At 42.0% G+C, this 72,089-nt stretch overlaps 1 protein-coding gene across 1 annotated transcript; it reads right to left on the bottom strand.

Annotated features, from left to right (window-relative positions):
* Positions 1 to 16,308: 16,308 nt before the first annotated feature.
* On the bottom strand, positions 16,309 to 40,263 carry LOC126476657 (Kazal peptide Pr13a-like). Its single transcript, XM_050103559.1, has 3 exons — positions 40,188 to 40,263; positions 20,207 to 20,380; positions 16,309 to 17,438 (listed from the first exon to the last, which is right to left on the bottom strand). Exons 1-3 carry the CDS (start codon positions 40,219 to 40,221, stop codon positions 17,278 to 17,280), a joined length of 369 nt encoding a protein of 122 aa, XP_049959516.1. The 5' UTR covers positions 40,222 to 40,263; the 3' UTR covers positions 16,309 to 17,277.
* Between the last annotated feature and the right edge of the window lie 31,826 nt (positions 40,264 to 72,089).

Here is a 72,089-nt window from a genome sequence, read left to right as displayed (position 1 = left end):
AGTTCTGACTTTGCGCCCCAGTTGGTGATACATGCACAACTTTTTAATGAGATACTGGGATTGCGAAGAGATTGGTTGGCCATAAAATAAGTACCCAATGTGGTGTCACCGCCAGACACCACATTTGCTAGGTGGTAGCCTTTAAATCGGCCGCGGTCAGTTAGTATACGGCGGACCCGCGTGTCGCCACTGTCAGTGATTGCAGACCAAGCGCCGCCACACGGCAGGTCTAGAGAGACGTCCTAGCACTCGCCCCAGTTGTACAGCCGACTTTGCTAGCGATGGTTCACTGACAAATTGCCGGCCGAAGTGGCCGCGCGGTTCTGGCGCTGCAGTCTGGAACCGCGAGATCGCTACGGTCGCAGGTTCGAATCCTGCCTCGGGCATGGATGTGTGTGATGTCCTTAGGATAGTTAGGTTTAACTAGTTCTAAGTTCTAGGGGACTAATGACCTCAGCAGTTGAGTCCCATAGTGCTCAGAACCATTCGAACCATTTTTGAACTGACAAATTACGCTCTCATTTGCCGAGACGATAGTTAGCGTAGCCTTCAGCTACGTCATTTGCTACGACCTAGCAAGGCGCCATTATCATTTGCTATTTATCTTGTGATGCATGTACCGTCAGACTGATGTTCACCAATTATGGATTAAAGTTAAGTATTGCAGAAGCTACGTACTATTTTTGCTACTATAAAGACCTTGTCATTTTCCAGACCTCACGCCATCCTGCGTGAGCTTAAACGCCTGCCTTTCGGCTACCTCGTAGGGGCTTGGCTGTCTCGCCAAGTCACAACACCCAATACATCTCGTAAAAACAGAGTATATTGTTGAGGCCCTGCGTACTCCGATTAAGTTGATATGCGGCAGTACTAATTTTAAATCGAAGATATATGTGAATAATGCCAGAATTCAATGAACCGTTACGGAAGCCACAAATTTCAAGTAATCGTCTCTCCAGTGCACCTTTTACGTGCTAGCGACTGCAGTGGAATATCAACAAAATAAGCTGCCTCACTGGATTAATTACCTCAAATGCCAGGATACTTACGACACTGCCTAGCACCGCAGCCCACAAAATTATCGACAACAGTTAAATTTATCCACTCCAGAAAACCATTTGGGATTATCTACCGCAACACTGAGCATATACATATTAAGGTAAAAAGCGTAGGCCTACTGACCGTTGTCAGTGTGATCCACGACGCAACAGTACGACGTCAGCTTTGTTCATCTGATCTAACCAATTCTAAACCTGTAATCAATAGCTCCGTTCAAAATATAACTTTTGAGCACCAATCATAGTCAATTCCTAAACGACTGTACACCGTTATACTTTGGAAACATCAGATGAACAAACTATAAGGCTTACTGCACTGCTGAGGATGAGCTTGCCACCAGCTAAATGTTCTGCCCTCAGGCAACACTCGTCGCGATCTGCCGAGAACAAGGGGACACTGCCCCAGTTTGTAACTTTTACTAAGCTTGTGATTTACAACCAAGCGACTTTTATGAGTCACAACAGTAACTCGTGCTCACACTCACTCTGAGCCTCTTTTTATGGAAGGACTATTTCTTCGCTCCCAACCTGGAAATGCAGGTACAGGCGCATCCTACTGTTGCCATGAGGTGTCTTCCACCTCAAACTGCGTCTTACGTTTTAGTTCCAAGGAAGCATTCTTATACCAAAGCTCTAGAACACTTGAGACGCTTCTCTTTCGCCTCCCGTCTGTGAGACAGCTTCCTCCCAACCCAGCGACCCGTGCTTCCCGTGCCCGTGTCTCGTCGACTCGTCCAATGATGATCAGACACAACTGCTGTTCGCCAAATTCTAATGCGTTTGCAATATTTCTGGTCTTACAGCCATCATATTCAGCTACAAAAACTCTTTTTAGAACAGAAGACAGCACTGGGAAGATGACATAATGTGTTGTGAGGTACCGGTGACAGATAGTTTATTCGGTACGTGTATCGTGAGAAAGACCGCCTAAATTGTGGTTGTTCCCCGCGATTGGCAGCTGTTTTCGGAAGCAGTGCGCCAAAATTTAAGCAGTCATTGGCGCCACAGTGATAGTACGAACTGTTACAAATCTGTCACTTCAAATACAGACGTCCTGTAGCGTGCGTTGGACTGATCCCGAACCGCCGCCAGTTGTGACTTCATGGGTGTCAAGCGAGCGCTCATTGGAACGCAGGTCTGTTGGGTTTTCTAAGCTGGTGCCATTGATGGCCGTGTGTTGGATAGAAGGAGGCCAGTTGAGGACCTGCAACCAACCTCTTTGAGTGCTAGACACACTGGACCTACACCTGGAATTACGGTCTGGGATGCGATTTTGTATGTCAGTAAGAACACCCTTCTGGTTAGTCCACGCACCCTGAATGCAAATGTAAACGTCAGTCTGGTTATTTGACCTGTTGTGCTGCTACTCATGACCTCCAGGGAGCGTTTTCCAACAGGACAACGCTTGTCCTAACCGCTGTTGTAACTCAGCATGCTGTACAGCGTGTCAACATGTTGCCTTGGTCTGCTAGATCACCAAATCCGTCTCCAATCGAGCATATATGGGACTTCACTGGACGACAAATCCAGCGTCATCCACAAACGGCATTAACCATCCCTGTATTGACCGACTCAAATATATTATCTAGACAAAAGTATTATCAACATTTCATTACTTTACAGTAATTATTTTTTGGTGCTCGATCGACCGCGTCTACGGTCTGCAACTTAGCAAGCAGTAACGCCCGTCGCCAGATCGCGGAGCTAACTTCCTTACTCGGAAAATGGAATGGAATATTTGATACTGCGTCGACGACGAGGTCATTAAGGTGCAGTGGTCATTAAAAGGCAATAAGTGCGTAAGACATTAATAATGAAATTATATGACGTGTATTGTTGACTGGAAAACAGCGAGCCGGCCGGGGTGGCCGAGAGGTTCTAGGCGTTACAGTCTGGAACCGCGCGACCGCTACGGTCGCAGGTTCGAATCCTGCCTCGGGCATGGCTGTGTGTGATGTCCCTAGGTTAGTTAGGTTTAACTAGTTCTAATTTCTAGGGGACTGATGACCTCAGAAGTTAAGTCCCATAGTGCTCAGAGCCATTTTGAAAACAGCGAGGAGTAAGGTCAGCTACCTAATTTGAAACAGTTTTTCCACAAAACATCAACTTCCCTTGGTGACGTATACATGTTGGGTCGCAAAATAAATAGTATCCAGTGTGTGACTGTGATAAGTATCTGAAAAGGGCATTGTATTCTTTGCTTTGTTGATGACACACGATGAAAAAGGAGAGCGAAATCTAATACTGGCATACTGCCTGCTCCTCTCGAATACCTCAAATGGAGCAATCAAGGTTAACGATTCCATGCGACAGACAGTTGATCGTCACCAGTAACGCACGACTTCACTCTTTGAGACACTGAAGAGGACTGGGATTTAACAGAAGACGAAGCCTTGCATTGTACAATAGAGTTCGAACAGACTTTATCCAGGCTGAGCGCTGCCGCGTTAACGGTTTAATCACTTCCGTTAAATGGGTGGACACAGCATTGATGACGTGATGTAGTGAAAAGAGTAACGACTTTCGCGGTTCTACAAAATGTATAAAATGTTTACAGAGAACGTCACTTCTAGAAAAGGTAGCAGACGTCAGTCAAATTGACAAACTATGCAGAAAGGTGTTAAATGGAATTTACCATGAAATTTTGGCCAATAGAATGTACGCTGTAACAGTTACGATGCACAAACTGTGTACCAGAGAGTTATGCTGTGCCTGTCCTTTCATTTGCAGTTTCTCTTCTTTCTAAGTGGAATCAATTACTTCCTTCAGATCAACGGCCAGCCGTTGCAACAACGGTGCTATAGTCTCGCCTGGAAACCTTGACCGAAATTGCGTCAGGTAAGTCATACAAAGCTATTACTGCTCATTTATAAGCCCTTGCCCGAGGATAGTCAATTGCCAGATATTGCACTTACATAGAGCTCTGGCAAGAATTTCGCAAAGTAATGCACTTGCAATTTGTTTGTCCTATGAATAATGCGAAATACTAATCTTTTGAAGGCCCTATAGGAACAGTTACTTCCTACACAGTAATGGATGAGATATCTGGAGTTGCTCTGCTTAATAGTGAAGCGCTGATAACCATACTGTTTGTTATTGTGGTCTTCAAAGACTAGCTTGATGCAGCTCCCCGTGGAACTATATCCTGTGCAAGCCTCTTCATCTCTGAGTAACTGCTGCAACCTAATCCTTCTGAGAGTGCTTACTGTCTTCATCTCTTGGCCCCTTCTATAATTTTACCCCCTCCCCCTCCCCTACTTCGCTCCAGTACTAAACTGGTGATCCCTTGATGTCTCAGATTGTGTTCTATCAACCGATCCCTTCTTTTAGTCAAGTTGTGCCACAAATGTCTTGTGTCCTTACTTCTATTCATTACCTTCTCATTAGATGCGTCATCTATCCCTCTAACCTTAGGCATTCTGCTGTAGCACTACATTTCAAAAGGTTATGTTCTCTTCTTGTCTAAATTATAGTCCATGTTTCACTTCCATACGTGACCACACTCCACACAAATACTTTCAGGAAAGACTTCCTGACAATTAAATTTACACGGAAGCGCCAAAGAAACTGATATACACATGCGTATTCAAATACAGAGATATGTAAACAGAATACGGAGCTGCGGTCGGCAACGCCTATGTAAGACAACAAGTGTCTGGCGAAGTTGATGGATCGGTTACTGCTGCTACAATTGCAGGTTATCACGATTTAAATAGTCTGAACGTGGCGTTATAGTCGGCGCGCGTGCGATGGGACACAGCATCTCCGAGGTAGTGATGAAGTCAGGATTTTCCCGTACGACCATTTCACGAGGGTACCGCGAATGTCAGGAATACGGAAGACCATCCAATCTCCGACATCACTGCGGCTGGAGAAAGATGTTGCAAGAACGGGACCAACGACGACTGAAGAGAATCGTTCAACGTGACAGAAGTGCAACCCTTCCGCAAATTGCAGCAGATTTCAGTGCCGGGCCATCAACAACTGTCAGCGTGCGAACCATGCAACGAAACATCAACGATATGGGCTTTCGCAGCCGAAGGCTCACTAGTGTACCGTTGATGCCTGCACGACATAAAAGCTTTACGCCTCGCCTGGGCCCGTTGACACCGATAGTGGACTGTTGATGACTGGAAACACGTTGCCTGGTCGGACGAGTCTCGTTTCAAATTGTATCGAGCTGATGGACGTGTACGGGTATGGAGACAACCTCATGAATCCATGCACCCTGCATTTCAGCAGGGAATGTTCAAGATGGTAGAGACTCCATAATGGTGTGGATGTGTGCAGTTGGAGTGATATGGGACCCCTGATACGTCTAGATACGATTGTGACAGGTGGCACGTACGTAGGCACCCTGTCTGATCAACTGCATCCATGTTTGTCCATTGTGCATTCCGACGGAATAGGGCAATTCCAGCAGGACAAGGCCACAGCCGGCCGGCGTGGCCGTGCGATTCTAGGCGCTTCAGTGTGGAATCGCGTGACCGCTACGGTCGCAGGTTTGAATCCTGCCTCGGGCTTGGATGTGTGTGATGTCCTTAGGTTAGTCAGGTTTAAGTAGTTCTAAGTTCTAGGGGACTGATGACCATAGATGTTAAGTCCCATAGTGCTCAGAGCCATTTGAACCATTTGAACAAGGCCACACCCCACATATCCATAATTGCCAGGGAGTGGCTCCAGGAACACTCTTACGAGTTTTAACACTTCCGTTAGCCACCAGACTCCCCAGACATGAACATTATTGAGCATATCTGTGATGACTTGCAACGTGTTGTTCAGAAGAGATCTTCACCCCGTCGTACTCTTGACGGATTTATGGACAGTCTTAAAGGATTCATGGTGTCAATTCCCTCTAGCACTACTTCAGACGTCGAGTCCATGCCACGTCGTGTTGTGGCATTTGTGCGTGCTCGCGGGGACCCTACACGACATTAGGCAGGTCTTCCAGTTTCTTTGGCTCTTCAGCGTATATTCGATGGTCCAAATTTCTGTTCTTCAGAAACTACTTTCTTGCCGTTGCCAATCTGCTGCTTTGTATTCTCTCTACTTCGGCCATCATCAATCATTTTGTGCCCAAATAACAAAACTCATCTACCACTTTAAGGGTCTCATTCCCTAAACTGATTCCCTCAGCATCACATGATTTAATTCGACTGCATCCCATTATCCTTGTTTAGCGTTTGTGATATTCGTCTTGTATTCTCTTTTGAAAACAATTTCCATTCCGTTCAAATGCTCTTCCAAGTCCTTTGCTGTCTTTCTTGAGATTGAGAATTTGTTCCACACAAGATCTACCTTACCAACGCTACGCGAACAATACTATTGCCTCTATTGCAATTTCATATGTAATCCCGAAATAGATCGCGTTTCAAGTGTGTTCTTCCTGCAATTTTACAAGATTCTTCAAACTGTCTTGTTTCATCAGGTGATTATGTTTCTGCAATAAATGAAGGAACACCGTCTGGATCATACTTTCTTTTATTAAGGGCTACCGGTTTCGATCTTGAGTGCTTGAAGATCTTGGAATTTCTACTGCCAAAAGAAAAGAATCGACAAGAATCGTAATGAAAAGAATGAATTTTCCCGTAACACTTATTTTAATATGTACAAGTACCTCCGCTAACGGGGAGGTGCTTATCGTGTAGTTTGGCCGTAGATAGAGGATGTTCGGCGCAGAATACTGCACGAACACATCTACATCTACGTCTGTGATACATTCTGCGAACCATTGAGAAGTGCATGGCAGAGGATACGTCCCACTGTACCGGTTATTAGATGTTTTTCCTGTTCCATTCACGTATGGAGTTCGGGAAAAATGATTATTTAAATCCCTCTGTGCTCCCTCTAATTAATCAAATCTTATCTTCAATATCACTATAGGAGCAATATGTAGGCAGTTGTAGTATATTCTTGGAGCTAATATTTAATGTCAGCTCTTGAAATTTTGGCAGTAGACTTCCTCCAAATAGTTTCTGTCCATCGTCAAGAGTCTGCTAGTTCAGTTCTTTCAACATCTCTCTCACATGGGTCAAACAAACACGTGACCATTCGTGCTGCCCTTTTCTGTATACGTTCAACATCACCTGCAGTCCTACTTGGTACAGGTTCCACGCACTTGAGCAATATTTTAGGATGGATCATACGATTGATTTGTAAGCAATGACGTCTCTGAAACATTTAAAGCAAAGTGCCAACCATTGCACCCGTTTGAAATCTTACCAAGGTCTGGCTGAATATTCGTGCAGTTTCATTCAGATTGTATTTCATTGTAGATAACTACATCATCTGCGAAAATCTGAAGTTGCCATCTGTCGATGACTTTCCATCCAAAGTAACACGCTGCGTCCTCTCTAGCAAGATATCCACAGTCCACTTACGTATTTAGTTTGACGCCCCACGTGATCGTACACAGTGATGCATCGCAACACGGTAGGGTATGTGCCATGTTCTAGCGGCGACACTATTTTCCTACTCTAGTATCATGCATCGTCTTTGTTAACATGTAGTAATATTGTCTGTTAAAAGCTGCAGTTGTTTTTGTAATAAAAAATTCATTTTCCGTTCTTATCTTACAGGAGGATCCTTCAGTATTTTTTTTATGAAATGAAGACAATCCCTTGAAGTTGTTTTAACATATGGAGGACTGAAATAAGCTGAATTAGATGTATCTGTTAATTTCGCATTGCTTTATGGAATCTAAAAACAAGAATGAAAATGTTTAGTGTAAATTTACTGTGAGGTTGTTTTCTCCATTTTTATTTTATCTTTTCTTTACAACATATCGTACGTACAGAAGTGTATTGGGGTAATGTGTTTTTAATTTTTTATTCTATAATTACTTTTATTTTATAATAGAAGAATTTCTTTTTTACACTATATCATTTTAGTGGCAAATGGCTTGTGCACACGTCACGTGACTGATCACACAATTTTTTACCCACTACATCCTCTGTATTTTAACGTTAGTTTTATGTCATTCACACCATTGTTGAGAAACTGCATCTTGAAGCGCGTCTCCTGCGTGGGTTTCATGATGAATTTAAAATTATTTGTGCTACCGTTGATGGTATGGTCTGTAATTTTTATTTTGTCGCATCTTGTTTCCTCCTCCAACTTAGAGCTGAAGATGATGTGCAGGACAGACATGGCATCAGTTATGGATTGTATTACTGGTTTGGATGCGAACTCCTCACCATAAGTTTCAGTTTTTAACCTGTCTCGAAAGTTACACGCACATAACTGAGCACTGACAGTCAAAATCTGGCTCCTAGCTGAGATCTGAGATTCCATTGTTGCACTGACAAAAAGTCAATAAATTCCTGTAAGTCAATGCTTTTGAATGACCGACAAGCCAGGTAAAAGCACTACGTTAAGCGTTCGGGAAAAATTTCCAGTCTGGCCGCAAAAATTGGTCGACGTGCATCATACTTTTGGTGGTTCTCGTCGTGTGTAGAGCTTTTTCTTCCCACCCTGTTTAAAATAGTTATCTTTCTTTGCGTAGATATATTGGATGACTATTCGCGGAGGTCCGGTGTGGATTGTAATTATCGTATGGCAGCGAAACTCGGTAGACATGCTGTTGCCTTACTGCGGAAAAGATTTACGCTGGGAAATGTATTAGCTCCAGTTGTGGTCAACAGGTGCAAATGTGTTGCTGTACACTGCTTGTATGACGGTGTTAAAACCACGCCCTCATTTGACAAGCCATAACGCGAGTGAACAGTGTGGCTATCGAGAAGAGAGGCCATGCGCACTTAGTGAAACTGTTTCGTGTGAACGGCAGCAATTACAGTGCTGAAATGAGAATCACCAACTGAAAGATCTGAGGAGAGCCCGATGTCATTAAATGGTTTAAGAAGATGATAATGAAATTCGGTGATATGAGTGGCCCTGGTGTGGTACTTAGAAGGGGAAGGTGTCTTATCCTTTGGAAGTCACTGACGAGGTTTCTGTTGCTGTAACTGATCATGCAGTACGTGCCCCGGGTAGTGCTAGTGCTCGCGCAGTGTCACGAGAATTGCCCATCCCGTGTCCAACAGTACGGAAAGTTTTTCGGTCTGTTTTACACTGATAACTCTACAAAATCCAGACGGAGCAGCAAGTCAAACTTCATGATTCGCAGAAACGTTCTGAAGTTGCTCTTCAGTTTCTGGTACGGATCGAAGTTGATAACATGTAGCTGAACAATATTGTATGTAGTGACGAGGCATATTTTACACTACAGGGCGACTGAATACAAAGAACTAGCGAATTTGGGGTATTGTTACGACGCTTGTTGTTCACGAGCCATTGTACTCACCGTATGTGATTATGTAGTGTGGATTCACTAGTACATTTATTCTCCGTTTGTCAGGTGAACCGTGACTTTTGCGCGGTATCGGACTCTCCTTTTGCACCATGTAATTCCTGCTTTGGAAGAGCGCACCTTTGCAGAAACCACTGATTTCACGCAAGATGTGAAATATCTGCTTATCGCAACCTTCCAAGAACGTCTTACATCCTGAGGTTTTCCAGATGCATGGCCTGGAAAGTCACCTGATTTGAATACATGTGACTCTTGGCACTCGAGATATCTAAAAGAAAGCACCAGTGAACGGTTTCCACCTGATCCCAGAGCCAGTATGCAGGAACACGTTGCTCAGATCCTACCGCAACTGCTGCGAGCAACTGTTGATCACATTGTTTTACGGATGTAGCTTCTCGTCAACGTCTTCGGTGCTCATATTGAACAAATTGTGTAAGTGGTGGTTAATAGTAACATCAACATTATGCCTTTCTCATTTATTTGACCATTTCTGCCCACGTCCTGTGCCTAATCCATTACATGTACAAATATTTATATACGTCTTTCTTGCACTCACAGTGCCGCATTTTCTCCTGGTGACCAAAATCGGAACTGATTTTTTCCAGCGTAAATCTGTTCCGCATTAACGTATTAGATTATCTACCAAGTTTCGCTGTCATGCGGTAATTACGGCCCACATTGGACCGCAGTAAGTTGCCGCACATTAATTATAACTACCCCGTATGTACGCGACACTCGCTTCAACGTTACACGCGTCATATGAAGCTACGAGACACGACTCGCAACCCGCCGTCACAGTTTAACTTCCACCAGTATTTCTCTTCTTGCTTTGTCTGATAGGTAGGAGTGATGTACAGACTGAAGTATTATTATGTTCTTAACGTGTAAGCTCCGTCACTGTGACGAAATTAATGGCTCTTTGTCTGTCTACCATTCGTGCTTTGCTAATTTATTTTTCAACTATTCTCAGTGATGAATTCGTTTGTTGTCACGATGCAAATCTATTAAGTTATTCCATACAATCCAGGATGGTCTGTCCGAAACATTTGTTTGTACATTTCACTCTATCCACTTCACATTTTCAACAGCGTATGTTTGTTAAACGCACACACTGTAAACAGTCGTTATAGAAAACGCTACTGAAAATGTAAAGCGGATATCAAGAAATGTTCACTCATGTGTCCATAAGAGGACATACTGGGCTGTACGAGATAACGTAACCCAACTTCGTCGCCGAACAGTTGCGCAGAGAGGACCACACAAAGTAGTTGCTGTGGATGCTTCCATCAGTCACTGATAAAGGTATATTTAGGGTAGGGAGGACAGAAAGAAAGCAAATGTTAAGAGAGGTTAGAACTGAGATAAACCTTCAGTTTGAGAAAGAAATCAAAAAACATAATTCCAGCTTATTACATCAGCATAAACAGTTCAGCTATTGGTTAAGAATTTTCAACAGTCAGCAGATATTTTAACTCTACCCAATTTTAACTCAGTCAATGTGAAATGTCAGCTATCTTTATTGCATCAAAATATTTGAGGACTGAGAAATAAAATTAATGAATTAACTATCTGCATAGATGAATTAGAGTCTTCAAACCCAGCTGACATTATCTGCCTCTCTGAACATCATGTGACCACTGGTATAGAAATTTTAAGTGTCACAGGGTTTAGGTTAGCATCTCACTTTTGTAGATCAGAAATGGAGAAAGGAGGAGTTACCACATTCATCAGGAACTGTCATAAATTTAAGAACATAGGCATTCATAAATTTTGCCTAGAACAGCATATGGAAGCATGTGCAACAGAATTAGAATTTCACAAAAAATCCTTCATAATATTAAGTGTATATCGAGCACCTGCAGGTACCTTTAATCTGTTTGTAAACCATCTTGAAGCTGTACTGGCCCATTTAAGAACCAAAAATAAAGAAATAGTGGTTGCTGGTGATTTCAGTGTAGATTTCCTTAAACACTCTCCCAATAAGAACTTATTTGAGTTAGTAACACTACCATTTAACTTATTTCCCACTGTAAAGTTCCCCACTAGGGTAGCCACTTGCTCACAAACAGCCATTGATAATATCTTTATAGAAAAGTCCAATGAACAAAATTATATTACAAAACCTAATAGTCAATGGCCTCTCAGACTATGACATGCGGTTCCTTCTGTTAAATGTTAATACTCAACAGGATATAAAATCTGTTAAATCTGAGCTCAGGAGGGTAATCAATAAGCCAAAAATTTATTATTTTAGGACACTCCTCAGAGACATTCACTGGTCTGATGTTTACAGTGCTCATGGCATGAATGAAAAATATAACACTTTTGCTAATAAAGTGCTTACCTTATTCGAACACTGTTTTCCCCCAAAACTTACCAAGGTTAAGGCAAAGTCTAAAAAGAAGCCATGGATTACTCAAGGAATAGGGGTATCTTGTCAAACAAAAAGAAAATTGTATATGTCAATCCGAAATAGTTCTCATGTTGATGCTATAGCACATTACAAGAAATACTGCAAAATATTAACGACTGTAATACAGATGTCAAAGCAAATATATTACAAGGAAAAGATAGTCATATCAGATAACAAAATAAATACAATATGGGATATAGTGAAGGAGGATACCAGTAGAACCAGACATGAAGAGGAACAAATAGCATTAAGAGTAAATGATACATTGGTGACAGATGTGTATAGTGTTACAGAACTTTTTAACAAACATTTTATAACCGTTACTGAAAAGATAGGGTTGTCAGGTTCGGTAGATGCTGCTATGGAATACCTCAGACCAGACATTTCAAGTAACTTCCATAATTGAATTTGACCCTCACTACCCCAACAGAAATAATGTCCATCATAAAATCTTTAAAATCCAAAACATCTAATGGGTATGATGAAATATCAACAAAGTTAATTAAAGAATGTGATTCTGAGCTAAGTAACATATTAAGCTATTTGTGTAACCAGTCGTTTATCAGTGGAATATTTCCTGAATGGTTGAAATATGCTGAAGTTAAGCCACTGTTTAAGAAGGGAGATAAAGAAATAGCATCAAATTTCCGTCCAATTTCACTGTTGCCAGCATTCTCAAAAATTTTAGAAAAAGTAATGTACAGTTGGCTTTATTACCATCTTATCTCAAATAAAATACTGTCAGAGTCACAGTTTGGATTTCTAAAAGGTTCTGATTTTGAGAAGGCTATCTCCACTTACAGTGAAAATGTGCTTAATTCATTAGACAAAAAATTGCAGGCAACTGGTATATTTTGTGATCTGTCAATGGCATTTGACTGTGAAAATCACAATATCCTTTTAAGTAAATTAGAATATTATAGTGTAACAGTAAATGCTGCAAAATGGTTCAAATCTTATATCTCTGGCAGGAAACAAAGGGTGTTATTAGGAAAGAGACATGTATCAAGCTATCAGGCATCATCCAACTGGGAACTAATTACATGTGGGGCCCCACAAGGTTCCATTTTGGGGCCCTTACTTTTGCTTGTGTATATCAATGACCTTTCATCAGTAACATTACCAGATGCCAAGTTCGTTTTGTTTGACAATGATACATACATTGCAATAAATAGCAAATCAAGTGTAGTCTTAGAAAGATCAGCTAATAAAATATTTGTGGAGATTAATCACTTGTTCCTAGCCAATTCTTTGTCACCAAACTTTGAAAAAACACACTACATGCAGTTCAGAACTTGTAAGGGGTGTCCGACGAGTATATGTTTAACATGATGACAAGATGATAGAAGAAGTGGACAGTGTTAAATTCTTGGGGTTACAGCTTGATAATAAATTCAAATGGGAGGAGCACACCACAGAACTGCTGAAGAGTCTTAACAAATCTCTGTTTGTAATGCGAATTTTGTCAGACATAGGGGATACAAAAATGAAAAAGCTGGCATACTATGCTTACTTTCATTCCATAATGTCATATGGGATTATTTTTTGGGGTAATTCATAAAGCCAGGCTAAAGTTTTCTGGGCACAAAAAGTGCAGTAAGATTTATATGTGGTGTGAACTCAAGAACATCCTGCAGAAGCCTGTTTAGGGAACTAGGGATACTAACTACTGCTTCCCAATATATTTATTCCTTAATGAAATTTGTCATTAAAAATATATCACTTTTTCAAACCAACAGCTCAATTCATGGAATCAATACTAGAAATAAGAATAATCTTCACAAGGATTTAAAGTCACTTAGTCTTGTACAAAAAGGTGTGCATTATTCAGGAACACACATTTTCAATAACTTGCCAGCAGCCATAAAAAGCTTAAAAACCAATGAAATTCAGTTTAAGAGAAGCCTAAAGGATTTATTGGTGGCCAACTCCTTCTACTCCATTGACGAATTTCTCAGTAAAACCAACTGATATATATATATATATATATATATATATATATATATATATATATATATATATATGAAACTTCTGCACAATTTCAGTGCGGTATTGTGTTCATTGTAAATATCTGTGTGTGTATGTGTGTGTGTGTGTGTGTGTGTGTGTGTGTGTGTAAGTACAATCTAACTTCTGCACCATTTCAGTGCAGTAATGTGTTCATTGTAAATAAGTATTATAGTAGTTGTATTACATGTTTATTACCTTATAAATAAATAAAAAAACATTTTTATTTTAAATTCAGTGCATTAATATTTGTAAAATGACTTTCTCATATAGTGTTCATTAAAAAATGATGGATCATTCCACTTGGGACCTGTGGAATGGTACATTAGCTTATTTGTTTCAGTTGTAAGTATTTGTCATGTATTGTTGTTTTTCTGACATCTTCCACATCCTGGAGGACCTCCTCACTACGGATCAATTGGAATGAAAGTAAATCTAATCTAATATAATAAAAATAAAAGGACATTAACTATCATTAACTGACAAGTGTAATATTATGCAGTCTCCTGGCTCAAATAAATTAATTGGTAGAGCCAACACACTTTACAAAACAATTTGACATGTTTCGCGACTAATGTACTAATACAATGAAGAGCTTTATGCTGCCTGTTGGTTATTAATTAAACTCCTTCGTTAGGCAGTTAGTTAATTACATGTTTCGTAGATGATTTGAACGATTCTTTTATTGAAATGATGTGGAACGAGTCAGTTTATTGGCTAATGTATACATGTATATACATGATTAGTGCTAACATTAATGAATGGATTATTTGTACAGGCCTGCTCATGATGTAACTCCACTTAAAAACAATTTTTTTAGCTAGCTGCCAATCTTAAGAAGAAAGTCGTCAGTGGCATAGAAGGAGTTTCCCAGGAGAAATAATTTTAAATTAGATTTAAAACTTTCTTCTCTGCCTGTCAGTTGTTTTATGTTATTTGGGGCCGGCCGCGGTGGCCGAGCGGTTCTAGGCGCTTCAGTCCGGAGCCACGCGACTGCTACGGTCGCAGGTTCGAATCCTGCCTCGGGCATGGATGTGTGTGATGTCCTTAGGTTAGTTAGGTTTAAGTAGTCCTAAGTTCTAGGGGACTGATGACCTCCGATGTTAAGCCCCATAGTGCTCAGAGCCATTTGAACCATTTTGTTATTTGGGGGAGTGGGGGGGAGGGGGGGAGGCCAAATGATCAAAAATATTTGTTGCTGCATAGTAAACTCCTTTCTGAGCCACTGACAGCTTTAACAATGCATAATAAAGGGCATTTCCGCTGCTATGGTGTTGCAGGTATGGACATGACTGTTCTCAAATTGTGATGGACTATTTATGAAGAATGTATTGTGACGGCGCATTTAAAATGCCTAACTCCTTGAAGAGGTACCTACATGACGTCCGTGGGTGAACACTACACATTATTCTTACTGCTCGCATCCGTGCAAACCATGCTGTCTTTATAAATGATGAGTTACCCCAGAAAACTGTTTCGTAAGACATTATTAAGGAAATGTGCACAGTACGTCAGGAGGTTGATGTGTTTGTTTCCAAGAGTAACAATTATACGAAGAGCAACAGTAGCTGAATTTAATTTTTTGAGAAGCTCAGTGACATGCTTCTTCCAAATCACGTTTGCATCAATATGTTCACCCAAACATTTGGAGCATTCTACCCTATTTACTGACTCCTGCTCCTGCGCTATATCAATTGTCGGTATGACTATCTGGAGTACAGAACTGAATGTAGTGTTTTTTTTTTTCCAAAATTTAAGAAGAGTGCATTCAGAGAACTGTTTGATAATTCGTTGGAGAATATCATGTATTATAACACTAGTATCGTATGCAAAAAGTACCATTTTTTCTTGTTGAATGTTAAGTGAAAGGTCATTCATACACATGTATAAGGAATGCAGTGGATCCAAAACTGAAGTCTGTGGGAATCTGAAATTTTTTTCCCCCAGTCACTAAACTTTTCTACTTATCTGGCATTGTCTTAATTATTCGGCAAAACCTTTTGCATTCTGCTTGTTAGGTATTATTGAAACCAACTGTGAGTAAAGGTATGAGTACCATAAAATTCGAGTTTTTCTAAGAGAATAACATGCTCTACACAGCCAAACGCCTTGAAAAGTTCATGAAAAAAATACCAACTGCTGATATATTATTATTTAAGGCTTGTACTCTTTGATGGCAGAATTTATAAATAGTTTTCTTAGTCGACCAAACCTTCTGAAATCCAAAATTTTATATGCTAAATAATTGTTTCCACTTTAGTGTGCGACTTCTCTTGAGTACATTACTTTTTGGAATATTTTGGAAAAAGATGTAAGTAAAGAAACTGGACGAAAACTGTTGAAATCTGCCTTGTAACTTTTCTTATGAAGTGGTTTATCAGTTGCTTATTCTAACTTATCTGGAGAAAATTCCCTGTGTCAGTCATGAATTGCATATATCGCTAGAGACATTACCTATTAAGTTGGAACACCTTTTCAGAATTCTAATCTTACCTTCATGGAATGAAAGAAAATGATACTGATTTAAGGTTTTCGTCTCTTTATTAAAATATACAACATTGTTGAACAATAACATACTGCCACAATCTTAACACAATCTGTGATTTCTATAATGTAGCTTACAAGCTCTACTAATAATCATCATCGAAATCTGATGGTAAAGTAATGCATCACAGCCTCCTCAGGAACGTCATACTTTATAATAACTCAGTAGTGACGCTGGTACAGATACTTTCGTATCAATGAACTTTTTGACATTCTTTTACAGACACATAAATAGATTGTTTTTCGCCTGCTGCACCAACATACAATATTTTCATCTGGCACATTATTGTCCTAGAAGCAACTTAAACGCTGTGGATCTGACCAAGGTTCCCGCAAGTTTTGTTTGGTTGCATGACAAACGGAAACACTATTTCAGATATTCTGAGCAGGGACTTGCTTCGGTACACTGCGGCGTTGCCGGCATTTTCTTGACATAATCGACAGCTTCCCAGTCGCCTCCACAGTGGAGGTGTGGGGACTGAAATGTGTAAACAAAGAAAAAGAGACATAGGATAATCAGAGTTTGTCATAAAAGAAGACTTTATCAGCATCTGGTTGACATACAGATGTTGAAGAAGATACACACTAAGCAGACTTGGGATAATTCACCCGTGCTGAAATCAACTTCTGGATTTACCCATTTCTGACTAATTATTCTGGAAACACGTAGACGTGGGGCATCTCCATTTATTTAGTTTTATGACTAGTACACAGTAAACAATTTATCACAGAGATTCAGATGATATGCATTTGGTGATACAGTTTATTTGTTTTGTAAAATGCAAGCGTCCCATGCAGGGTGCTGTATATAGCCTTCGATTACAGGAACCACTAATGTAACTGGAAGTAATGTTCTTAATTCCCTAGCTGGCACAAGTATTTAGGCGAAGGTGGTCTCCTCGACGGACAGGTACGGTCGGTATCTGCTGGCGGGCCGCCGGCTTGGGTTACGAGCTGGGCGCCGCCTGCATCAGCAGCTGCAGCAGCGGGCCGAACACGCTCCCCTCCACTGGTCCACGGGCCGGCCGCTTGGAGCCGCCACCGTCGGTCGGTGGTGTGCTCGTAGCCAGGTACTTGCCGCAGCGTCCATTCGCCACAAACACGTATTCTGTTCCAAACACGGAGATACTTGTCACAAACATGATACAGGAAACATACACATTAGCTGATGAATTTAACCTATTGATACTATGGCAAATTGGTAAGTCTGCTAAATTTCTAGGAAGTAGTGGGAGTATTTATTAAGCGGCATGGCTGTCGGATAGCGTCATGAAATCTGTGCTTCTTGCCTACATTTCCTAACCAGTCGCAAATAATAATATGTTACAAATACACTGCCTGACAAAAATGCATTTTATGAATGCATGATGGCTGTTCTCTTGGACGTGTCCGAAAGAATGGACACTCCACATTCATATAATCGATTCGTCTCGAAGGGCAATGAATCCACAACCTTCAGTGTGGATGCACATTCACGTCCGATCTCGAGAAGGAATCTAGAAACTAGAGTGCATGTAGGATATGGACGGAGATCGCGGACAGGTGGCGCTAGATGGAAATGTGAGTCGAGTGGGGGGCGTGCCGAAGAGGTTTGTGCGTTTGTGGTAAACACTGTGTCCAGATGGCGCAGTGGTTAACAAATGGCTCTGAGTACTATGGGACTTAACGTCTGAGGTCATCAGTCCCCTAGAACATAGAACTACTTAAACCTAACTAACCTAAGGACATTGCACACATCCATGCCCGAGGCAGGATTCGAACCTGCGACCGTAGCGGTCGCACGGCTCCAGTCGGAAGCGCCTAGAACCTCTCGGCCACACCGGCCGGCAATCATACACATCTCGTGTCAGTCTCGACGGGTGATTTGTGGATAAAGCCATGTCTTACGCCCATTTTACACAGCTCACTTTCCAGTCAAAATCAAACACTCGTTGTCGATGCACCGCGCCTTTGCTTGCTTGTAAGTCAGCCACGATCAGCGTCGTGAGCGGGTCAATGACGTCAGTGACAAACTGAACGTACCGACTGTGGAGTTCTAAAGATTTTGAGTGTGCTGTAAATTACGTTTGTGCAGAAGCTGCGGCGGAGACTGCTATCATTGGAAGCTGCACATTCTGTTACAGGCCACTCGTATTGTAGTAACGGATTTTGTACTTTGTGTCTTCTTAACATTTATTTATTTATTTATTTTTGTTTCTTTTCTTTTCGTGACGCACTGGAAAGATTGCAGGAGGGGCTGGTATTTTTCCCATTACTGTTCTCCTACAACAGACTAGAAATATCTGAAAGCACAAAGGCAGACGTGTTTATGTTTTGCAGTACCTCGAGAAATCAAAAGCCCATAGTATGCATAAATAAGAACGCTAACAGATCACCGTTTATTAATGAAAATATTTTAAACGATGAAAAAAACAGATCTATTTAATGAAAACAATAAGTCTGATGTTGCTTGGCATTTGTAAAGAAAACAAGATATGAAGGATAGAGTAAAATGGTACTATTTATGACGAGTTTGTAAGTATATATTTTCTCGAGCACATGAGTGTAGAAGTTTTGGAGTGTTTGGGCGACAAGTTTCCCATTCTTTCAGTCCTCAGGAGTGTGGCCAATTTGCCATACGACCTTTGTGAGAAACAATGCTGTGAATCACGCTTTGCTTATTAATAAACTCCATTATAAATGCTTTTTCCCACGTTCCGCCACTACTTTACATCCACGCGAGTACTCTGAACTATCTTCATACTATTTCTCTATCGTCCTAGTTTATAACAGCGCTTGGTAAGAATGACCAATTAAATGTTTCTGTACGATTTCCGATTTCTCTTATTATATGTCATGATCAGTCCTCCCGATGTAGGCTGACAAGAGTATAGTATTTTTACATTCAGAGGAGAAAGTTGGTGATCCAAATTTCGTGAAACGATCTCGCCGCAACGAAAAACACTTTTTTAAAATGATTGTCATCCCAACTCAGTGACACTCGCTCCCCTATTTCGCGTTAATAAAAATGAGCTGCACAATTTTAGACTTTTTCTATGTCCTCTGTCAATCCTATGTGGAAAGGATCCCTTACAATACAGCAATACTCTATCAGAGGACGAACAAGGGTAGTGTAGGCAGTCTGTATAGTAGACCTGTTGGTTCTTCTAAGTGTTATTCCGATAAAACGTATTCTTTGGTTTGCCTTCCCCTCAACATTATCTAGGTTATCGTTACAACCTAAGCTGTCCATAATTATTATGCCTAGGTATTCAGCAGAATCAGTAGGCTTAAATATGTGTGATTTATCGTGTAATAGAAATTTAACTTTCTTTTATGGACCACCTCACACTTACTGAGAGATAACTGCAATGGCCAATTTTCGTACCATCCACATATTATGTCTAAGTCGTATTACAAATAGTTTTGATTTTCTGCTGACTTTACTACACGCTAAATGAGAGAATCATCTGCAAACAATCTAAGAGGCCTGCTCAGATTATCTCCTAAATCGTATGCATGGGTTAGAAACAGCAGAGGGCCTGTAACATTTTCTTGAGAACGCCCGCTATCACTTCTGAATTTCTGATTTTTCCGATCTTATATTTCGATTTTTTCGTAAAAAGAATGATCTCTCATGACATCACTTTCATCGTTCCGGTGCAAAACTGCCCAGCAGACAGCTCTCACAACACGCACAGTTTTAGCGCTGACTTGTAAACAAAATGACCATTCCTGACAGGCGGGAGTCAGTGCAGGAATTAAACGCCAGTGGCGGTGCAGCCGCCTCACGTGCCAAGAGTAGTCGATCGAGGCGAAAAAGGTCGCTCGTGTAACAGGAGCTTTGGAAAGGTGTGCTCAAGCGAAATGTAGAGAGTACGGAGGAGCAGCACTCACTGTCCTTGCGGCAGCGGTTGGAGCAGTCGAGTTCACAGCGCGACCGGAAGCCGCGGAACTTGCCGGTCCTCTCCTGGCGGGCGCACAGCTGCCGGCTGGACGGCTCCGGCAGGCACTCGCAGTGCGAGCACAGCTGCGCGAGGCACACCTCCGCCACCGCCACCAACAGCACAGCTGCAAAACACCAAAACACAGTACGATCACCACACGAACACACAACACCGTGTCACGGCTGGGACTCTAAACCTATAGCATAGGTTCTCAAACGTTCTCCGTCACGCCTTCCTTCAGAATCATAAATTGTCTCAACCCCGCCTCCCCCCTCCCACTTCGTCAAATCTTATACTTGGCACAAAAACGGCCCACAATATCTATTTATTTCTGTGTAATTATTGCAACAATCAGTTACAACAACTACTACAGCAATAATGTACTGATCAGCCAGAACATTACGACCACCAACCTAATAGCCGGTTCGTCCACCATTGGCACGGATAACAGTGGCAACGCGTTGTAGCATGGAGGCAATGAGGCCTTGCTAGGTCGCTGGAGGGAGTTGACACCACATCTGCACACACAAGTCACCTAATTCTAGTAAATTGCGAGGGGGCAGCCGATGAGCTCTGATCCCACCATTAATCACATCCCAGGTATGTTCGACCGGATTCAGATCTGGCGAGATGGAGACCCAGCACACCAGTTGGAACTCGCCGTTGTGTTCCTCGAACCAGCCCTTGCGACGCGGCGCATTATCTTGCTGCAAAATGCCACTGTTTTCGGGAAACGTGATCGTCACGAAGGGGAGTATGTGGTCTGCAGCCAGTGTACAATACTCCTTGGCCGCCAAATGTGTCTTGCACGAGCTCAGCTGTATCGATGTATGCCCAAGTGAACGTTCCTCAGAGCGCAATGGAGTAGCCGCCAGCTTGTTTCCGTCCCGCAGTACATGTGTCAAGGAGCTGTTCCCATAGAAGACAACGGATTCACGCCCTCGGCATGATGAAGGATGTATCGAGCTTCATCAGATCGTGCTATTGCACCAGAGTCCTGTTATGTGTCTCAGTCGTAGTGGTGTTAACATAGGCACAAGCATGGGTCGTAAGCTGGGGAAGCCCATCGTTAGGAGAGTTCTAGGCACTGTGTGTTCAGACGTTCCTGTACTCTGCCCAACATTAAAGTCGGATAGTAGTTCCTCCACAGTTCGCCACCTGTCCTGTTTTACCTGTCTGCCCAGCCTACAACGTCCGACATTTGTAATGAGGGTTGGCCTGGGTGGACACGACGCCTGGACGTGGTTACACCTTCATTTCGTCATGTGTTGAAGACACTCATCACAGCACTACTCGAACACCTGAAAACTCGTACAGATTCTGAAACGCTTGTGCCGAGTCTCTGGGCCATCGTAATCTGCTCTCGGTCAAACTCAGATCGCACGCCTTCCACATTCTACATATGGACAGCACGTTCACTGATACTACATGCAGCGTGAGTGCGTCTAACAGTCATTCCTCGTGCCATCGCCTGGACGGGTTTATGCAGATAGTAGGTCGGTGACCATAATGTTCTGGCTGATCAGTGTAATTAGAGTGTGCAATTCGAGCACTTCATAGGTAAACTTTTATTAAAATTATGATAGATTTGCGTTATTCAAAGATGGTGCAAGACGACAAGTACAACTAGTTTATAAATAACAACGGCTATGAGTGCAGTTATGTGAATTGAGCAAAATGTGTAATTCATTACATATTTTTCTGCATATGTGTCTTCAGTTTTATAGGCTTCAACCTATCATTTTCTAAATCTCCAAAGAAACATCACATTGTGATCGTTCCTCATTACTCAAAACAATGCTGGTAAAGCCTGGTGTCAGATACTCAAATTGATATTTACGTTCTTTGGCTCTGCGTTTAGAATTAGCGTTGCTGATACAAACTGAGGAAGATGCAAAAGAAGAATGTACTTTAACTAAATTCGAATCCTTTTCCTTTCAAGAACAACATACTTTCAAAGCAGAAGAGAGACTCCGTGAATCATTTCCATGAGATTTCATGTTGCCGCTGCGAATGAGCCACTTATACATGCGCAGGAGGAACGTCACTTTATTTTAAAGCTGGTCAACTACATGAACTGAACACGCAACTTCGAGGTATCTCGACACCTGACTCCGGAAGCCTGGGTGAAATCAGGTGAACAGTAAAATGGCTGTGATTAACAAACCATTCTTGTAGTTTGTGTTGCAAGGAAGTGACGGTCACATTGTCAAGCGCCTTGTTGTCATTACTGGTTGTTAAATGTTTAGTAAGTAGCTAACCCTACGGGTGGTCAGTGATAGGGGCTGTGCGATGAAATATGATTCGTGACTTCTGTCACCATACCTGCTGACTGCTTGTACTGTCAGTTATTGTGAAATAAGACAGCAAATTAATGATGGGTCAGCATCTGAACTTGGTTCATGGTAGCAAGAATCTGATACTAGCAATGTGTGTTCACCAGAAGTGTTTTTCTGGCATAATACGAAATATAAATATTTCACTGAAAGCTGGGGCCCCGCTGTATTAGTTCCTGCGCCTCCCAAGGGCGGCGCTCCTCTGTTTTGAGGACGGCTGAGCTGTAGCATAGGCTGACCCGCAGGAGATGGACATTTTTAGACTGACTATAGTGTTATGCGAATAAGAAGGCAAGTGTTGAGGCAGTCTGCAGTAGCAAGGCGCAATGTATCGAGTGACGCGCCAGCCAGTATCGTCATTTGTCACATCTATGTGCTCTTCAGGGTGGATGTAGAAGATTTAGCAATAACTTTCAAGATAGGTATGGTGAAGGTACATAACGACTGCAGTGATAATTGATGGTACCATAAAGAAGATGGTACCATAAAGAAAACTCTACCAGTATTACGTTAATCGAGCGAGGTGGCGCAGCGGTTAGCACACTGGACTCGCATACAGGAGGAAGGCAGTTCAAACCCACGTCCGGCCATCCTGATTTATGTTTTTCCTGATTACCCTAAATTGCTTCAGACAAATGTCCGGATGGTTCCTTCCCTAATCCGGTGGGACCGATGACCTCGCTGTTTGGTCCTCTCCCCCGAATCAACCAACGAATCTATCAATCTATTACGTTAGGAAGCGACAGTGATACTTGTCTGAGTATACAGATATTAGTAGGGAGAGTCAGAAGCAAAAACAGTGTCGCAGTGTGGTATTCATCGCAGCACTGCTAGTTAGTAGCGTAGGCAACAGCCAGAGCAAGTGGCCTGTGACAGAGATACAGGATGCACTGACGATGTCACAAAGTGTTCTCCGATTCTCTCTCGGGGATATCATTTCTTTTCATAGCAGGACCCCTTTGGCTGTCGCCCGCGGAACCTTTAAGCGCAGTAGTACGTCGGCGATATTCTTTGGCTTGGTTTGTTGGCCTTTATGGCAAGCCATCCTGGGGTTACATTTCAGCAAGATAATGGTCGCCCGCACACGGTGAGAGTTTCTACTGATTGTCTTCGTGCTTGTCAAATCCTACCTTGGCCAGCAAGATCGCTGGATCTCTCACCAGTTCATAACGTTTGCAGTATTTATCCATCTCGCAATTTTGATTATCTGACGTGCCAATTGGATAGAATTTGACACCATACCCTCAGAAGGATATATGAGATTTCTGTCAGTCATTGCTAACCCGAGATCGCTGGATCTCTCACCACTACATAACGTTTGCAGTATTTATCCATCTCGCAATTTTGATTATCTGACGTGCCAATTGGATAGAATTTGACACCATACCCTCAGAAGGATATATGAGATTTCTGTCAATCATTGCTAACCCGAGATCGGTGGATCTCTCACCACTACATAACGTTTGCAGTATTTATCCATCTCGCAATTTTGATTATCTGACGTGCCAATTGGATAGAATTTGACACCATACCCTCAGAAGGATATATGAGATTTCTGTCAATCATTGCTAACCCGAATAACAGCTTGCATACGGGTCAGAGGTGAAGCAACGCGTGACTGACTTGCTCAATTTATGAAGCTCTTTCTCTTGAATAAATCATTCATTTTTTCTGAATTTGTTTGTCTATACATATACATCACAGCTACCAATTTCCGCCCGTCGGGCAATTCCTTCATTTTTTTTGGGGGGGGGGGGGGGCGGGGGGGGCGGGTATAGTAATAGCGTTTATGAGTGAGTAGATGCATTTTCACTGAGAAAGGCCAGTTTTCAAACCGCACTATCGTTTTGGGCCCGTGAACAGCCTTGCATAGTTAATGAAAGATGTCTTCACTCCGCACGTTCGGCTGCGTGGTGTGCTAAGACTGCTTTCGTTGTTATCGAACCCTAACTTTTTAGATGAGTGCGATGTAACAGTGATAATGAACTCGGATCGCGAGGTACCCTTGCTGTGCAGGTTCTTTTTGCCTGAAATAAACAAGTTTTTTTCTCCTAATTCAAAATAGCCACCGATTTTGATGCCAGTAGGAATGATAAGAGTCATAGAACTAGCTGCCTTCTTTGAATGGCCCTGTTTAAATGTTTTTCTGGGCTGAAACTTTTCGTCAACATCCGGATGACTTCTTAGCAACATCTGGAGAAGAGGTGCGGCACCGTTTACCACTGCCGGTGCAGATAAGAGGTGACATCATGTTCCACAGCTTTGTCTCGTTCTTTCGGGACACCACGTATGCAGCAGGCTCCAGCAACGGAGATGAGTCTCAGCTGCGCAGACTTCCTGTGGGGCAAAGTCCACCGGCCAGTTGGCGAAGCGAGCTAGTTCCGTGTCAACAAAACAGTCAGCAGGAAGTGATCGCACAAGGCAAGCGTGGCTTCCGGTCGCAACACAATGCACTGGAAAATTGCTTCGAAATGCCTCTCTTTCTTCTGTGTCGTTACTGTCTATAAGACGACGTTCAAATTTTAGAGTGGAAAGGTACATCTCTGGACACGTACTATGTATTACGATATCCCGATGTACTCGCGGAGGTACACGATGTAGATTACTACGCTGAGGTGCCTGACGAGGAAACCTTTGAAGTTCTAAGCCGATCACAAATAGACCATAAAGCGGATTGTGAAGAAAATAATAAGATAATAAATAGTCTATTCCTCATAATAAAGTATTTAACATCTGAGTTTGCCATTTCGTTCAGCGCTTGGGAAACAACAAGAGAACACTGGATGTCAAGTAGTTCAAAGCATGTCTGCAAAGTCATATGAAGATAGTCGTCTACGACAAAATGCGCGTATCTCAGAGGCGTCAATTGAGAAACGATTCCACAGCCATCTTCATCATTCATCATCTTCAGATTATTAATCGCATTATTATCCTTAGTATACGTCATATACACTTCCTGAGAAAAAGACGTCGCACCCATAAGGGAAAGAGGAGACTAAATGAAACTTCGCGGGGGGGATAGTATGTGGTGTTCAGTGGTTACAAAATCGAGTGAAATTTAGAAATGACTCGGCAGTATGAGCCCACTTGTCGCTAGGACTCCGCACCTCCTCTGGCATAAAATGCATGCCCTGACTGCGTTGGGAAGTGTGCCCTCTCCCAAGGCAAGCTTACCCACAACAGTTATGATTGGTCCTTGACATCCTGAATACTGGAAGTTTAACAGAGTTGACGTCCGAGCTGGTCCCACACACGTTCTATCGGGAACAGATATGGGGCATTAATGGTAGCAGGAGTACCTCTACACCAGCAATGCAGTTTACAAACACACGTGTCATTTATGGACAAGCATTGTCCTGTTAAAAAATGGCACCACCATACTGTCACATGAGATGTAGCCTATGAGAACGCAGACTGCCCGTGACGTACCGTTGTCCTACCAGAGTTCCCTCAGACCGTACCAGCCGTGACATGAAGTCACAGCCGATGGCTCCCACCAGCATGATGCCAGGAGCAATACCCGTGAGCTTCTCCAAAATAATGGAAAGATGCAACCGCTCCTCAGGTCGCCGCCGCGCCGCTGTGATGGTCACCAAGTGTAGTGAAGATGCGCGGTTCATCACTTAACACAATTCGACACTATTCATCGGCAGTCCACGCTTCTCGGCCAAGACACCAAACGCAGTCGATTGTGTCGTGGTGTCAACGGCAGCGTACGCAGGGGACGTTAATTCACTAGCCTGAACACTGTTGGTCTCTGATCAGTGGTGTCGGATGACACAAAATATTGCAGGGAGTATATTACTTGTTCTCTGTTGGCGAACGCGGATTTGGATGGGTTATGGTGCGGTGATCCTCGTTTTTGGTGGTCAGACGGGTCGACTAAAACCTTGATGACGAGCATGTTTGCCCTAACGTCCCCATGCAATCCAATTCTGGACCACTGTCACCTCCGAATACTTCACAAATTTCGATACAGCACGATACTACCAGCGAGCAAAACGAAAACCCGAAATGACGCCATTGTCAAATTCTGCCAGGTGCACAAAACATCATCTCAAAGGAGTCCGCGGTATCTCCGTGTGCTTCACAGTGATCGCTCAACATACGACACAGTTCATGCCCCTATAGCCTACCAGGCCTGGTAACAAGGCTAAACAGGAACAACATAAAGCACTCCAGTGGTTGTTCTGCCTGTCACAGAGAATGGAAACTCTAATCGTTTATGCACCCACTGATGGTTCGTATGGGTATGAAGTTATATTGGCATTCAACCTTGTCTTGTGGGTGCTTTACTTTCTTTAGTCATGGAGTGTCTGTCATCAAATTAACGCAATTTATCGCCGTTGCATAGAATCATCACGTCGTCGGGTCAAACATGAGGGTACTTCCAGAGAGAAGAATTTCACACTTCACTCAAAGACTGGCCCGAACGCCTACCCGATGGATGAACAGAAAGGCACTGCGAGCGCCTTGGAGCTCACAAGAGGCCCGAAACTGTGGGTATTCTCACAATTCTGTCCCACACATAGGTCTCCCAGTAGCTAGGACTTAAGTGGTTCGCCACAACTCGGACACAAAATTACATATTTCCTACTTCCTGAAAGATGATTCAAACAAGAAAGGCCATTCTAGCCAACAACTGAACGCATTCTAGCTATTACCCTAGACGCTACCATTTCCAAAAGTTTGGACAATGAAATCTGCAGACATCACATCACCTACGATTTACACGACCGCCAAAATTGAGAGCGGTGTTGCACTGTCATTAAGTGCAGAAGCAGCCCGAAGTGGCTCTTAGGAGTGGAAGAAATTTGTCATAAGGAGAGCTGAGGAATCAAAGGAAGATAAAGTTTTAAGTCTCGTCGACATCATGCTCATTAAAGACGGAGCACTAGCTCAGCTGGACAAAAATGGGCAGCAAGTCGACAGTGGCCCTGCAGAATGAATCACCACGGAATTTTTCCGTAACGATTTAGGGAAATCACGAATAAACCCAGTAAGGATGACAGAACAGAGATTTGAATTCCACTCTTTTCGAACTCGAGTCCAGTGACGTAACCACTACGCTAGCACGGTGTCTAAGGACAGAAGGGGTTACGTTGTACAATTCTCGATCTCCGAACTGTGCATCATTGTTCTGAAATGACATGAGATCATGTCTAAGCAGTGAGTGCATGAGAGTGTTGATGGTGAGCTGTGAGTTGGATAGGGCGTCAAGACTGGTTGTCCACTTGGTACTTTTCCACAGAACGAGGAGTAGACAATGCGCCTGGAGTACAATAAAAAATACTGCAACCATTTGTTCCAGTCTACCGTGACTAACTGTCTAAATTTCATAGTCACAAGAATTGTTCTGCTTAAAGTATTTAGCTACACCCTATATTCAGACGTGGTTTACAGTTAAGGCTTCAGTAATATATCTTAAAACTCTTCACCAAAACACGTATTACCAAAAAATATGTAATCCCGAATGTTGTGAACACGTTCGCCAAAGTCTATGCGTGTTCTGTCCGTACCTTTATGCGAGCAGCGTTTGCTCCACAGACCAATGTGTAAACAAAACATCTTGCAGTGGCTAGAGTGCTACAACATCTCACGTTTACAGTGAAGTGCAAGCAAGAATTCACTTCGAGCTTGCTCTGTTCTTGCTCTTCGTTACGTACCATCAGTAGAATTTTCCCCCCTATAATTGCTACGTATCACTATGCTAGCATACTTCTACAAGCCGTTACTGGGCATCTATAAGTTACTGATATATTAAAGGAAGAAGAAACGATAATCTAAGTCACAAAACTGGTATAAAAAACTGCAGTCATTCTGCATTACAAATACAACACATGCAATGCAAACAAACTACTTATTTTATCCCTTAACTAGTATAAGCCTGTATCCATCTCAGTTGATGATAAAGTCAGCTCTCTGTTCGTCATTAAGTGTCATGTACAATCGCGGCACCATGCGTTGACACCCTGGTAAAGACCCAAACTGGAATAGTTTACTATTGTCGTTCTCCAGCCTGTCATGAAATGTCTAACGTGAATGTATACCATGTTGACGACTGATAATCACTTGGGCAGTGCACTGTCGTGCTTGGGTTGTTAGTGGTGAGTATATGATGAATAGATGGGGCAGTCTGAAAATTAATGCCTGCCCATACCCTTCTCCATTCAACGAAGCGTAACACCTACATCCAATTTATAGATCAGCATCAACAGCGTCACATGTCTTTCCTTAAATCATCGTGGAGCGACATACGATGTAATCTAGAACATTAGCACATATGCTATCGATCAAGAACTGTTGGGTTATCATATGTTTCGTAGATGTTTTTGTTTGCTTGCTTCAGTTGTAAGTGTTCATGCCTTTTGTTCACAATACGTCTTTTAGTTCGTGTAAGCAATAGCCCAGATCGTGCTGTTTACTCCATTCTCAGTCGAGATGGGTGATGGCTTACATCTTTTTGTATAGTGGACCTGCAAAGGTGTAGCGGAAATGGCGCGAGTAAAGAATATCATCGTCACCGTTGCCTTTCTTTATGTTGTGGTTGTCATTAGAGACTGATCTGGAGTGAAAGTACAATCGGGTTGCGAGATATATATGTCAGAACGCAACCGCTATTTTGCATTATAGTGTGTCATTTCAAGCTTTCTTATACGTTTGAAGACCCTAAAAACAAGAACATTCGTTCTCAAAGACCCCTATTTCCTTGGGGGTCCCATTAGTTTGGCAATTTTTTTTCTTTACAGTTGTTTTCGTGTAGTTAGTTACGTCATTCATTGGTCATTTCCCTGACGGTAATTTCATAGGTCGGTCAACGCAGATCGCCTCATCTGATAATTCCCACATGTATTCCACAATTTCCCAAACCCCATTGCCGATAAATAAGGGTTACGAAAATTTCTTCATCTCCAATATTCTAAACGGCAACTTCCTGCTCGAACACTATCTTAATATCGTATGTAAGTGTTATCGGCATTTCTGACTGCTCAGATTATGATGGCAAACTCCAAAGAACTTATGAAAGCAACCGAGTACTTTTTTGAAATACGAAATAGCAATTTTCACTGTTTTGAGAATTTCACTATTTTCGAAGTAAGAAATAAAATTCACTCCTAAAGCTTGAAATACATAGTGGCAACCAATGACAGTTATTGCGCAGTAGTGGAAAAATATATGATAGAGTGAAAACACGTACACTTTTTACAACAGCATTACTTCTTTTTTACTTCCCTGCAGGTGTGTCGCATCGACGTGTTGATCACGTGCCTCCAAGGTAGAGGCTGCGTTATTCCGGTTGCGTATCGCCGCGCTACAGTTCGTGTTCTTGAAAACAGGTAGTTTATTGCTTTAGTTGCGTGTTTTGCTTTTGCCCGCACTGTCCTTGCTGAATCGCCTGTTTTTATGGTTCTCGTTACCGAGGTAGTGCTCTGAATGTCGAATAGTTGCCCAACCTGGCTGGGCAGAAAGTTACGCCGGAAGTCTCAGCCATTGTGCTACGTCAGGGAATGAGTATAATTACACAGGACATGGAAAATTAAGGAGTACCGTCAATTGAGGATATAGAGAAACTAGTGAGGTCAGCTATACCTGGTATTTATGAGTTCTGTTCACGTTCACCTAAGTACACCATAGAATACGAGAAAGAAAATGATTCATGAATATTAGCGGTTTTCCTGCTTCGGTGAATGGGTTCGTCTGTCGTAAGAACAGCGCTCACCACTATAGAGGATGAATCGGCGATGACTCTACCGACTTTGCCGTTCAGTGACATCGTGCAGTCCGCGCTATTAGTGGCCTATCCACGAACTGATAATCAATTTTGTAAGGTGGTTCACACTAGTCTTCCACGCCGCTTGATCTGTAGCTTCTTGGTATTAGCTTAAAAGATCCTTGTTTATCATTCTAGGCAATAGGATGCAACCCGACTATCCTCTACGCTATTTTTGGGGATATATGAACAGTTGCATTCTGATGGTGTTTATGCCAGCTCATAGCAATTAGCCACTGGCGTTTCTCAACTTTCACTCGCGATCTGTCGTACTAAAGACCAGCTGATTGCCCGACGAAGCCCGAGTACTTCTCTACCCAGTTTTCTCTGAGACAGCAAAATCAATCAAAATATAAAATCTCAAATTATTAAAACATTTCATAAAGTAGTATGAGTAAAAGATAAATTCCATGACCAGACTATGGGCCTGACTGTAATTAGAGCGCAGAGCAGAGGCGCCTTTTATACCCGGTACTCATTCGGCAGCAAGCTGAATGGATCTGGGGACGTCCTGGAGGGACTGGAGCGAGAAAAAATCCCCGCTCCCATCTGCGATTGAACCTGGGACCTTCAAGGCCGGGGTCTAGTACCCTACCCGGTAGACAACTGCGGCCACTCTGAATAGCCTGACTAAAATATTCAAATTATTAAATTAAAAATTTTACAAATTCACTACAACAAAAATTTTGTTCGAAATAAATCTCATATTTAGTTTCCTTTCCAGTTGCAAGAGTAGATAAATTCTTGATGGAATCATTCTTGAGCATCCAGCATGAATGTCTGTACGATAGATACGTGGCTGTCTCAAAGCCACACAGCATTACTTAAGAGAGTGCGCTGTATAGTATTCACCCAGAACGCATGTCTCACTGGCAATTGAAATTTCTTAAAATTAGAAAGTATCTCCGCCGGAGTGAGTGGTATCCGTGGGATAAAAATTGTTTTCCACACATTCTTGGCTGTTAAAAGGGTTTTAACTAACGTTGATTGTTCTCGATTATTTTTAGCTTTCCTCCTTTCCTACTTCTGCTCCCATCCGTAGGCGTACTAATGGTGTTGTTCTCCCACAGTATTTATTTCTGTTAGTAGGCCAGGACTTGAAAAAAGCGCAGGTGACTCCTGTATATAAGAACGGTAAAAGAACGGACCCGCAAATTACACGCCAATATCCTTAACATTGGTTTGCTGCAGAATTATTATTGTTGTTGTTGTGGTCTCCAGTCCGAAGACGGGTTTGATGCAGCTGTCCATGTTACTCTATACTGTGCGGGCCCCTTCGTCTCCGAATAACTATCGCAACCTACATCCTTCTGTATGTACTCACTGTACAAATCTCTTTGTCTCCCTCTACGATTTTTACCCACTACACTTCCCTCCGGTATTAAACTTTTGTTCCCTTGATGTCTCAGATTGTAAACTATCAACCGATACTTTCTTTTAGTCTAGTTGTGCCACAAATGTAAGGTCTTCCCAATTCTATTCAGTACCTCCTCATAGTAACTTGAGTTACGCATTTAATCTTCAGCATTCTTCTGTAGCACCACATTTCAAAAGTTCCTGTTCTTTTCTAGTCTAAACTGTTTATCGTCCACGTTTGACTTCCATACATTGCTACACTCCAAATAAGTGTCTTCAGAAAAGACAGCTTAACGCTTAAGTCTATATTCGACGTTAACTAACTGCTCTTCTTCAGAAACGCTTTTCTTGCTGTTGCTAGTCTACACTTAATACCCTCTCTAGTTTGGCTGTCATCGCTTTCTATTTTGCTTTTGTTCATGTTCACGTTCTATCCTCCTTTCAAGACGCTGACCGTCCCGTTCAACTGTTCTTCCTAGTCCTTTGCCGTCCCTGACAGAATTACAATGTCATCGACAAACCTAAAAGTTTTTATTTCTTCTGTCTGCACTTTAATTCCTACTCCAAATTTTTCTTTGTTTTCTTTCACTGCTTGCTAAGTTATTGACCTTACAAATTTGCGTAAGACATAAAAGCTTCTGTCCACAAGTCAGCCTACATTTAGAAAGCACTGCTCGACCGAATCTCAGATTACTGTTTTCTCACATGACATCCTGCGAATAATGGGTGAAGGGCAATAGGTAGATTCGATATTCCTTGACTTCCTGGAAGCGTCTGACAGTGTCCCATTGTAGAATGTTCACGAAGGTTCAAGCATGCGGAACAGGATCTCAGACACATGTGGGGCTTGAAGATTTCTTAAGTTGTAGAAACCAGTTAAGTCGTCCTAGATGGCAAGTGTTCATCAGAGACAGGGGTCTCGTCAGGAGTGTCTCTGGAATGTGTGGCACAACCACTCTTGTTCCCTATATACATAAACGACCTGATGGATAGAGTGGGCAGCAATTTGCAGTTGTTTGTTGATGACACTCTAGTGTCGGATGCTTGGATGCTGGGTAACTGTCTGAGGATACGAGATGACTTAGACGGAATATGTTTTTGATGTGATTATGTATAAAACTATAATTTACTGAAGAAGAGCAGGAAAAACAATCCTGTAATGTTCGAATACAGTGTTAGTGGTGTGGTGCTTGACATAATCACGATGGTTAAATATCCGGCCGTAACGTGGCAAGGCGATCTGAATTGGAACGAGCATATAAGATAGTTAGAATGGAAGGCGGATGGTCGACTTTGATTTATTAGGAGAAGTCTAGAAGTTTCGAGTTCATCTGTAAAGGAGATGGCGCGTAGAACACGAGTGCGAACCATTTTTGAGTTCTGCTAGAGTGTTTTGGATCGTCATCGGGTCGACTTACAGGAAGTCCGCGAAACAACTAACCGAGCGTGGTTGCGCACTGCTAAGCGCACTGGACTCGCATTCGGAAGGACGATTTTTAGGTTTTCCGCGATTTCTCTAAACCGTTCGAGGCAACAGCCAGGATGGTGTCTTTGAAAACGACACAGCCGATTTCCTTCCTTGTCTTTTCGTTATCCGAGCTTTTGCTGTCTCTATAATGACCACGCTGTCGACAGGCTGCTAAACTCTTAATCTTCCTTCTTTCGAAACAATACTGCTAAATTTGTTTCCGGTATTACGGAAATGCTCCGTGAACGTAAATGATAATCCCTGGAAGCAAGACGACGTTCTTTTCGCGAAACACTATTGAGAAAGTCTAGAGAACTGACATTTGCCGCTGATTGCAGAACGATTCCACTGCTGTCAATGTACCTTCCGTGTAGATACCGCGAATGCTACATAAAAACAAATTAGTGCTCGCACGAAAGCGTATAGACATTAATTTTTCCATCGTCCCTTTTGCGAATAATTCAGGGAAGGAAGTGACTCGTAGTGACACAAGGTATCCTCTGCTACGTACCGTATGGTGGCTTGCGGAGTATATATGTAGATGCAGATACACAGGGTGTCTCAGGAGGAATGGTCAGTATTCAGCGATACGACAAGAACGATCATACGAAGCAAAAAAGTCTTGCAAACATGGGCGTACACTGCATATCCTAAGAGCTATGAGCACTTCCTCGTCATCCATACTGTGAAATAAATCTCTTCTACCGCATGCTCTTTGATTTCCATGATCCGAGAGGTAGTAGTATGGACCAAACAAGGGAAACATGACCAGTGAACATGGGCACTAAAGTGCACACCTCAAGAGCCATGAGCACTCGTTCATCATGGCTGCTGCAAAACACTGATCAAGTGTTTTTAGCTCTCAAGGCATGCATTTTAGAGCCCAAGTTTACTAGACGTTTTCGCTTAGAGTGGTCGTTCCTGTTGTATCTCCGAATATTGACCATTCCCCCTGGGACACCCTGTATGCAAAAAGTATTGCTAAAATAGTTTATTGCTCCCTCCAAATCCTAGACCGACTTGCACATCGCCTCGCTTTTCATAGCTAATTTCTTTCTTCCACTCGTATTATGTGCCAGTTCATAAAGTTCCCACACATCCTGGATACAGAGAAAAACTTCTCCTCTCCCAAATCTCCCGAGAACCTGAGTCACAGCACCTTATAGTCTCCCTCATCGTTGAGAAACTTTATTGCTGCAGCATGCCTATCATCACGTCCCACCTTCTCTTCATCTCCAAACACTCCATACACTTTCCGAAAGTAAGTTAAATTGCTTTCCCTTCTCAGACCATGAATTATAAACTCATCCCTGAAATGTACCCTTCCTTCCAACCATAAGCTCCCTGCACATCTCACCCGAAATGAAAGACCGGATCCATTTTTAGTTTGTTCAGCTGGAATCTCACTCATCTCCTGATACCTGTGTCCCACCTATCAGTCCTTCCCACATAGACATCTCACATCAAAATGGTTCAAATGGCCCTAAGCACTATTGGATTTAACACCTGAGGTCATCAGTCCCCTAGACTTTGAACGAATTAAACCTAACTAACCTAAGGACATCACACACAACCATGCCCGAGGCAGGATTCGAACCTGCGACCGTAGCAGCAGCGCGGTTTCGGAAGGAAGTGCCTAGAACCGCTCGGCCACAGCGGCTGGCTCATCTCGCATCCTTTTCCACCTATCATCCTCGCCCAGCTACCCACCATCACCAAGAACTCTCATCGTTTTTATTTATTTGTTTATTAATTTGAGTCATCAGTCTTCTAGCTGGTTTGATGCGGCCCATCACGAATTCCTGTCCTGTGCCAACCTCTTCATCTCAGAGTAGCGCTTGCAACGAACGGCCTCAATTATTTGTTGAATGAATTCTAATCTCTATCTTCTACAGTTTTTGCCCTCTAGAGCTCCCTCTAGTACCATGGAAGTCATTCGCTTCTCCTTCTTAATGTTTTCCATGTCTTCCTTTCCTCTCCGATTCTGAGAAGAACCTCCTCATTCCTTTCCTTTTAAAGTCCATGCTTTTCCAGTGGGATAAATGTAAATAACAGTCAAATTCATTTTAAAAATGAAATTGTTCTAGAGTCGTGCTGGAAAATACCCATATACATCAACTGTAAATTTCTTTTCATATCTGCTTATAGCAGATTTTACCCAAAAATAGCCCACAATTTAGTTGCACATATAGGCTGTAACGCTGTGAAACAAACATGTCAGCAAGAATCCCGCTCGCAACCCTACGATGATTATGATTTACTGCGTACTGAGGACGGGTGCCGAGAATTACCTGTACGGACGGAAGTGAGAGCTGCCTGGCAGTTAGTTATTCCATCTGAGTCACTGCCTCAGCATGTCCACGACCTCGCACGTGCTGCGTGAACCAATCCCGCGGAAGCCAGGAGCCGCGGTTGCCGTTTCGTCGACCTACGGAACTAAGCGAGGTGTCACAGAGGTGTGACACTGTACTCGTTCTTCGACTGAAATTTTTGTCCGGCCATCCAGATTTAAATTACCCGTGGTTAAGGAATATGCCAGAACAGGTACTTTGAGAGGAACATGGCCAATTTCCTTTCTCAGCCAGAACTTGTATTCCGTCTTAGAGATGAGAGTACGTCAAATACTAATGTTTCTGTTCCTCTGTCCTGCAGAATACAGTAGCTGGTTAACACAATTTATTGCGGACTTCCTCACATCAAAGCAGTGAAATGCTCTATTGGCGGCCTCCGTAGCCTCGATAGTTGATACTATTACCAGAATTTCTTTGAGTATCATTCTTCAAAGGATGATACACAGAAAAAGAAATCCACTAGCGTACAACTACATTATTGATGAAAAATTGCTGGAAACAATATCTATAGCAAAATATACAGGAGTATCTATCCGGAGCAACCTTAGGTGGAATGACCACATTAAACAAATAGTATGAAAAGCAGATGCCAGACTAAGATTCATGGGAAGAATCGTAAGGGAACGTAATTCATCCACTAAATACGAGGGGTGCCAGAAGGTAAGTTCCGATAGGTCGCGATATAGAAACGACTATGAAAATCCGATGAAGCTTTGCACAGATGTGTTCGACAGTGTCTCTAGTATGCCTGTTGGTTGCATCACTTCTCTCTTTTCAGTTCTGAGAGCATGGTAAGCACATAAAGATGCGTGGAAAATAGTGTCTCCCGGCAAGTATGAGGTCCTGGTGAGAGGTTCGCCTGATGTTATGCAGCCCACATTACAAAACTGTCATACGGCTCCTACTTCGTGACAATTCTATGTTGCAATCTGCAAGGGCAATGAAAATGCTCTTGCAGCGTTTTCGATGGGAAGTGTTTGATCACCCGTGCTATTGCCCGTAATTGGCTCGCTCTGTGTTTCATCTCTGCTCACATTAACTACTGGCTATGAAGACAAAATTTTCGTGCAGACAACGAGCTATAGATGAGCGCAGAGAATTGGCGGGAAACACAGGCGGCTGCCTGCTATGACGAGGGTATTGGAAAATTGTTGCAACGCTACGGCAAATGTCTAAGTCGGAGTGGTGACTATCTAGAGCAGTGGCTGGAAGCTCTAGCTAACTCTTGCAGATAAAATATTTCTGATTATCACAGTGGTTTCCGTTTCGCAATCAATCGGAACTTACTTTATGGACAACCCTCGTAACTGGCTTACGTATCGCTTGTTCTACTGATTCTTGAGTATTGTTGATCAGTCTGGGACCCTTACCAGGTAGGACTGATAAAAGAGAGAAAGAGAGAGAGACGTGGTCGTGCGGTAGCGTTCTCGCTTCCCACTCCCGGGTTCCCGGGTTCGATTCCCGGCGGGGTCAGGGATTTTCTCTGCCTCGTGATGACTGGGTGTTGTGTGCTGTCCTTAGGTTAGTTAAGTTTAAGTAGTTCTAAGTTCTAGGGGACTGATGACCATAGATGTTAAGTCCCATAGTGCTCAGAGCCATTTAGAGAGAGAGAGAGAGAAAAGATTCAATGAAGAGCGGCGCGTTTCGTCGCGGGATGGTTTAGTCGGCGCGATAGCTTTACCGAAACGCTCAGCAAACTCTAGCAGCAGACGCTACAAGAGAGGCGCTGTGCATCAAAGAGAGATTTGCTATTGACATTTGGGGAGAGTATTTCCGGGAAGAGTCGGACAACGTATTACTTCCTCCAACATACCTCCCGCGAAATGATCACAATCGACAACTTCGAGAAATTTAGAGCTAATACAGACGCTTACTGACAATCATTGCCGGCCGGGATGGCCGAGGGTTCTAGGCGCTACAGTGTGGAACCGCGCTACCGATACGGTCGCAGGTTCGAATCCTGCCTCGGGCATGGATGTGTGTGATGTCCTTAGGTTAGTTAGGTTTAAGTAGTTCTAAGTTCTAGGGGACTGATGACCTCAGAAGTTAAGTCCCATAGTGCTCAGAGCCATTTTTGACAATCATTCTTCCCACGCGCCAATTCGCAAATGTAACAGGGACGGGGGGAATCAATTAGCGGTACCGGGCGTACCCTCCACCACACATTCTCATGTGGGTTGAAGAAAGTTAAAGAAGACATTTCTCGTTCCAAGCACATTTCCTTGTCTCAACAGCCTTATTTTTTACTTATATTAGAAAACATTTATAAAGCACCTTTCTTCAGCAACTTTTCGTAAAAACTACGGAAGTTTGTTTATTACGCTGGTCAGCGTTTGGCTATGCTCTGTTCTATCTACAAATGTTAACCAGTTTCTCACCTTTTCATAAACCATAATCTTGTTTTTTTCGCGATCACAATACTCGTGACTGTTACAAAATGGTTCAAAAGGCTCTGAGCACTATGGGACTCAACTTCTGAGGTCATTAGTCCCCTAGAACTTAGAACTAGTTAAACCTAACTAACCTAAGGACATCACACAGATCCATGCCCGAGGCAGGATTCGAACCTGCGACCGTAGCGGTCTCGCGGTTCCAGACTGCAGCGCCTAGAACCGCACGGCCACTTCGGCCGGCGACTGTTACAAATCACAGTGTTGTTGAATAAATTCGGTTGTAAATTTCGACGAGACATCTATTATGTCTGATGACTCATAAAATAAATTGTACAGATTGTCAACAGAGAGATCGTTCTTGTGCAGATGGAATAAACAGTAATACTGGCTGCATAAGAAGCGCATAATAGTCCTCTTGACAACGGACAATGGAACCCAGAAACTCGTCATGTAAATATGTAAGTACAAGCGACCTGTTACCATCCAAATTGATCTCTAATGCCTGCATCAGAGAAAACGCATCACTCCATTGACAGAATTGATTACATAACAATAACAGGCCGAAACAAAACTACGGAATCTATCAGATTGACGAGAAACAGTTTTGGAGTCTGAGTGACTTCAGTTTAGGAGAAGCATCAGCGGGAATCAGGACGAGTGTACTGTCTCCTTCTAGAAAGCTGCATCTTTCACTCGCTGTGTACCAGAGAAAGCGAGGCGGTGCAAACTGGAACAGCCGTCAAAAGCTCAATCTACAAAACAGCCGCCCATATGCTACACGACGCGCTGTTAAGTATGAAAAGTTATATCAAATAGAGCCATGAAGTCCGGCGAACGAAATGCCAGAGAAAATTTCTGCCAATATTCTGTAGTTAAATATTTTCGTTTAGGTGAAAACATTTTTAAGTCTCCGTGGCAATGATTTAATTTCATACCAGTGGTAGTCAACCTGGTCCCTACCGATCACTAGTCGGCGTTCTAACTTTCACGGTTGGCGGTTGGTAGGAGGGGTTTCAAAACATTTTCATTAGGTTTTCGTAAAATTTTGACATAAATTATTTGGTAAGTAATTATTATTACAAGAATCAGTTTGCTGCAACTCTGCTTTATAAATTTATAAAGTTACTTGCCTACTTGGTAAATCATCGGTATTATGGATCCCATGGGCGGACAGAAACTTTTGTTGTTAACAGAGAAACAAAAGTGGGTGATTCGTAAAAAAGTTTGACAATCCCCTGCTTATACCAATGGCAACATACGAATACCGCAATGTTGCAAACTAGAACGGTTTCTCTGAGCAGCACAGTAGATTCACAAACACTCTTTGCATCTTTCACATGAGAGCAGTTTTGAGGCTCACAAGGTGTTACGACCTTATCTACACGACGCGCATAGTAGATGTTAGATAAAAGGTGCAATACAAGTGTACAGTGTAATGTGTAGAGATACGTTTGTCACTAATAATTACACATCTGCTTTACAACAAGGAATCAGCATATTTTTCGAAATTCAGCATAGCATTCAACATTTTCGGAAAATTCCCAGAACCGTTTCAACAAATCTAAGTCTTCCATTCACCAGTTTTACCTGTTCATGCCATTTCATTTCGCTTTTTAGTATGTCACCACTACATATTTAAACCATTTGATTTTCTCAACATGTTTTGCACTACTCTTTTAATCGGATACCATGGTCTGTTGCTTCGTTTGAGAAGCATTGTGGCATGCTACACAATTTTCTTTTCTCAAAATATTAAAAAAAATCTCACTTGCTCAAGACGTTCGCCACTAATCTTGTAATCGGATAAAAATGAGCTGCTACGAAAACGATGGTTTCTTCGAGCACCACAGTGTGTCTAGTTAGACAAGGTGTTGCGGGAGATGGCAAACACTTTGTCTTCCTCGGAGCTATCAATCTACCCGTCTGTCAGGGGGGTACAATTGTATGCGAAATCGGAAATACCGTGCAATTCGGCACTTGTCTTACACACAAAACACAACAAGGACGCAAAGTGGCCTGGAACAAATCGGAGATCCACATAAAGGATTTGAATCTGCTGTGAGACGCTCACCCGCCAAATCACAAAGTCAATACAAAAACATAGTCCGTCGCATAACACACACACACACACAGTACGAGTGGTAAACAAGATCTGTGAAAGCGCAAGTGGAGTGTGCTGAGTAAGAACGCAACACAGCGAGGAGACAAAAGCAGCGCCAGCGTCCTTCAGCGGTAACGGCACCCGGCGCGACCTACCTGCGACGAGCAGGGAGAAGGTTGAGCTGGCCATGTCTGCGCGGTACTGCGTGCTCCGGCGCGAGGACGGCGTGTTTTAAGGGGGAAGCCGCTTTGCGGAGCTCTGCGCGCCGATGACGTGGCGTCTGCTCGCTTCCCGGAACACGGGGGCGTGGCTACTCACTGGCGCCTAGCGCCACGGGAAGCATCTGCCGTTTCAGCCACTGCTTATCGCCCGATAAGTCTCCATCTTCCGTAGCAGCCCGCGTCACTGATCCGATCTTCCCAAGTCTGAGAATCCCCGTGCGACACTAGAGTATAGAATGTCGCGTAAAGCTCTAGGGAGACTATAGCTCTTGATAGAAGCTTGCCCCTCACACATTTTAAATCTGCATACTATACGGTACTCCGCCCAGTATTTTTAAGTGAAAAAGAAAGTAGTGTATACGAACTGTATTAATTTTTCTGAAGGCTAACACAGTGACGACTTTTCCCTACCTATGCCGGTAATATGGCAAGTACACTAATGGCCATTAAAATTGCTACACCAAGAAGAAATGCAGATGAAAAACGGGTATTCATTGGGCAAATATATTATACTGTGACTGACATGTGATTACATTTTCACGCTGTTTGGGTGCATAGATCCTGAGAAATCAGTACCCAGAACAACCACCTCTGGCCGCAATAACGACCTTGAAACGTCTGGGCATTGAGTCAAACCGCAGCCATGGTCTCCGAGCTGATAGTCCATGCTGCTGCAAACGTCATAGAAATGTTCATGCAGATGATTGTTGTCTTGCAAACGTTCCCATCTGTTGACTCAGGGATCGAGACGTGGCTGCACGATCCGTTACAGCCATGCGCATAAGATGCCTGTCATCTCGACTGTTAGTGATACGAGGCCGTTGGGATCCAGCACGGCGTTTCGTATTACCCTTCTGAACCCACGGATTCCATATTCTGCTAACAGTCATTGGATCTCAACCACCGCGAGCAGCAATGTCGCGATACGACAAACCGCAATCGCGATAGGCTACAACCCGACCTTTATTAAAGTGGGAAACGTGATGGTACGCATTTCTCCTCCTTACACGAGGCATCACAACAACATTTCACCAGGCAACGCCGCTCATCTGCTGTTTGTGTATGAGAAATCGGTTGGAAACTTTCCTTATGTCAGCACGTTGTAGGTGTCGCCACCGGCGCCAACCTTGTGTGAATGCTCTGAAAAGCTAATCATTTGCATATCACACCATGTTCTTCGTGTCGGTTAAATTTCGCGTCTGTAGCATGTCATCTTCGCGGTGTAGCAATTTTAACGGCTAGTAGTGTACCACTTCAACAGGACCCAATGTTTATTGTTCTGATTTCCGGATATATTCTCTAGGTATCTTGATGCTCAGACAGTACCGATTGGTTGTAGCAGAACGTTTTCAATCAGATCTTTGTATTGGCTCAAATGTAACAGAACAGAGGCGATAATTTATCCATTTTACCGGCTGTTGAACTCCTTGGCCACGCGTTGTATTATTTTAGTAATTACAACAACCAGACACTTTTTTACGTATTTTTATTTATGCCAATATGCGGTTAGGGGTTTCCCCAGTCTTCAGTTGCCACAGTACATATTTGAATATTCCGTAAGTACATCGTTAAACATAGACAACAATTTGGATGCTGCAACCTGCGAAATGTAGCAGCTAAAGAAAATTGTTAATTTTGCACAAGCCAGCTGTAGCGTCCAAATTGGTTCAAATGGCTCCAAGCGCTATAGGACTTAACATCTGAGGCCATTAATCCCCTAGACTTAGAACTACTTAAACGTAAATAACCTAAGGACATCACACACGTCCATGCCCGAGACAAGATTCGAACGTGCGACCGAAGCAGCAGCGCGGTTCCGGATTGAAGCGCCTAGAACGGCTCGGCAACAGCCGTCCAAATTGCTGTCGATGTTTTAACAATATACTTACTGCAGATTCAGATATGTATTGGATTGGTAGATAAGTTCGTAGCTTTTTTCCGTAAGTTTAATAAAGACAACGGATACACATAACATCAATCATGTAGTATCTTTCACCATATACCACAGGCTGCCAACGCTGGGATAACTTTTCAATTTCGCTAGCGTAGAAGTCACGTTGTTTTGTGACGAACAACATGTCGGGCCATGTTAGGACCGCATTTTCATCCGGAAAGGAAATTCCTTGAATGTTGTTCGATAGAGAGCAAAAAAGATGAAAATCTGTGGGTGCAACATCAAGTGCAGAAGGTGGGTGCGGAAGACTTCTCATTCCAACTCCTGACTACCGTTTTTTGGAAGTCTAGCGGAACGCGGGTGGGCGTTATCGTGGAGTACCACCGCTTCACACAGTTTTCCTGGTGGTTGTTCTTGGATTTCGTCTACATGACGTCTCAATTGTTGACAATAAATGTCAGCAGCGGTGGTTACACCTTGGGAAAACAGTTCGTAGTACATCACCAGTTCTGTCCAAGACTGGTCAACCCACTGACAATATTTTACATACCGAAGAAATAAAACTACTCGAAATGGTCTGAAACACAATGTCAGGACACAGATAGACTAAAAATACATATAAAATCTCATAGTTGAATCAAAAAGCATTCTCACACAGGAAAACAGAAACGAAACAAGTGAGGTAAGCATTGGTCTGACGAGAGAGCTAGTCAGTAATGAAATCAAAAACGTAATAACACAGATGAAAGAGAACAGAAGGAACCGAAAAGATTCTATCACACTCAAAAAAACTTAGAAAGAAACTACATGAACACAATACCATCATCACGAAGGCAGATAAAGGAAACACAGTGGTTCTCACAGATAAAGAGCAATACAGCAGTAAGACACAAGAGTTCACCTCAGCAAATGAAATTATAAAATTAAAATCAGATCCAACAAACAGGTTCCAAACGAAGCTGAGAAACACTCTAAAAGACATTGAACATATAATACACAACAATGAAAAAGGAAAACCGATACAATCAAATCCCAGGGCGCCTTCCCTCTGATGCCAACCAAAACTGCACTAGAAAGATCTCCCCTTCAGAGCTATTGTGAATTATAGAAACGCTCCCACTTACCCACTTGCAAGATACATGTTGAAAATCTTATCAGAAAACTACAAATTATAAGAAGACTGGACTATAAGAAACACCACACAACCAGACACAGCCACCCTCCTGTCGTTTGATGTAGGGAATATGTATTCCAATATACCAATAACTGAAACAATAAATATTATAGAACAAAATCTTAAGACACATTGAACACTTCCACATGAATACATCAAAGAAACAGTCAGGCTTCTACAGCAAATAACAGAACAGAATTATTTTCAGTTCAACAATGAATTCTATTTACAGAGTGAAGGATTACCGATGGGGCCTCCAGTTCCGGTACCATACCAAACATATTTATGAACCATGTGGAACAGATTATATTTAACAAAATAGTGCGAAATGGGTACAACATCCTATACTGGATTAGATATATGGATGATATCTAGTGTCTGATAGATGAACCAGTTACACACAGACATAAATTCTGTTCATGATAAGATACATTTTACAATAGAAAAAGAGCAAAATAGACAGTTAAATTTCTTGGACATCACCATAAAGATTCAAAACAACGAACACACATTTGCCATATACCGAAAACCAACAACAACAGACGCAATTATACATGAGACATCACAACAACGCAGTTCTCAAAAGCAGGCAGCACTTAGATACATGCTCCACAGACTAAACAGAGTACCATTAGATGCAGACAATTACAAAAAAGAATTGAATACTATAATACAAATAGCCACAAACAATGGATACAAAGAGAACTTAGTAACAAAGCTGAAAGAAAATCAAGAAACAGAAAAGAACAAACGCCCAACTGTCACCAACACAAGGACAAAATCACACACAAATAAATACACAAAATACAAGAATACAAACAACATAATGAGTGAAAGAAACAGAAAGTAAAAGATGGTACACAATGACATGCAACCACAAATACACACAGAATATCCAATATTTTCAAAAAACAAGGCATAAAAATAGCTCACTATACCAACATCTCAACTCAGAAATATTTCCTAAAAACAATAGGAAAAACTGATCCGTATCAGAAATCATGAATATACCAACTGAAATGCAATTCATGAGATGGAAGATACATAAGTCAAACCAGGAGGACATTTGGTACCAGCTAAAAAGTACATGTAATAGCATGCAAGTATAGCCCAAATCATTCAACTTTTGCAGAACACTTACAGCAACACCAACATAAAATTACAACCAGAGACACAGACATGGAAATCACAAGGATAAAAAACGACAAAAAACACCTTCTCATCTTACAAGAAAACTACCACATCCAAAAAACTATAACAGAAAAGAAACAACTCACAAATTATCCGATCAACTTGGCAAACCACACACTCTTTAAGCTGCCTGACCACTTAATATAACATTAAAAGTACAAATATAACCACAGGCTCCATTTACCACTACGATTTCCACCCAGATCTGTGCCGAAGAAAAAACACCACCCTTTCAAGTCTCTACCTACATACAAGACAATTTCGCTATGTCTCTGACTCTCTTACGCACACACACACACACACACACACACATACACACACAAAAGCGTTTCATAGGTTGGCAACACTCACAAAGTGAACGAAAACAAATGAATAGGCTGTAGCAGTGATGAATGAAAAACAGTTAAGGAAGTCAATTATAAATAGTGCAGCGCAGGAAATAACGCCAAATGCCAAAAACTGTAGATGTGAAATGAAGGCAGTCGACGTCAACCACTGCTAGCAAGAGGGGAAAGTGCAGACTATGTAAAGATGCACCGTAATTAGCTTACAGACGAACTTAATAAGGAAAACGCTTTTTTTTAACTTAAAAGAATCAAAAAATAAATTACAAACGTGTGTATCCAATTTACAGAATACCACAGAAGATGCTTTGTAAATAAAAGCGAAACGCGTCTGGTGCAATTATTTTTAATTACATTGCAGTCAGCTCAATACAGATAAACTATAATAATAGAACCTAAGTATTTAGTTGAATTTGTGGCCTTTAGATTGGTTATTTTATTCTGTAACGGAAGTTCAGCGGATTTCTTTTAATACTCACATGGATGATTTCAAACTTTTCATTATTTAGAGTCAATTGCTACTTTTTGCACCATACAGATATAACAACCCGATAGGAACTGCTGTTCCCGGAGAATGAAATTCAATCTGAACCAGCTTCCGAGCGAGCACTGGAGTCAGGTGCGTCACAAAAAGCGATTGCTCACAGCGGCACAGAATGCTGCGTGTGCCCATTGTGGCAGACAGTGCAGAACCTTAACAGAAGCTGACTGGAGGCCAGTAGTGTGGTGCTGCGAGTCGCATTTTTGCCCCTTTTTATATGATGCTGACAATGAGGAGTGTAACCGGCAGCGGCTGGAGAGTAATCAGGTTACCGTGAAAATGGACCAGGTCGTTTGTTCCAACATTCTCGGTGACCAAGTATTCCCCTTTGTTCTACTTCATCGAGATGAGCATTTTGCGGAAGCTTCCACTTCAAAGATTATACCGTCTGTGTTCATACGACAGCACACAGTACCTCTAACTAATTATTTATCTTTTACTTATCTACATCCGTACCTTATTTCCCTATCGTTCAGAGTGTATCATTTATTTTTGCTCTGAAACGACGTCAGCATGTTATGTTTGCTTTGCGCCAAGAAAACAGCGATATCTTCAGGCAAATGCTAGAGATTCATTTGCAGCTATTTTCCCTGTAACAATAAAATAAACGGCAATTGATATGCACAAATGAAGAGCGCGGAAGCGGTGTCTGTATTAACAATTCCCCTGTCCATTGAGAGGTAGGGTTACACTTCAGAATATGGCGTAAGGGAGCCGCGAAATATATGCAATCCGTCCTTGATGTGGGGCGTCCAGAAAACAAAAAACAGCTATAGGGGGTGGACAAAAATATGGAAACAAAACACATTACCATATCCGATACGGTGCAGGAAATCCGTTGGCATTTAAAACAGCTTCCAATAGTTTCAGAATGCATAAATACAACTGCAGTATGGTTTTCAAGAGAATCTTATACCATTTTTCCGCAAAATAGTGGAAAATCCAGGTAACGATGACGCAGATGGACAGCGATCATGCTCCATTCTTTCCAAAGTAGACCACAAAGGCCCAATAACATTGATATTTGGTGAACGCGATGGCCAGAGGAGATGCGATAATTCATCCTGGTGCCCACAAAACCAGTCCTGGACGATGCGATTTGTGTGAAGAGGTGTCCTGTCGTTTTGAACACAGCATCACCAATGGGGAACGAACACTGTAGCATGGGATGGACCTGGTCAGCCAAAATGGTCACACATTCCTTGATAGTAATGCCATCCATGGAATACAACAATATGGCTGACCAAACAGTCACAGAACCCCGGACATGATTCGCTCTTGGGACGTAAACTCTGCCAGAATTTGAAAACAGTGTGAAACAAAACTCATCCGAGCAAGACTTTCTTCCATTGCTGCAGAGTCCAGGTTTTATGGATTCGGCACCATGTTTTCCTATTGTAGGCGTCTGAATCACTGATGAGTAGTTTCAGAATTTGAGCTCGCCCCGCAATTCGCTGCTTATGGAGCTCCCTTCGTTTGTTTTAGTGCTGTCAGGATTCGCGAGTGCGACATTCAGTTCTGCTGTGACTTTTGCAGTTGTCGTCCTCTTATTTTCTGCCTCAGTCCTCTTCAACGAAAGTCCGTGACGACCACTCAACACGCACGTTCGTCCGCGTTGTGACTTAACAGATGATCTTTTCCTGGTTTCCCTGCATGTGCTATAAATATTCGATACTGTTCCTCTTGAAATACCAAACACTTCGCCTACTTAGAAGATGCGACAAACCCACTAAAGAGACAGCCTACATTACACTTGTCCGTCCTCTGCTGGAATACTGCTGTGCGGTGTGGGATCCTTACCAGGTTGGATTGACGGGGGACATCGAAAAAGTTACAAAGAAGGGTAGCTCGTTTCGTGTTATCGCACAATAGGGACGAGAGTGCACTTATATGATAAACGAGTTGGGGTGGATGTCACTGAAACAAAGACGGTTTTCTTTGCGGCGAGGTCTTTTTACGAAATTTCTATCACCACCTTTCTCTTCCGAATGCGAAAATATTTTGTTGACACCCACCTACGTTGGGAGAAATGATCATCATAATAAAATAAGAGAAATCAGAGCTCGAAGGGAAAGATTTAGGTGTTCCTTTTTTCCACTCGCCATTCGAAAGTGGAATGGTAGAGAAGTAGTACGCAAATGGTTTGATGAACCCTCTGCCAGGTATTTAAGTGTGAATTGCAGAGTAACCATGTAGATGTAGCTGCAGATATACCTTGGTTACGGAAGCACTCCGCCCCCAACGAACGAGCCCCAACAATTTGTCCACAGAATACGGTACGTTCCGACAAAATACACTCACAACTAAGCTCACCGCACAAAGAATTAGTCACAGCAGTGCGCACACGCAGATGAATCTTTAAGCCTTTTCAGATGGCCTGCACAACAGAGCGCGCACTGCCAATACGTGAGCATTAGACAGCAGATTTATGTTTCAAGCGGACATTGTAGGTAAACACGGGTAGAAGTAAGGACACGATAGAGCGGCAAAAAGGGGAAATCGTGTTTGGACGTGCCCATGGCAATACGGTGCATGAAGTTGCTGGAATTATTGGCGTTTCGAGGCGAACTGTTCGACGCGTTCACAAACTGTGGTGGAACACACCCGGCCACGAAACTCGACGTCAGAAATGTGGTCGGAAAAACATCCTCAAGCAGTCAATGAAGGTGCATCCCCACCTAACAGCGAGAGAACATTGTGACAGAAACTGCATCCAATGACGCAATGACCAATTGCCGTCGACCACGTCGCAAGATGACATTGTTCACATAGGCACATAAAGTTGCGCGTCTTCATTGGGCTAAAAATCATCGAAGGAGGTCAGTAGGTGACTGGCGGAATGTAATGAGGTCTGACCAAACACATTTCTGCTTATATGCAAATGGTTCACGTCCTCGAGTGCACCGAAGGCCAAATGGATCATTGCGTCTTTAAATGTGTTCTAGGTCATGTTCAAGCCGGGGGAGATTTTGTGTTGTTATCATGATTTTGGGTTCGCTCACTGAGGTCGCCATTAACGTAAACCAGCGTGTTTGTTTTAACTTTCTAAATGATCAGGTGTCGCCTTTCAGTCAACACCTGCATGATGAATGTACTATTCGTACCCCTATTTTTCAAGACGACAGCAGAGTTCATCGGGCTGGAAGAAGACGTGACTGGTTTTCTGAACACTCTCCCACATCTCGGTTGGCCTGCAAAATCATCTGACTTGAACCTCATAGAAAAACTGTGGACCATGTTGGATCAACGGGTAAAACGCCGACACCAGCATCCCCGCAATTTGATGGCATTGCGCGATCAAATCCTCAGTGAATGGATTAATCTGGATGCGACGTACCTGCATAACCCTGTGGACTCACTTCCTAACCGAATCCAGGCGGCTGTCAAGGGCAGGGGCGGAATTACGCGGTATTAAATGATGCTTGAATGATTTTTTTTTTAGAGACGAATAATTTTTTGTCTGGTGAGCTTACACAGAACACTACCCTGACCACGGGTGACACTCGCAACGTGTTGATGTCATTGCGGATGCGCTAATCGTGGTCAAATACAACAGTACAACCTCCTGCCTTGGGTAGAACCTGCGATTACATTCAATCATGCATTTCTCATGGTGTTTCCGTATTTTTGTCCACCTTCTGTACCTGTCCCATTCAGACGAAAGAAGAATACGTAAGCAATGATACAACTGTTCAAAGATAGCACGCTATCATGAAACAACCTAAATTCAAGTGAAACCAAAAGGAATGATTACTGTCGCTGATGGGGGAGGTGTGTACTACAAGGCTTCAAGCAGCAGCAGGAATCAAGCGGTTGATTCATGAGAGCCGCCGTATTCTTATTTATGTTACTTGTATATTAACATTTTACTCGACACTATACAACAGCATTTCTGTTAAGATTGTCGTGCAAGTGAACATTACTTACTGAGAACTTACTTTTAAATCTGTCACTATCACAAAAGTGTCCGAATGACCAGAATTGCGTACCACTGTAGTGGGACGCAAAATTGAAGCGTCACCCATCCACCAGTGTCAGCCCAGTTTGCAGGTGAATATAAGTTTAATTTAGTGTTTTGTTTACGTATTTTGAAATATTTGTAATGTTTGTGAATTATCTAAAGTTTTGTATTTATTTTTATGTTTCATGTACGGAGAAGGTGGCGCAACGATCGGAGACAGCATCTTCACTGCCGGGACCAGAGAGAAAATTGCTGGCCACTATACGTCGTGGGTCGACAGCCAAAGAGCAACAGAAGATCCTGAAACCGAGTTGTTGCGTCGTGCTTCTAAAATGGTTCAAATGGCTCTGAGCACTATGGGACTTAACTTCTGAGGTCATCAGTCCCTTAGAACTTAGAACTACTTAAACCTAACTAACCTAAAGACAGCACACACATCCATGCCCGAGGCAGGATTCGAACCTGCGACCGTAGCGGCCGCGTGGTTCCAGACTGTAGCGCCTAGAACCGCCACTCCGGCCGGCGAGCTTCTAAAAACTGAAAAAATAAGAATTTGTAACGTTTCTACAACAATGACGTCATAGAAAGTTTAACCATGTTGTAAATGTTCAGTCCTATCTTGTCAAGGCTCAGGTTCACGTCTATATGTAGTATATAGGAAGATAATAAACTAGTGTATACTGCAAAAGTTTAAACACGTGTTCCGAGAATTTATTTATGAAGAATTATGTAAAGGAAGAAGTATTACTGATTTATTTGACAAGATTATTAATTTTGGACAACGTTCATCCCGAGTTTGAGTCTTGAAAGTTTATTCAATGTGGTTTTAATATTTATTAAAGCAGATAACTTGCATTAATATAATTTCTGAGAAGAAACAAACGACATCTAAATTGAAAAAAGTTTGCGCTAACCAATTGGACTGAGTGACGTAATTCTGCGCATACGACTCAAAGGATGATGTTTTAGATACAGTTTTGTTCAAGAACTATTCAGAGACAACTTTAAAAAGAATTTAAATAATTTTGAAGTGTTTTGTAACTGACGTAGGTGACGAAGTCTGCACATGGTCATATGTCAAAAGAAAATCATTTATACAAAACTTATGTCGTTACACTACACCACCTGACTTGCATTTCCGTCCGAACAGGTACCGACCGACCACCGCGTCACCCACAGGTGTCACTGGATGGGGATATGGAGCGGTATGTGGTCAGCACACTGCTCTCCCAGCTGTATGTCAGTTTACGAGACCGGAGCCGCTACTTCTCAATCAAGTAGCTCCTCAGTTTGCCTCACTAGGGCTGAGTGCACCCCACTTGCCAACAGCGTTCGGCAGACCGGATGGTCACCCATCCAAGTGCTAGCCCAGCGTGATAGCACTTAATTTCGGTGATCTGACGGGAACTGGTGCTACCACTGCGGCAAGGCCGTTAGCCCGACTTGGAGTTAGCCCACATAAATTCCTTGCTGGTCCTCTAATCTCGTCTCGCTGCAGGTAGTTCTGTATACAAAATAGCTATCATTATAGATCCTCAGAGAATTCTGCTGTGCATGACAATCAGAGCAAATGCAAATTAATACAAGATTGCAAATATCAGGAAATGCGTTATTAGAGATGAGACAGTTCTTAAAGCTTTTGAACTCAAATTTTGTTTCAATAAGTGACCTTTCGAAAATGTTACCACTATCATTAGCATCTGAGGCAACTAATACTCGTAATTCTGTCACAGAAATCATTCACTAATCAGTAGCCAAAACTATTATTCTTTATTCTATTTTATTTGCTAGTAAGAAATTTTGCAAGAATGCCTGGACTTCCAAAGTTTTATGATAATTCGAAGTTTTTATCTGAACTGAGAACTGAACCGAGGCCATAGACATACCAACCTAACATCAACCCAATGGGCTACCAAACATTGCACTTGGTTGTTCACGTTTTTGTCATAACGGATGATGCCTCACGTTGAATGAGAACTCTGACTCCGCAGAGGTATATTACTTCCTGTTCAGTACGGTCATTTCCTTTTTTGACCTCACTGCTATTCATTAGCGGCCTCGGCTCCCAGTGTAACTTCAGAGATGATTTTCTAATCACTGAAATGACATCACATAATAGCCATATACACGAATTGACAACACTGAAGGATGTGGAAGTTTCTACAGGAAGTGGGTTGACTTCAACATGAGGTGTACTGGTGATTCATATTTTCGTGAATAAGTGTTGACGTCGCGCAGTGTAAACGCAAAACTAAGATATTGGGTGCACTCCTTTCCTTAAATTTTCAACCGCTTTCCGTTTGATATAGCTGTATAGGCCACAGTGTTGTTACCATTCCTTACGCAGCATATGACTTGAGGAATATTGAAGTATGTATCGCACAATTGCTGGAAAAATTTACTTGAAAATAAAGTTCGCGGAGAATTTGTTTGGCATGTTGTCACATATTTTGCTATAAGTAGGTATAAATTTACCAAGTGTCATTTTTATTTATGGTTCTAATACTTTTTTTGCGGCGTTTTATTAAATGGAGAGTATTTGAAGGTTTGAGGAGCGTTACTGAAGTGTTAGAAAACAGTGTAAAACGGAAAAATTGTTAAAATTTGTGACAATTTGTTGTCTTTATATTTAAAAGAGGCTTGGAGGCATAATTTATTTTCTTTTTATTTAAAAGAGGCTTAAAGATAGCAAAGGAAGACCGGAACATTTGTGCTTTGTATGGGATGAGAGCCAATGAAGAAATCACTTCAGAAAATAGTTTTCTCGTTTCAAGTGCAATTGTTTTGACCTGAATTATTCTCCACATTCAAGAAAACCAACGAGCTTTGATGAGTACGTTTTCCCACTTTACCACTATGAACCACGCCATTATACTCAACAAGCGGCAAATGTGATTAACGGTGAGTATTTAAACTATATGCCATTGGGCCATGTTGACGATTAGGGTTGAAACGCCCTATCGACGACTAGGTCACTAGAGATGAACCAGAAGCTCGAATTGGGTAGCGTGATAAAGGTTAGTGGTGGTGCACTTTCAAAGGAAAGATCCCAGCATTTTGCGTAATCACAGATAATTAAATCAGGGTGGTCTCATGGGGATTTGACAGCTATATGTTAACTTTATAAAAAGAGATAATAAACTGAGCCCTAACAAAAAGTATCTCAACCAAACAACAGCTTGAGTCCACAGACTTTAATCTTAATTTCTCCCTTATATTTATCCGCTTTATTCAAGAAACTAACGGAAAACGCTATAAAATATGCTTGCTGACACAAATGAGTTACAACTTATCATGATAGTAGTATGATAAAAGACTGTCTCAGTTAAACATAAAGTATCTGTAAAACGAACACATTCAAATCGTCACTTTTGAATTCAAAATGATCAGTACTGGCCTGTGTCGTATTAAAGTAATATTACAGGACTGACATGTAACTATGGACGTGTATCAGTGGGACTGGACACACAAAGAAAACCAGTTCACAAGTTATTCAATGCCACATATACATCAGTAAAAATGTGCATTTACAAAAAAGATAAAAATTGTATCAGTATACTCAGAAAAATGTTAGTTTTAAGAAGGTTGCAATGTAGCAATTCTTTAATTTTTTCAGTTTTAGATCAAGGAGAAACTAAATCGAGGTTGTGAGAAGACTTAAGATGGAGACACTAAGTTTCCGTCCTGTTTTTCGATGTTACAGCTGGAAGATCAGTAGGAGAAGAAGTAAAAAGTTGACCAAGTATAAAAGACTTAAGTGGGACTGGAAATGACAGCAGGAGACAGTACAACTTCACAAAATGATCACTTTCCCACTCAGCAAGCGTGTCATTACTGCTTGCACTCCACTCTCATTTCCATAGAGATTGATAACACACAAAAATTACGAGATTTGCTGTAGATTTTGCATGTTACAATCCACTTGGAATGAAAAACGTAAATCTGATAACTCAAAGATATACCTTACACTGGAATTATTCAGATTATTTAATAGAAATGACAAGAAGTATCAAGTGAATATAGCAGGATAGCTTTGTGCTACTCCAGGAAATAACTCAATGATCACATAGTTGCCAAAAGTATTCTACAATGCTGCAAACTCACAGCTACACCAGTGCTAAAAAGAATACACATTTCTACTGCTGGTATGTTTCTTGAGTTGACTCACATTTGGGAAGCTCGTGCTTTAAAGGTGCGACAGCGTCAGCTGCCCTGATATTGATGAGACTGAAATGCCTAAGGACAGACCAATAAGCTCATTCTAATTTCTGTAATAACAATTTGGGTCTAAAGCGTTGTTATGAATGATATCCAGATGCACTGACTACAATCTGAACATCATAAGTAAAGAGTAGAAGGAATTATTAATGTCGTCCCCCTTTTCAGTAGATGTCGTAACTATTTTTAAAATATTAGAAGCTGAGACCTCCTGATGTGAAATCGTTTATTTCACGACCAGTTTTGCTAATAAGTAGTTGTTACCTTCAGATTCTCAGTTCGACAAATTACAGATAGAACAGTGTTAGTGTAATAATCAGCAAAATACCTCAACTATACCAATAAATCGTATTAACTGAAAACTTATATGACTACGCGTTAGTCTCGTCGACAGATTGAGAGCATCCTCCCACTACAATAAGACGCTTCACCCTGGTTTGTCAAATATGTAAAGCTTGCTAAATAAAACATCTGTAGCACCAATTAGGATACAGGAACAAAAACAGGTACATCAGTAAATATGATGCATCAACGATAACTCAGGAAGACTGAGGCAATGTGCTTCAGAGCCCATGTCAAAGGGTTTGAAGCTAAGTCGTCAGCCGGTGCCACCGCCCTAAGGCAGCGATCGCTTTTATAGTTGTTATGCTACGTTATGCGACTACGTTGTATCTAAACATGTATTCGGCACTAAGAAACGTTCATATCTTTCGATTTTCTAGCTGTTAATTACGTAACGCAATAATTTCTTTTGCTCTAGTTGTGGGCCTACCAATATGTATATCTATACCTTTATGATCTTATACCCGTTTGTAGACAAACTACATTTTGAGCTATGTCAGTGTTTGTCTTTCAGTTGGCACTCTGTTCATGTCTGCAGGTTTTTGTCACTCGTTCTTTTTCATTTGTTTTCTACTTCCCCCTCCCTACGTTGTTGGATTTCCAGGTTATTTACCATACAAAGTACCACCTGTAATTACGAATCCAGCCTTATGCAGTTCTTTTGTTAATTTGCACTTTGTAGCTGTTATACTACGTTATATGCCTATGTTTATATGCTTCCATTTACCACCCGTCAGTAGCATAACATAATAATCTCCTTTGCTTTAAGTATGAAGCTGTTTCATATACAAGTAATACTTATACATAGTAATCAAAGATATTCGACCCTACGCCTCGTTACGTATTTGTTTTGTGCTGCGAGCCGTATCAGAGCTTATTGTCCAGTTGGAATTACGTTCCTTTATATAGTTTTCTTATATAACGTGGTTTAAAAAAAAGAATTTATCTAAATACACTCCTGGAAATGGAAAAAAGAACACATTGACACCGGTGTGTCAGACCCACCATACTTGCTCCGGACACTGCGAGAGGGCTGTACAAGCAATGATCACACGCACGGCACAGCGGACACACCAGGAACCGCGGTGTTGGCCGTCGAATGGCGCTAGCTGAGCAGCATTTGTGCACCGCCGCCGTCAGTGTCAGCCAGTTTGCCGTGGCATACGGAGCTCCATCGCAGTCTTTAACACTGATAGCATGCCGCGACAGCGTGGACGTGAACCGTATGTGCAGTTGACGGACTTTGAGCGAGGGCGTATAGTGGGCATGCGGGAGGCCGGGTGCACGTACCGCCGAATTGCTCAACACGTGGGGCGTGAGGTCTCCACAGTACATCGATGTTGTCGCCAGTGGTCGGCGGAAGGTGCACGTGCCCGTCGACCTGGGACCGGACCGCAGCGACGCACGGATGCACGCCAAGACCGTAGGATCCTACGCAGTGCCGTAGGGGACCGCACCGCCACTTCCCAGCAAATTAGGGACACTGTTGCTCCTGGGGTATCGGCGAGGACCATTCGCAACCGTCTCCATGAAGCTGGGCTACGGTCCCGCACACCGTTAGGCCGTCTTCCGCTCACGCCCCAACATCGTGCAGCCCGCCTCCAGTGGTGTCGCGACAGGCGTGAATGGAGGGACGAATGGAGACGTGTCGTCTTCAGCGATGAGAGTCGCTTCTGCCTTGGTGCCAATGATGGTCGTATGCGTGTTTGGCGCCGTGCAGGTGAGCGCCACAATCAGGACTGCATACGACCGAGGCACACAGGGCCAACACCCGGCATCATGGTGTGGGGAGCGATCTCCTACACTGGCCGTACACCACTGGTGATCGTCGAGGGGACACTGAATAGTGCACGGTACATCCAAACCGTCATCGAACCCATCGTTCTACCATTCCTAGACCGGCAAGGGAACTTGCTGTTCCAACAGGACAATGCACGTCCGCATGTATCCCGTGCCACCCAACGTGCTCTAGAATGTGTAAGTCAACTACCCTGGCCAGCAAGATCTCCGGATCTGTCCCCCATTGAGCATGTTTGGAACTGGATGAAGCATCGTCTCACGCGGTCTGCACGTCCAGCACGAACGCTGGTCCAACTGAGACGCCAGGTGGAAATGGCATGGCAAGCCGTTCCACAGGACTACATCCAGCATCTCTACGATCCTCTCCATGGGAGAATAGCAGCCTGCATTGCTGCGAAAGGTGGATATGCACTGTACTAGTGCCGACATTGTGCATGCTCTGTTGCCTGTGTCTATGTGCCTGTGGTTCTGTCAGTGTGATCATGTGATGTATCTGACCCCAGGAATGTGTCAATAAAGTTTCCCCTTCCTGGGACAATGAATTCACGGTGTTCTTATTTCAATTTCCAGGAGTGTAGTTAGATAGCCCAAACAATATGTTTAAATTATGTAGCTACTTTTGTTTTTATTTCTATAATCTCATTCATCGAAAGATATTCGTCTTTTCAGCATCACCAGCCATTATACAATAAACATCATGAATGAATAATTTTTCTTTTGAATATTCTAGACTTAAAACCAGTTTCCTTAAGTATGCTTTCATTGACTCAAGCTTTAATATAGACGAACACAAATCAAATTACAACACGGCACTGGTTACCAAATGCGAATATCTTCAAAGCAATTTCATAAGCTGTGATTAAAAGTTTCAAACCAAGAAACAAAACTGTGCGATGACCGCAGTGAAACAAAACAACCATGAAGAACATGAAACAAGCGGAACAGTGCGGAGCATATTCGATTCTAGCTTCTGCTAGCATGAAAGGAGGATAAGTTGTGATCAGGACGTGGACCAAGGAAGACAAACTCCTGACAATAACATCCAGAATATTTCAACCTTAAGCAAAACTGTCATACAGTCTATACATAAGACAAAAGTACGAAAAGTACCATTCGTACTGATTACAACATAATTGCAGGTAAGGCTGTATCGATGAAAGCAGTTAACGAGTTTTCAGATTTTAGAACACTTAAATCAAAGGGAAGCCAAAACAACAGGAAAAGTTTTCCCTAGATGAGTGTGGACAAAATTTCTATGCAGCTCCTCACAGTGGACGCATTTTGCTCGTAGTTTAGTTCCTATTTGATTTATACTCACGACGCCTCTAAGCGAATAATCACGTAAGAGTTATTGATGCGTGGTTGTTGGATTGTTAAGACAGACTGATAATCACGTAGCATGGTAATTGCAGCTCAGTCAGAATCAGTGAACAACACTAATTTTAATTTCATTCCATCTAGGAGACTATTGTAAGGGCTAAAATAACGTCTTCAACATTGGTTCTTAGCACATCAAGTTGTCTCCTGATATTATTACTCATCGACTGTCGCTTGATGGAAAAAAGTGGGGATCACACAAATACAGCAAAACCAGAACGACAAATAAACATGGAGACTAGACATGCGCTTGCAACTACTATGGATTGACTTGAAGAAATCGTTAAAAAGACGAAAACTGGTAAACCTAAACTTGATCAAATCTAATTAATTGTTTCCGTAGGTAATCGCTTATTTAAATCGACCCTAACGGCGAACAAATGTCAAATACGTTTCACTGATGGTCTCTTTGAGTCGTTTTAGACACACAACTCGTCGTCGTAATGGGATGCCATCATAGGATAAATTTATCGGCAGACCGAATCAATCCCCTTCACTTTAGTTTTAAGGAAATAATTCAGATTAGGCGCACCAGCTTCGGCTTGATTCTCGAGAAGAAGATAACAAACTCACCAGTTATGTACCACTATCATCTCTGAACGAGTTAGAGCACCTTCAGATAAGTTGCAAATTCCAACTGCTGAACCGGAAACACGCACTACTTCCAGTCTCCATCAACACTCGAATTATCACCCTACAGTTTCATCGGAAAGCTCAGGTAAGATATAGTTTCAGGCAGCCAGTAAAAAAAAAAAAAAGAAAAAAAAAAAAAAAAAAAAAAAAAAAAAAAACTGAAAAATTAGTTCACGAGTCACGGCAAATGAAACACTTCCATTTCCACAGAAATAATACGGTTTAATATTTCATTAAGAAGCCTCGTCAAGTCCGTTTATATGATCAATACTTCCCACCACTAGTTTTTGTTTCCTCGAGAAGGTTGCCTTCGACTAGTAACAGCAGCTTCTTCGGTGTCTTCACAATAATCGATCATCTGTTAATACCGGTAGATGCCGCTGTAAAGTCACGCACATCAACGCCTGACCGTAGTACTAGTCCATGGATTTCGGAAGCTACTGAAGGAACAGAATGGAGTTCTTGCAGAATTTCAGCACTAGAAACATAGCCTGTCCAGTCCCTACGGATCCCAAATGTCTGTATTGGGTAACTAACACCCTACCTAAATTTGGACTCCAAGAGCTCTCCATATAAACGGATACACTACGCGACAACACCCAATCCTTCCATTCCTCCAGAACTCCATGAAGGATAGACAACCTCATATGAACGAATTATCCATTGTATCTTGTTATGTTCTAGCCGACGGCTGATAACACTCGTCACGACTTTTTTCGAACTTTCAGCTGCATGGGATTTTTTTTACTGATTCTTAATGTTTTTGATCTGTTGATTTCAAATCTGAAATCTGTTTTCCTCTGGCTGCTCAGGTTTTTATGCAGTTAGAACTTTTCCATTCCAGCTGTCTGATATTAGGTTAATTCCTTCTGTGTTTGTTATCCGCAGAGTTATGCTATTGCATGTTTTTTTCTTCAGGGCTAAGAAGAGACGTCAATGTAATAATCATCAACACAGATTCGTTACATTTGTAGATACAACGCCCTTAATCGTCAACGGTTGGTGAGGCAAGCTCATAAAGCATACAGTGGACTTACTCGGCGACCAAGACAAGGTATGGGTGTCGCATACTGTATGTCACAACAGGGAAGAAATACGGCGTGAATGGACGAAACGAAAGCGTAAGAGTTTACCTTTCGGAATCCCTGTCCTAGCGAGAACCAGTACACAACACAAGTGATTGGTATTTTTGTATCGTTAATACGAAGGGAGCTGGTACAATAAAGACATAAAATATCATATACTAACATTAATTTTAATTTTAATAATCAACAGCCTCAGTTGCACCGTTTACCTAGAATTTACCTAGGTTTCAGTCGGGATAACCCAATCTTCTTCAGAATAACAGTAACTGTACATCTAAATCACATCTATCGATTTCCGTCCCGTTCGGATAATTCCTTCATGGTGCTTTTTCTTTTTTGGTCTGAGAATATACCTGCTATATCAGTGATCCCCTCTTGTTGAAATTGCTACGGCGTGTTATATGGCTTGACCCGCTTTCCTCTGGTTCTTGCGTTGCTAAGGAAGGAGACCAAATTTTTACATTATTTCGAGTACAACATAAGTAAAGGTAGCATCGTGGCGTCTTCACAAGTCATTTGTTATGATCAACAACTCTGATTACGTATGATCTATCACTATGATCCTGCTCCACAACTTGGTATCCACTATGCTCTGATGTGCGAATAGGAACAGCTACCCTGATACATAGCCTATGTTTCTTTCAACAATAAACGGAGAACTGAACCAAAAACTCGTTACATATTAAATGATACACCTATCAACCAGCACATTCTAAACCACGAAGTACCTGTCTCATTAGCGTTGCAGCAGGCATATATGCTTCTCAAAATGGTGAATTACACTAAACTTTTGGAGTAAAGCATTCGTGAGTAAAAATACAGATAAATATTTAGCTAATATAGGTCGTTATGTAATCTGAACATAAGCTGTAGAGCGCATCAGGTATTCCTTTTCAAATGAAATAGGTGATTTTCATGTCTCACCGTTAGTGAGTACAACGCAATGTCGAATGACAGTTCAGTTCACCACCAACGTTAATGATTTCTCTCCACTGCTATTTAACGATTGTTTTGGTATTATTAATGCAGTCTGTGTGGTGTTGTCATGAAGAATTAAAACCAAGATTCGGGTACAAAACAAAGATAAATCTTGGCTAGAGTCATGAGCAATGTATCGCTTCTGGTGCATTGAATTAATCTTTCATCGCTGTCGTCTGAGTTTGTGGCAAGTATACGTTTGACTGCAGTAAGGTGTTTTACAATTTCTGCCGGCCGCGGTGGTCTAGCGGTTCAGGCGCTCAGTCCGGAACCGCGCGACTGCTACGGTCGCAGGTTCGAATCCTGCCTCGGGCATGGATGTGTGTGATGTCCTTAGGTTAGTTAGGTTTAAGTAGTTCTATGTTCTAGGGGACTGATGACCACAGATGTTAAGTCCCATAGTGCTCAGAGCCATTTGAACCATTTTTTACAATTTCTACTGCCTAACGAATGAATAGTTAAAGTTCTGCGTATCACCTTTGTAATGATACAAACTGGTTGGGGTTAATTTCTGGGAAATTGCAGATAAATGCCCATGATGCCTTTGCGGTGGAATAGTGTTAGCAAATAAAGTTATACTTGTTCTGCATAGTTGCAGTATGTAATTGTACTGTAGTTTAATTAAATGCATACTTTCAGATCAAAGCTGTAGTTTCTAATGAAATAAGTAATTTCTGCAAATTATATTACACAGCACAGCCGGCTTCATATTTTATCTCATCTGTTGTAGTGCCGATTTAGCAAGCGTAGTGATTTGTTTGTGCATCTCGTTTTGTAAATAATAGCCTTATATGCCATATTTCTTATTAAACATTGCTCTCGCTGTAATTAAATGATGTACTGCTGTTTATGAAATACATCTGACGGTTAAATTGAAACCTACGTTGTCTGCATCAGTTTGAATAATCTGACTTAATGAAACTAGTTCTGAATTCATGAACTTACTAATGACACGAGAAGAATAACAAATTTCATTGTTTAGTAATTACAATAACCCTGTAGATAATAGCATAATAAACAGTATCGTTTGCTATGCAACGGGAATGGCTGCCACTACACAGATTCTATATGCTACAATTAGTTAAGCAAGTAGCTTGCTGCTGCCCTTCTTCAACCAGTCTCAAATACCAGCGTTTGAATAAACAGGTGCTAACCCTGATTCGCATATATTTGATTTGGACATTTGCTGCCAGAAAACAACGACTAGGGAACGGACGGCAAGTGTGACGGGCCAAAATTAAAATATTATGAGACATAAGTTAAGCATCGCACAACTTTACAGGCAGATAAACGATAAGTTGAATATTTATGAGCCGGACGGAGTGGCCGAGCGGTTCTATGCGCTACAGTCTGGAACCGCGCTACCGATACGGTCGCAGGTTCGAATCTTGCCTCGGGCATGGATGTGTGTGATGTCCTTAGGTTAGTTAGGTTTAAGTAGTTCTAAGTTCTAGGGGACTGATGACCTCAGAAGTTAAGTCCCATAGTGCTCAGAGCCATTTGAACTAATATTGATGAAAATTTTACTGTCTAATTGATATGAATTATGATCTTTATATATTGTGAATTAAAGTGGGGATTTTTGTCATAATGTTACAGAAGTTTGCGACACAAGAAGGGGCTCAGCTCGTAGCATGCCTCGATTGAGAAAAGCTGAAGTACGCGCGCCATTGATGCTACAAAATGCCCACGGCACCCAAGCTGCCCGCTGCTGCACACACAGACGGACGCAAAATACAGTCTAGCATCGTTAAAAAGTTCAAGCAACACTGTCCTTTTGTCTTTCTATAATTCCCACTTATGTTGGGTCTGTTGACATGTCATGTAACACACAAGTAATCAAAGTGTTTTCAAATCTGTATCTCTCTCCATCACGAACAAAACTGCACAACACACGACAAGTTTTTGTAACATCTTCAGCAAATCCTAGAGATACATTCGAAGGGCGATCAGAAATTCTGCGCTCTGTGGGCCCTCTTAAATTTAAGAGCTTTTACGTAGTTTTTATGGTTTCTTAGTTATGTATAAGTAATAATGGTTAATGCTCAGGCACAGTGGCTAAGATTACGAAAGAGCAAGAACAAACTAAACCGTAGAGACATAACGTGACGTGACGTTTTTTCACAACTGATATATAAATGGCGACACAAAGTAGACCCTTGCATTAGCATTTGCATTCTCGAAACTTCCTGGTAGATTAAAAATCTGTGCTGCACGGAGACTCGAACTCGGGACCTTTGCCTTTCGCGGGCAAGTGATCTACCATCCTTTTTTTTCGTAATTGATCGTTGTATTTGTTCGGGGCGGACGTCCTATGACACTTATTGAAGTTCATCCTTGATAGATTAACTCAGTTTTTTTTTTTTTTATTTCAGAGGGCTACAATCCCTCTCACCAAACACGCTGAGCTACCGTGCCGACGATCATCTGGGCTACCCAAGCACGACTCACGCCCCGTCCTCACAGCTTCATATCTGCCAGTACCTCGTCTCCTACCTTCTAAACTTCAGAAAAGCTCTCCTGGCCGGCCAGTGTGGACGAGCGGTTCTAGGCGCTTCAGTCTGGAACCGCGCGACCGCTACGGTCGCAGGTTCGAATCCTACCTCGGGCAGGATGTCCTTAGGTTAGTTAGGCTTAAGTAGTTCTAAGTTCTAGGGGACTGATGACCTCAGATGTTAAGTCCCATAGCGCTCAGAGCCATTTGAAGCTCTCCTGCGAAACACAGTTTTAATCTTCCAGGAAGTTTCATATCAGCGCACACTCGGTTGCAGAGTGAAAATTTCATTTTTGATACGCATTCTCACTTGCATTCTCATTACATTCACTGGCTGATTTGATTCTGATTACTGTTCATTGCTGAATTAGTGTAAGTGTACGTTGAAAACATAATTTGAAAGCAAACTATTATTCAAAGTCGTGTGTATTATTGATGCAATGCGAGTCACAAATTAATTTCAAAAATATGATGAGTCATGTGGCATGTGTTAAAGACAAGGCTGTTACGGGAGAGTTTTGAGTCCGATTCACCGACATTTAGTCATACGGCATATTTAAAAATGCAATCAGCAACTTTCGACATTACGTTAAAAAAGTCCGATGATTTTCCTGATAGGTGACACGGTCATGTATACTCAGCGATCTTGCTCAAAACCCACATCTCATAGAGAATTTTGGCTTCGAGTGGACCTATTTTGTGAAAGACATTCTTTGTTATAAATTATGAAATGTGAATATATTTTATTTCATTAGCATTTCATACGAAAGAAAATTTTCTTGATAACAAATTATGAACCAAATACACATTTCGATCGCTTCGTGTAGGAATTCATTGTTGCAGCTAAAAACAATTAATCATAATCTTCCGCTACGTACAATATTTGATCGTGAATAGTAAAATTTAAAAAAATATTTTTTTTAATTTTTTGATTTAGTTAGAACTCTTTAGCAAGAATGCGAAAAATATGATCAATCTAGGCGTATAGAGAACTTACCTGAAAACTCTTTAGAAAGATATTGTCTCCGTATTAAAGCAGCAAGAAAGAAGACATACCGAAAGCTGTATCACCAACGATTACAAGAGGAAAGTGATCACTGTCTTCGTACAACTGCCTGCTTTGAGGAAATTGAGTTGCATTGTCAATTAACTTCTTATGAAACAATTAACTCTCAACACAGATTAATCTGGCTGTCTTTTATTTCCTCTAAAGTCAATAAGCATCAGTCTTTGGTGGGAATCACACACAGCCAGCAACAACATCGAGAAAATATCTTTCTTGTTGTAATGAAGCGACACACAGTCAGCTACCTTGGTCACTCTTGTACGTTTACCATTTGTAGCCGCCACAGAATTGCGTAAACTGGCTGCGTATTTAGTAAATCTTCGAGAAATAGTGCCACCTTGGATTTGCTTTTAACCACCAAGCGGACGCATCGTTTTCCAGAACAAGAGCGGGCGCGCGGCGTACTCTTTGTACACATGTAATGAATAGCTTTCATTATATTACCAAGGTAAACATGTATGAGCAAAAACCCAAGTGTCATCTTAGTTTAATTGAACAACGATAAAATAAATTTATATTTTACGACCTAAATCACTGTTTAACTAAACAATAACAAAATAAATTCGTTACACAGTTCTATCGCTGCGTACAAGTGCCACCCCACACTATTGACCCACTCGAAGCATTAAACAGCACAGTTACATAAGATCCCTGCCAACCATTTCTAGGCGCTACAGTCTGGAACCGCCTCGGGCATGGATGTGTGTGATGTCCTTAGGTTAGTTAGGTTTAAGTAGTTCTAAGTTCTAGGGGACTGATGACCTCAGAACTTGAGTCCCATAGTGCTCAGAGCCATTTGAACCAACCATTTCTTTGATAACTAATTGCCTCGTACGTAACTGCCTTCCTGAGGATTGTGCTGCTAGCTTGGAATCTGTGTTATTTTCTTGCATGGATCATGAAATATTGCTCACCTAGCTCGCTATTTATTTTATATTACTGCTGCTCACTTAAACCTATGAAACACCTCTCATCACTGTGTTAGCTGAAGCAGTAGTGAAGGAACACGTACGTGCTCACAATAATTGAAAACAACAATGGAATGGTACAAAACGATGATTTTGTGACTGGTGCACTTTATACAGAAGCTCGAGGTTAGAATTACCTCTTTTTGATTTTCTTATACAGTAAGAGAAGTGCAAGAGAGGTATCCTGCTCATCAGACTCCATGACAGAACCGAAACCCTGCAGCGTGGCAGGAGCAGATCAAAGCGGCAACAAAGCAGTAGCTTCGCGTGAGAGGACTCGGTGCGCCTCAGAGAGACACCTCTCGGTGGTTCGTGGGAAGGTGCCCCATAATTGAAGGGAAAACGCTTCCCTCGGGGCCACTCCTGCAAAAAGGTCGAGTTCTTACACTCTGTACCCGACAAACTCACAGTTGTATTGTACAGTGTGTCCCATTTACCTTCTCTTGTTCAAATAACATGTCCTGAAGCAACATAAAAAATGCAGCAAGCAAATGGTGTTTAGCTACCAGGGGGACATTAACCAGTAGGTTTGCTTTTTTGCATCTTCTTACGCTACGAGCATATATACTTTTTATTCTGAAATCTACTGAATCTCCTGGAGACCTATTCAAGAACTTATCGCAGTGTACCATTCACGTGGACATGTAGCTGTTAATAACGTAACACAGAACTGGCTTTCACTCTTGTGTGCTATCACACCGTGCAGGTACGCGGAGTAACGGAACTTGTCCACTTGCTGGAGGTGACAGTAAACAATTAGAAACACAAGGTAAAAAGCACATCGGTGATTCAGGCAGCCGCTTTCACGTGAAGGTTTGTGTGAGTAGTCACGCACTGCCTTTACCGTACACAACATATTGTTTAAAACTATTATAGTAAGGTACTATGTGTTGTTGTTGTTGTCTTCAGTCCTGAGACTGGTTTGATGCAGCTCTCCATGCTACTCTATCCTATGCAAGCTGCTTCATCTCCCAGTACCTACTGCAACCTACATCCTTCTGAATTTGCTTAGTGTAGTCATCTCTTGGTCTCCCTCCACGATTTTTACTCTCCACCCTGCCCTCCAGTACTAAACTGGTGATCCCTTTATGCCTCAGAACATGTCCTACCAACCGGTCCCTTCTTCTAGTCAAGTTGTGGCGCAAACTCCTCTTCTCCCCAATCCTATTCAATATCTCCTCATTAGTTATGTGATCTACCCAACTTATCTTCAACATTCTTCTGTAGCAGCACATTTCGAAAGTTTCTATTCTCTTCTTGTCCAAACTATTTATCGTCCATGTTTCACTTCCATTCATGGCTACACTCCATACAAATATTTTCAGAAATGACTTCCTGACACTTAAATCTATACTCGATGTTCACAAATTTTTCTTCTTCAGAAACGCTTTCCTTGCCATTGCCAGTCTACTTTTTATATCCTCTCTACTTCGACCATCATCAGTTATTTTGCTCCCCAAATAGCAAAACTCCTTTACTACTTCAAGTGCCTCATTTCCTAATCTAATACCATCAGCATCTCCCGACTTAATTCGACAACATTCCATTATCCTCGTTTTGCTTTTGTTGATATTCATCTTATATCCTCCTTTCAAGACACTGTCCATTCCGTTCAACTGCTCTTCCAGGTCCTTTACTGTCTCTGACAGAATTACAATGTCATCGACGAACCTCAAAGTTTTTATTTCTTCTCCATGGATTATAATTCCTACTGCGAATTTTTCTCTTGTTTGCTTTACTGCTTGCTCAATATACAGATTGAATAACATCGGGGATAGGCTACAACCCTGTCTCACTCCCTTCCCAATCACTGCTTCCCTTTCATGCCCCTCGACTCTTATAACTACCATCTAGGTTCTGTACAAATTGTAAATAGCCTTTCTCTCCCTGTATTTTACCCCTACCACCTTCAGAATTTGAAAGAGAGTATTCCAGTCAACATTGTCAAAAGCTTTCTCTAAGTCTACAAATGCTAGAAACGTAGGTTTGCCTTTCCTTAGTCTATCTTCGAAGATAAGATGGTACTATGTGTAGTCGAATAATAAATAAGAAAACATTATTGCAGTTACTGTGCTGAGATGAGTAACATTTTTACCTCCTCTACGTTGATGCACATTGTACTCGCACGAATCTTCAACTGACGCCATTGGACTGTATGAATGTTGTCCATATCCCTTGTGTTTCTAGATGTTTACTGTCAACTCCAGCAAGTGGATGACTTACAAGGTTTGGACATAAATGCGGAAGCACAACGATGAATGCATGCTTCAGCATAAAAACAGGCGTTAGCCAAGCGTGCAGGTTGGGCTGCTGTATTCGAACACAAAAGGCACGTGCTCAGTCTTCAGTTCTTTGAAAGTGCCATTTGTGGCCAGAACAGTGTCCTCTGTAACTGTGAGTGCAATACGTCGGAGCTCAGTGAATTCGAACATGGGCAAATCGTAGGTGCTTGTATGATGTGTGCTAACGTAACCAAGGGAACCGAAGTGTTCAAGGAGTATTGCATCGAAAAAGTACACAGCATACAGGTAAAGAGGTAGAACACCATCTGCAAGTCACAATGCGGGCGAAAGTGTATGCTGAGTGACATGTGACAGACAGTCATTGAACAGGATTGAGACACTAACTGCAAAAGTAACTTCCGAACTGTATGTCATACTCGCGAACTCAATCTGATACAGCATAAAGTCAAGCGCCCGCACGCCAGTTGGGAACGACAGAGAAGCGATGGCTGTGAGAAGACGTCAGCCAATAGCATGCTGACCGACCCCTCTCCGGGACGACAACGCGACAGCAGCGCCACCTGTGTGAAGAGGACACAAGCGCCGCGACACACTGGCGACGAGCCAGTTGAATAGCAGCTTCAAGATTAGGCACTGGTATAGCAGCGTGAACGCTAGTTACTTCGCTTGTTCTGCCTATGTAGCAGTCTTGTGATTGTTTATACTAAAGAAGATTGCTTATTTTTGTATTTCGCCCTTTGCTTACAACACTTCTATGTAACTATCAAAGTTAAGTATTGTCATTTACTTTTTTGTAATAAAACTCATTAATACGATTTGGTTGAATGTTTGTCTAGCGAACCTAGTGAGCAAACTTCCTAGATGTAATATATTTGGCGACGAGCATGGAGAGATAATGCAGCCTGCACCAAAACAACTCGAAGAGAGCTCCATAAGCAGAGAACTGCAGCGCATGCCGGATTTCCAAAACGAGACATCAATGGTGCAAATGCCCCTAACAGGACAACGCTGTGCCAAAGCCATTAAACCTGGGTTATAGAGTAATGGAAGAACGTTATTTGGTAGGATCAGTCTTGTTTTACACCGTTTCCAACTTCTGGCCAAGTGTACGTCCCAGGGGTGACGTATACAGTGGAGAAGGGCGGGGTTGGGGATTTGGGCAGCCATATCGCAGCATTTCATGGGCCCCACGGCTACTCTGCAAATTCGCATTACTACCAAGGATTATGAGACCATTTTCGCTTATCAATCCATCCAACAGTACAATTTTTGTTCCTGAATGGTGATTCTGTGTTCCAAGAGGACAGAGCTCCTGTTCATACAGCCTGCATCGTCCAGCACTGGTTTTAGGAGCATGAGGATGAATTGTCACATCTCCCCTGTCCACCACAGTCACAGATATCGACATTATTGAGCCTTTGTGGTCTACCGCGGAAAGAAGGGCACGTGATCCCTATCCACTTCTATCATCATTATCTTAACTTGCCACTATTCTGCAGGAAGACTGGCATAAGACTCCCTTGATAACCGTAAAGACCTGTATTTATTCAGTCCGAGGTGACTAGAAGATGTTTTGAATGCCAACGGGTTTTCCACACCACATTCGGCATGGCAACATATTGCGTTTGAGTTGTTTCCCTGTTTTCGTCCAATCCCTGGATGCTAGGCTGGGTACATGCACTGGGGCTAGTATATGACAGTCAAAGTCAATTTGTGTTACTTTTTTAGCAGCACAGTGATAAGTTTTTGAACAAGTCTTGAGGAGAGGGAGTGATTAACAATAAAAACTGTAGTGTGCTATTTAAAAAAGACGTAACGGACTAAATTACAAGAAAGGGAATGAAGCTGGCTAATGTCCCTCTGATAGCCAAAGAACATTTCCTTTATGCTCTTTTTCTGCGCCTAGACAAAAAGTTATTTGGCTTTATCCATGGTAAATGAGACGCCTGTATATCACAAAGAAAACTATTTTATTTGAAAGGAAGAATTATTTATTGTGTGGAAAAAAGCGATTTTGTTGTTCGTAATTCCTTTTTCGTTGCTTGAAATTGTCAAAGAAGACGTTGTTCTATGGTAGGATATGTTTGATTTAAGAAGGGAGAAGACTTACGTTCATTGAAAAGATCTGCCGGCCGGGATGGTCGAGCGGTTCTAGGCGCTACAGTCTGGAACCGCGCGACGGTCGCAGGTTCGAATCCTGTCTCGGGCATGGATGTGTGTGATGTCCTTAGGTTAGTTAGGTTTAAGTAGTTCTAAGTTCTAGGGGACTGATGACCTCAGATGTTAAGTCCCACAGTGCTCAGAGCCATTTGAACCAATGCTATTATTTGAAGATCTCGATGATTCTGTGGATAGCATGTACAATTTGAACCGCGTACATTAGTACTCGAAATGCTTGCAGTTTCGTAAATGTCCTTGGACTTCTGTGAATCACACCACAAATACGGCTCGTGTGTCGCCGGGAAGTGACTCAAAGTCCCACTTCCGACCGCCGCACTGCACCGATTCACTGGTGACGCTCCCTATTACCACTGAGTGATAATGCGGTAAATTACATAACGCGCGGTCTCAATGCGATCCGTTACTGACGCGTTGTTGAAAGTAATTCTAATACAATGAAAAAATCGACCTACCAATTTTGTTTTATACATTTAGTGCATTAAACCCTCTGGCTCCATTTTCGTAGCTTCTTTCCCTGTGAAAAGACATTTTTGCTTGGTTTCTTTAGCATTTTTATCCATGTTCCGAAACTTTCGTTGGATCAGTTTCGGAGAGCTTTTAATGGTACTTACAAAACCGGCCTGTTGTTAGAACGTTGGTGACATTTTAAAATAAAATTGTACACAAGCGCCCCCCCCCCCCCCCCCCTCAGGCAGTGGTTGTGCCTCTAAGTCATCCAAGCAAGCTTAAACATCCACTGATAGCTTAATTTGCTGACAAATGACCCCTTCTCTTGTACTACGATTTACTCCCTTCCTTGTTTCATTAACATAGGCCGAAAATTCAACTAAATACCTAAGAATTACAATTACGAACAACTTAAATTGAAAGGAAAACATAAAAAATGTTGTGGGGAGGGCTAACCAAATTCTGCGTTTTATTGGAGGGACACTTACAAAATGTAACAGATCTACCAAGGAGACTGCCTACACTACGCTTCGCCAAACGACGTGTTTGGGTCTGGCTCTAAAGCGTTCTCTGATAGCCTAATCGTAAGGCAACTGCTAGAGTCCTTGCCGGGCACAAATTTTCATTGTTGACATTCCATTATACAGCTGATGGTTGTCCATATTCGGAACTGTGTATACACTTCATTAATTAACATGGAGTTAAACCAAATTAAAACGGCGCTAGACAATGACTTACTGTAGTGGTGAGATAATCTCGGAAAAGTAATTGACCTGGCACACTGTGATGCTACAGTAGAAGATGAAAATAGTAGTCCTATAATATATGAGGAAAGGTATGGTGATGATCTAAATCACACAGGTACGTCACCTAACCCTGTATTATGTGAGTTGCGGGCAGCACAACAATCGTCATCTCTTCTACTGGATGAAAGTTTACTCAAGCATATACAAATTCAAATGTTCACTCTGGATAAAAAATTATCATCCCATTGTCTTCAGTAAGTCATTTAAAGGTGCACTGCGCAGGTCGTGGACTGATCAATAAGAATTCACTTCATCACAGATTTCATTGTCAGGGAAGCCACACTTTTGACCCCTGAGACTGCAAAGAACTGTCAAGACGGTCCACAATTTGAGCGAGCCTTCTCAGCGAAGTACTGGTCTTGGTGTGTCCAGGAAAGAATTCGAAATGAAGCCTTTAATCAAGAACGGATCAATAGTAAACGGAGCACTCTTTGCAAACTTTTGAAATGTAGTTAGATAAAACAAGATATTAGGATGTGGCCATATCTAATCGGGACATTCTAAGAATATTAAAAGCTAAACTGAGACTGGATATAGGGATAAACTGACCCATGTATATGAAATTGATCTAGAACATTTTATATCTTTGCTGACCTCACATATGTTATACAAAAATGTTCGAAATCGAGTAATTATAACAATGATAGTGCGGCATGATCCCCTCTCTTCTGCATCCTTTGGTACTACCACGGCAGGATACATCACATGGTGCAGCAGGGGCCACTTCCCATGCCTAATGCACAGCAGATTGATCGCAGTCGACCAAACTCAAATAAAAACAAACTAAATGATGACCACTATCATTCAGGTTGTTATGGTAATGATAATCGTCACTGGACACCATAATAACAACTACAAAAACAACAGTTGAAATTCCCAAATTGGATATCGCAACTAACCGCTCACGAATAACAATAATGACATTCATGAAGTTCCCATACAAATATTTCTTTTGAAGGTGATTGGCAGACACAAAACCCCGTTGTGGACATCACCGAAATAACAACAGTCCACTAGTTCAGAGTCAATGAACTAATCTTGTCCGCACTGTGCCCTCAAATGTTGGCCACGGAGTGTGGATCGGGCACAATGCAGATAATAGAGTGAATGTTACGTTACAAAGATGGCGCACACATTAGAGAGGAACAATACACAGCCCATTTTAAATGTCATTTGCAGATTGAATAGCTTGTCCGAGCCACTGTACATGCTACAGTAGGAAAGATACTGACTGCGACTGTAACAGTCACAGGTGCTCTGACGAGCGTTATGTCAATCAGATTGTTGAGGGGGGACGTTGATGAAATTTACCAAAAACGTCAATATTCGATTTATTTTTTATTTTTTAGTACAACTCATGCACAATATGCTCCCAAATTTTTAATGTTGAAATCGCATCCGAAGTGCCTGAAAATTAATTAAAAGTGTTACGCATAATCTGTGCCACATTAGCTGGTGTAAATGTCTACAAGCTCAGAGGGATAACAACCCCTACATTCACGAGGAGAGGCTTCCAAAGTGTATCCTGGATCTTGTCAAGCCCACTTACAGGTTTCTGGCCGATCCTGCACTTCTCAAAACTTGTGTTCATGGCAAAACCCAAAATCCAAATGAGTCTCTAAATTCACTCATATGGAAACGATGCCCTAAAACCACATTTGCTTCTGCTACAGTTGTCAGAATTGCAACTTCTGATGCAGTTATTGTATTTAATAATGGGAACGTCGGGAGGATGAAGGTATTAGAAAGAATGGGCTTCAACATAGGAAACTTTACTCAAGACATCCTGAGAAAAATAGATTTACAGCGCGTCTCTGCAGCTGAAAAGTCAGTTGAAGACCTGGTAAAGGAAAGAAGACAGACAACAAGAAACCAGAAGAGAAGCCTTGAAGGGAAAGACGACCCGGAGTACAAATGTGGTGCCTTCTGAAGAAGTGACATAGGGAAAAAAGTTAGATTGAACTTCAAATTGCGTTTCCTGAAAAGTTTGTTTTTTCGTTTATCTACCTTTTCCCCAAATTCTACGAATGCTAGAATTATGAAATTTTGTACACATATTTCTGTAAACGTAATAAACGTTGGCTCAAGAGCAA

This window comes from Schistocerca serialis, chromosome 1 (genome assembly GCF_023864345.2).
Source record: "Schistocerca serialis cubense isolate TAMUIC-IGC-003099 chromosome 1, iqSchSeri2.2, whole genome shotgun sequence".
NCBI lineage: Eukaryota > Metazoa > Arthropoda > Insecta > Orthoptera > Acrididae > Schistocerca > Schistocerca serialis.
The sequence above is the reverse complement of the archived record's forward strand: the minus strand, read 5'-3'. Positions and strand labels throughout refer to the sequence as shown.

Coding starts and splice junctions, on each gene's coding strand:
- LOC126476657 (XM_050103559.1), bottom strand. CDS start 40,221: ATGGCCAGCTCAACCTTCTCCCTGCTCGTCGCAG. Junction 20,381..40,187: donor CTTCTCCCTGCTCGTCGCAG/GTAGGTCGCGCC, acceptor GGTGTTTTGCAG/CTGTGCTGTTGGTGGCGGTG. Junction 17,439..20,206: donor CAACCGCTGCCGCAAGGACA/GTGAGTGCTGCT, acceptor TGTTTGGAACAG/AATACGTGTTTGTGGCGAAT.